At 38.9% G+C, this 62,633-nt stretch overlaps 3 protein-coding genes and 1 long non-coding RNA gene across 5 annotated transcripts; 3 read left to right on the top strand and 1 right to left on the bottom strand.

Annotated features, from left to right (window-relative positions):
- Positions 1 to 2,092: 2,092 nt before the first annotated feature.
- On the bottom strand, positions 2,093 to 9,141 carry CFAP97D1 (CFAP97 domain containing 1). 2 transcript variants are annotated; one of them, XM_012548237.3, is made up of 6 exons: positions 8,976 to 9,141; positions 7,734 to 7,804; positions 7,259 to 7,377; positions 4,750 to 4,864; positions 3,782 to 3,838; positions 2,093 to 2,913 (listed from the first exon to the last, which is right to left on the bottom strand). In XM_012548237.3, the coding sequence occupies exons 1-5, from the start codon at positions 9,097 to 9,099 to the stop codon at positions 3,782 to 3,784; spliced, it is 486 nt and encodes a 161-aa protein (XP_012403691.1). In that variant the 5' UTR covers positions 9,100 to 9,141; the 3' UTR covers positions 2,093 to 2,913. The 2 variants fall into 2 exon arrangements, with proteins under 2 accessions (XP_012403691.1, XP_003768195.1); XM_003768147.4 differs by having other exon boundaries at positions 4,750 to 4,873; positions 8,976 to 9,137.
- An 82-nt stretch (positions 9,142 to 9,223) lies between these two features.
- LOC116423313 lies at positions 9,224 to 11,239 on the top strand. Its single transcript, XR_004233869.1, has 2 exons — positions 9,224 to 9,370; positions 10,646 to 11,239. It is a non-coding gene; the product is annotated as an uncharacterized LOC116423313 (long non-coding RNA).
- A 655-nt stretch (positions 11,240 to 11,894) lies between these two features.
- On the top strand, positions 11,895 to 23,678 carry DUSP3 (dual specificity phosphatase 3). Its single transcript, XM_003768148.4, has 3 exons — positions 11,895 to 12,358; positions 18,021 to 18,244; positions 22,826 to 23,678. Exons 1-3 carry the CDS (start codon positions 12,093 to 12,095, stop codon positions 23,023 to 23,025), a joined length of 690 nt encoding a protein of 229 aa, XP_003768196.2. The 5' UTR covers positions 11,895 to 12,092; the 3' UTR covers positions 23,026 to 23,678.
- A 22,139-nt stretch (positions 23,679 to 45,817) lies between these two features.
- SOST (sclerostin) lies at positions 45,818 to 51,960 on the top strand. The gene is made up of 2 exons (XM_003768149.3): positions 45,818 to 46,578; positions 50,141 to 51,960. The coding sequence occupies exons 1-2, from the start codon at positions 46,365 to 46,367 to the stop codon at positions 50,563 to 50,565; spliced, it is 639 nt and encodes a 212-aa protein (XP_003768197.1). The 5' UTR covers positions 45,818 to 46,364; the 3' UTR covers positions 50,566 to 51,960.
- The last annotated feature ends 10,673 nt before the right edge of the window (positions 51,961 to 62,633 follow it).

Genomic DNA, 62,633 nt, shown 5'->3' with positions numbered 1-62,633 from the left:
TTTTTTAAGCCTGGTTATTTTTAAAAAAAATTTATTTAAACAATTTATTGTACACTTTTAAAAATACAGAAACAAATATAAATACATTTACAACTCTTTATACTTAAAAAATAAATTTCTACATATAATATGACCATACCCATTTATTAGGTTTTCTTATGTACTTTTTCCTTATTCTTTATATTTATGAAAATATTTTTCCTTTCAGTGTTATTTGTTATTTCCTTGGCTTTGTGTTACCTTCATATAATGTCTTTCCAAATTTCTTCATGTTTCTCATACTGGTTATTTTTCATGGCAGTGTATTATTCAAATGCATACCAGAATTTGTCCTGCTGTTTACCAACAGCTAAACATTTACTTTGTTTCTAGGTCTTTGCAATTACAAATAAAGTAGCTTGATTTTTTAAAAGTCTTCTTGACAACAGTTTTGAGTATTATTAGGTATGCGAATGAGAAAACACTGGATGAGTTGTTGGGTCTGGCAGAAGAGTGTCATGTGAAGACAGAGCACCCCACGATCTCATGCATCACTTGCTGAAATAGACTTGAGATCAGGGGCCAAAAGCTAAACCCTTCTTTATAACTAGAAAGTATATTTAAATTCTGGGCTTCCAAAGGAACCCAGGGCAACTGCCCCATACTCAAGCTCACTAAAGCATTCTCACATTCATCCAGTTTATTTTTTTGGAACATTATAAGAGGTACTGCTTAAATGTTTCTTGAATTAAATTGAATTTGGACAGCTCTCAATTATGTGAAGCAAAATTGAGGATTCCAAATTAAACAAGTTGTTAATCTATTTTGTTTTATAATGTTTGGTTGTGACTTAACAGACCTCGAACAAGTCAGCTTTGCAAACTGCAACTGTTTTTTACCTTTTTTTTTTCCTCATGAAGGCAAAGGGAGAAAGCTGAATTTGGAATCAGAGGATCTGTGGTCAAATATGGGCTCTGCCAACTTTGTGTGACCTTGGGCAAATACCCACTCTGGACCTCAGTTTCTTAACCCGAGAACAGGTTAAGATGAATTCCTAAAGGTCCCCACTAATTCTAATCTTACGTTCCTATTATCCTACAAGGAGAACAACAGAAAAAAGGCCTCTACCCAGGGAGGTAGCCTCGTGCTCTGAGTAGGAGACTTAGGTGTGAACCCCTTGGCAGACACTTTCTGTCTGTAGAACACATCAGGCGAACAAGTTACTTCACTTGTCTTAGACTGAGATTTCTCTAAGAGGAAACAATAGTAGCCTCTTTACTTCAGATTGGGAGGATCAAAAGAGATATATATCATAAGCAAAGTGAATATCTGCTACATGAATGTTAGCTATTTCACAAGTGTGCTAAACCAGCTCTGAGTACTGACAGTTACATTTTCAGAGTGTCTGATACTTTGGATATGCTACAAAATGCTACAAAATCAGAACTTGATTTATTTATTATCTGGATTTAAGAAGGTGATAAAGAAAATGTTAAGAGTGCAGATTAAATTTATGTCCTAGACATATTTTTTTTTCCTTCTCAAGAGCAGGTTGTTAAATATTTACTAGCATTTCACTGACTACTGTTGTATCCTGAGTGGAGGTGGAGAATATGGTCTTAAGAGAGTTGGCTGGGCTCACTGAAAGGTTAACGGATTGGACTCTGACCACAGGAGCTATGTCGCAATCTAGACATGAGTCCAGCTGATTCCAAGGATGGCCAGCTCTTGATCCACTCTACCAGAGCTGTCAAATAGGAGACCAGATGCCTACATGGCCCACAACACTGGACCAAATTCAGAGCGAAATGGAATTGGACAATATTTACAAAATAAAAATACATCAGAGTATAGAAAGTACATCAGAGCATTAATGTTAATATATGCTATTCTAAGTCATTATGTGCCCAGGGATTCTTATGTATAATTGAGTAGCCTGTTTCTATTTGCCACCTTTTAAGTCATTATAATTATACTTGACTGTCAACCCAGGGAGACAGGCAATGAAATCTTGAGAATGGGGTTGGGGAATGGGGAGGTTGTTTACCTTGTTGATCTTGTTGCTTTTAGCAGCCCCCTTATCCACAACACTCAATTTAACATAAGAAAATGACCCCAATTCATCATACTGTACTGTCTTAGTGGTCACAGATCATGCATTGTGGCTACCATGCTAAAATACAGACATGTTTGAAGACATTAGTTTCAAATCCAATTTTTCAATGACCAGTTTAGCCTCATCATAGCCTTGAGGGCATGAGTGGGTGATTACACTCCCAGAAATAGTATCTCTTAGAAATATCTTTAATAACTATGGGGCTTTTTTTAGGGATAAGTACAGTGGCCATTCTCAAAAGATGTAGTTCAGAGCCAACAAACAAGGAAGAATATTTCTGCATCACATAGAATCAATGACATTCAAAAGACAGAGAATAATTTGTATATCCTATAAATAAATACAGGGATGTCAAACCATCCCTTCACTCTAAAAGTCAGGTGTGCCGACTCATATAGTCAGCAATAAAATCTATGCACTGTGGTCTCAATGTGCTTTTTAACAGAATTTTTCTAAGAATGGCATCTGTTTGATGGGTTGGTTTTTAACCTTGATTTTGTCACGAGTTTTTTGGGGGACTGTAGAAATCAACTTGTAGCTCGAGGATCACCTTTTTCTTTTTCTTTTTGATCTATGTCTAAAAGAGTAATACAGTCTCAAAGTGAAATGTCTTTTGTTTAAAACAAACAATAAAAATGTACTTGCATCTTTTTTTCTGGTGGCAGGTTGCATTTCTGTCTCTAGATGCAGAGTTGTAGATGTAACTTATTTATTGTAGCTTCCGAAGGTCTAATCATTCATCCATTTGGGAATTCCATGATAATCCAAGTTGACGAGATCACCGCATCTTTTCTGGGTTTTTTCCCATGTAGACTTTTCTTTTAATTATGAAGAAAAAAAAACGATGGGGAAAGGGGGGAGAGAGAGAGACTCTTCAATTACATAGAACAATTATTTAGGGAATGGTGGCCTTGAAATAAAGATGACCTGGGTACACAGTCCACTTCTAACACTTATGTGTATGACCATAACAAAGTCACGTATCCTCTTTGAATCTTGGTTTCCTTTTTTGTAAAACTTATATTTCCCAGGGTTGTTGTGAGACTTGAATGATATATTTCTCGAATCCATCTATCTATATCTACCTACCTAAATTTTATTTCTATCTCGAATGTGAGCTATATACATATATATATACACATATGTATGTATATATGTGTATCACTTTGTAAATCAAAGCACTAGGAAAATGTCATCATTGATTTGTCTCTTTCCACCCAATATATAATCATTGCTAATAATGAAAGAACACTAAAAAAAAAATAATGAAAGAACACTGACCCTGGATACAGATAATCTGGGTTTAAATTCTGCCTTATAACTCATGTGGTTTGTGTCAACCTAATCATTTTCAGGCCTCACTTTCCATAAATGTAAAAAGGTAAAATTTCCTACAAAATGAAGGAAAGTTGGACTAGATGACATCTAAACCCCATAGGACCCTACAATAAAAACTTCACAAACTGTCAAGTTGATGATATCTTGGCACTCCCAGAGATCTAACATTTAAAATTTCAGCATAATTGAATGATAGAAATTTGGAGAACAGGAATTCATTCATTTCTCCTCTTTCCAGATTTCCCCGAAACATATCTTATCTTCTTGCTTTCTTAAGTTTCCATGATTTATGGAGCTTATTACTTATGATTGGATTTTAAAATAAAGAGGAAAGGGACAGGGACATACCTAGTCTTTTTTGTAGAGAAGGTATCTTGTGGTATTTTTTATATATCGTCTGGAATTCTTGAAGGAAAAAGGCAGAAATAGTTATGTCAATGAATTAGCATTTACAGCATGATTCGATGCTGGTACAGAAATTAGACACACTGTGGTTCTAATTCCTAGGTGGGTATGACTTCCCTGACTTCTTCCAAGTGCCAGCTAAAATTCCACCTTCTACAAAGAAGCCTTTCCCAATCCTTCTTAATTCTAATGCCTTCTCTCTGTTGAATATTTCTCATTTATCCTTTCTATATCTTGTTTGTATAGAGTTGTATGGTTGTTTGCATATTGTTCTCCTCTTCCCCAGCCCCCATCCTCTACTGCTAATTAGACTGTGAACTTGCTCCTCAAGAGCTAGGATTGTCTTTTTCCTGTTTTTACCTTGAGTTTAGTATGGTACCTGGCATACAGGAAGTACTTACTAAGTTGTTTTTAAATGGAAAATACCTTGTGGTATTTCTCATGTAGCATGGTGTCATGGCATTGATAATCGTGACATGACATGATAAGATGTACCACTGATATCAGAGGGTTTGCTTTGCAAATTATAAAGCACTTTTTATTAAGGGCTGAAATTTATGATTGTGCTATTAAGCAACAGGAAAATATAACCAATAAGCCTAGAGCTACATTCATCTCTTTGGTTGGTTCTACCTTCTGTTCTACCTTATTAAGTTAGAAGCATCAAGGTTAAGTGGTGAAGAAAGCTTCTATTATTTGAAACTATCTGAAGCCATCCCAAAAAGTCCTTAGAGATGACTGGTTTTATTCTTTCTTTTTTCTCCTTTTTAGTAACCCTTTTCATTTCCCTGACTGTTAAGCTCAGCTACATGGGAACTCTATTGAAGCTTCTCCTCACTTGGAACCTAGAAGAAATCTGTATGTCTATGAAAATAAATTTTCTACAATGTATTACCCTTCCCCCCACATGCCTGCCAGTCTATCTCTGATGCCCTTCGGTCATAGTGCGGTTTACGGTCTCCAATCCTCCGAAGAATTCCTTGATTCTCCACAGTAATTCTCACTAATTCCCTGTTGCGAGTTTCTCTATTTAAGCTGAAAAAAAAGAAAAAGAAAAAAACACAAAATACCAAAACCAGTGCAAAACGACAACTAAAAAAATTCTTATTGGGTTAGACTGAGGTATCAGGAGTGCAAAAGTTTGAAATTTCTGGGTGGAGTGACCTTAGAAGGCTTCACGTGCCATTTCTTGTGACCTCTTCATACTTAATGAATTAGAAAGATTGCTAAAAAGATATATGCCATGATCCTTGCATTCAGATGTAGGGAAATTCTCTTCTTGGAAAACTATCAGCCAGCAACTGAGTGACTCAAGGAGGTACAATGGAAGGCGTGCTGGTTCTGAGTCAGAAATGCTGGCCTCTAAACCACATACAATAGATAGAAGAGACAACCCTCAAACTCCTGGCACCTTTCCCCTCCCCCTCACCTTTTTGGTAAACAAACTGGCATAAGTCGAGTGATCGCCTAGAATCGCAAACCTAAGATGGGTACCTTAATGAAATACTGAGCTGCCCAATTCTCTAGCAAGCCCAGTGGTAGACACACCGGAATATTATTCACAGCTTTCAGAAAATTGCATTTCCCTGTCTGTTCAGAAAGCTCTCTGGTTTGTATGGTGCCCATGAAAGAAAATAAAAGGAAATCTTTGCTTTGGCTATTCTGGTCAGACCTAGGTTTACACTCTACTCTGAGACCACCTGTGTGTGGCTTTTAGAACTTAGCCTCCCTGGGCCTTAGTTTCCCCATTTGTAAAATGAGGAAATTATATGAGATAACATCTGAGGTCCCTGTAGGCCTCTTAAATCCATAGCCTATGAATCTTCTAATAGGTTTTAAGGAAACAACATTACCTATTCTTATGCATGAGGAAGAAACAGTCTTATTTCTGTCCTCCAGAAGGTTATAATTTAAAGAGATGACTATATAAACAAGTGCCCAAAGAGTCATCTTGCTGTTCTGTGTCTTTGAGCATCCTGCCTCATCTTTAAACCCTTCTCCTCAGAACCCCTACCTTCCTTCAGAGCTCATCTCAGCACCCCGATCCTCACAAGGTGTTTCCCGGTTCCTTCCCCATCCCTACTCTCTTTCCTCAAAATTACCTTTGATATATACTTTTAGATACATGTTATATATATGTTCATACATGTTGCCTCCTCCGGTAGAGAATAAGCTCCTTGAAAGTAGGGCCTGTTTCATGTATATTTTGGGTTCACACAATAATAGGTGCTTAGTTAATGTTCATTGACCAATACTAGGCAGAACATATTAAAGGAACTAAATGCTGCAAGGAAATTTGAGGAAGGGGAGATGTGTTTCTTGGGGGGAGGGATGGGAGGAGGTGCAATGGGATTGGTGATTAGGGAAGGCTTCCTTAGCACCGAAGGTAGATCTTGAAGAGGTAGCAGAGGTGGAGAGATTGTGAGAAGTAATGCTGATGGCAGTCAGCAGATGCAGTAACATCAGAGGGTTGGATGATATGGCTTGTTAGCTCCCAAGACACTACTACTTTCTATCCATGTACACTAGATAATAAACTGCTGAGCCTGGGATCAGGAAGACCAGATTTCAAATCCAACTTTGGATACTTACTAACTAGCTGTGTGACTCTGGGCAAGTCACTTAACCCTGTTTGAATCAGTTTCCTCATCTGTAAAATGAGCTGGAGAAGGAAATTGCAAACCATTCCAGAATCTCTGCCAAGAAAACCCCAAATGAGGTCCTCAAAGAGTTAGACATGACTGAAACATACAGGCAGACCTGTATGAACTTAGGAAGTAGCTTAGCTTTTCATGGGTCTCAGTTGCCTTCTTTGTAAAATCAAGGTCAACAGATTGGACTAGATGAGATGGCGTCTGAAGTCCCCTCCAGCTCTGAACCATAGAACTGAGTTCTATTTCAATAGGGAGAAAAGTGAAGGAAGGAAATTCCAAGCGCAAGAGAGGTGCCTGCCAATATGTTGAAAGGAGTGTGGGGTGTAAAATCAAGGTCTCCCACATGCAAAGGTGTGCTGGGAAGTGTTTAATATTAATAGGCTCTCTCAAAATGTACATAATACATTTAATCTGACTTGTTAATGTTTTTCTCTATCACTTAAGTCTAGACAATCAAGCAAAACAATAAATTGAACCCTGATTAGTAGTAATGTTTGCCTATTTCTAAAGTTTAAATACTTAGCCCCCAAATTTAACAATTAGTTCAGCTCCATATATAACTGCTGAAATGCCATACTGAAATAGAGATGGAATCAATCTCTTTCCTAAGCAGCAAAGAGTCTTAGTTAAATCTGTGCATTAGGAAGCTTGTTTTGGCAGTGGTGTGTGTTAAGAGAGACTAGAGGCAGGAAAACTCAGCATTAACCATCCTGGCATTTACAGAAAAGTCTCATGGCAATGTTGGGAGAAAAAGTGAAAATAATACCTCTTGGAAAAGTATTCGTTCCAGCAATCCACTGAGGGACGACCACGCTGAGCATCGGCAATTTTTTGACATAGTTGCTTGTTTTCATATTCGATTTTATTGAATCTTTTTTGTTCACCCTGGTGATAAAAATGTCATCATGATGGGTATGTTGTTTCTGCACCCAGGGGCTGAACTATATTTAGGAGGAACACATTATTTATTCCTTTAGCAACAGTAGTGGGAATTTGAGAGAAAGGCCCCTTTCATTTGATAGAGGAAGAAATAGGGCTGGTTGAGGGGGAAATGAAAATTGGGAGACATGGAGCTTTTAGAAAGGGAAGAATTTCAGGTAGAGATTAAGATGTTCGTTAAGATGCTTTGGGATTGGGTAGCATGATTGGCAAAGTTCTGCGTAAATGGTCCCCTTGAAGACTTTAATATCTATTTCAGCTGACATAAAAAAGATTCTGAAAGTAATCAAATTACTACATACCTGTAATTTGCTTAGTTTTAAAATATGGTGTGTATGTGCCACTGGAGGTTTGGTATCAACTGTAGGCTTTGCTAGAGAAAAAGGATAAAATAAATGAGTTTGTTGTATCATGATTATATTATAAAATTTTAATAAATGTACTAATCTCTTAAGTTAACTACCCTGCATACTTTACTCTTTCTCTTTATAAAAACTTTATCTCAATTTTACATACATATATACATATATATGTGTGTGATTTAAGATTTTATTTCCCCACAATTACATGTTACACAATTTTTTAAACCATTTGTGGGTTTTTTTAAGTTTAGAGTTCCAAATTCTATCCTTCCCTCTCCTCCCTGAGACAGTAAACAATAGGTCAGGCATATGCAATAACTATGTAAAGCATTTCCATATTAATCATTTTATACAAGAAGATTCAGATCAATTATATTTAGAAGGTCAGACAGATCTAGTTTGGTTTGATTTCCTAAAGCAGCATTAGATTGCTTGTGCTGTGACAAAAAAATGTTAAGATCTATATAAAGAAACCCTCGAACAGAAAAACTTCTTTCTGGTGATTGTAAAACTGACTTTTACACTTCTACCCCACACAAATCTAGAAATAAAGTCACTAGCATCTTATTTTCTCTCTTTTTTACTTCCTTTGATTGAATGCCTCAGGCTCCTTCATTTCTATGAAATGGAGTGGACATTTTAGGCATTCCCAGAAAGGATTGGCCTCCATTGCATTTTTTAAAAAATAAAAATCATTAATAACATTTTTCTTTTATTATGAGTTTAACAATCACCAAGAAAGATGAATATACAAGTAGGAATAAAAATAATTCTATGTGAAATTATGTACTTATGTTAAAGAGTTTTTTAAAAGTACCTATTAAATTTAATATGGCAATAAAATTGCTCCATGTCCCCTTCTGAACTTGTTTTTGCTTTCTTTTGTATCATTTTAATGCTTTTTTTTTTGCATCTCTGTAATTACCCACTTGTTGCTATGTGTTGTCTCTCCCACTCCCCTCCCCTTTCCCAAGTTTATTCTTTTAGAAAAAAGTCCAGGCAAATAAAATCAATTCATAAGTCACATCTGAGAAGCCCTGTGGCATTCTGAAGTCATGAACTGCTTTAGTTATTTATTTATTTTTAGCATCATCCTCAATTAGGAAAGCCTTTTTTAGCATCCTCAAGATGAGAATACTCTCTGACTCAGGATATCTAACACCTTCTGACCCCCACACATACCTACTTCCACTCTGTTCTTGTGAGCTTCATGGTGCCCGATATCCAATTTCTTCTTAAAAGCTGTAGTTTGTCTGTGATTAGCAACAATTGCAGGATATGCTAAGTATTCTAAAGAGTTGTTCATTGTCTCTTTCTTAATTCAGAAATGAGGTACCTACTTATTATCTCTGAGGTCTACTCAGCTTTACTCATTAATGACTGTCATAGTCAACCTGTTGTGACATCAGTGAAAAGCACAGTCAAGTTGCTAAGAAAGAGGGCTGCAAAACCCACAGAGCAAGTTTGTGTTGGCTTGGGGTAATAGCATTCTCTAACCTATCTCTCTGAACTGCAGTTTCCTGCCCTTCGAAATGGGGATGATAACAATTAACACTCTTTTGATGCTCACTTCACAGGTAATTCATGAGATAATAAATGTTAACACTTTCTGTAAAATTCCCTGCAGAACTTTATGCCATAATAATAATGAATGGTGAGCTGTTTTTCTTTACAGCTAATTGTTACAAAGTATGAATAAGAGATCCCACATTGTTTCAGATTTTTAAAAATCTGTATTATTTAGATGGAGAAAGGAAAGGAAAGAAAAGTATCTTCCTTTGTGTTTAAGAAGGGAACAGGGCCTTTAAAAAAGAAAACTTTTTCATCATTATAATCTTTTATAAAATCCTTAGTAATTTGGAACACAACAAACCAGAATTCTCTGTTTTCATCTCACTTAGAATCAAGGGCAATATAAGGAGAGTATTATTCTTCCAATATTGGGGGGGGAAAGCATTGAGATTAAAGATAGTTTAGTTTGTTAGATATTCACCCTGTTTGGCTGTGTAGGGTATGTAGGGGGAGGGCGGAGATTAGTAAAAATAGAAAGGGGATGGGAGGGACAGAGAAAGCCGTACTTAGATTATCTTTATCTATCTATCTATCTAGCTGTCTGTCTGTCTATCTATCTATCTATCTATCTATCTATCATCTGGCCTCAGACATTTACTAGTTATGTGGCAAGTAACCTTTCCTCTATTTGATTGTTTTCTCATTTTGTAATACAGGAATAATAAATAGCATCTATCTTCTAAGGTGGCTGTGAGAATCAAATGATATATTTATAAATGCCCTTTGCACAGTGTCTGACACAACAGGTATATACGTGCTAAATATCTTCATCATCATCATTATTATTATTTGATCTGTCATTTTTATGGGCAGCAGTCAGCAATCTTGGGAGGTAGACTAAGGTTCTAGTTTTATCTCTGCTGCCTTTAAATCATGTCACCTTAGGTACAAGTCCCTCTCCCTGCCACCTTTTAAAGTAAGTTGATAGCAGGAGGAAAGAGATGGACAAGATGACATCTAAGGGAGCTCTGCCAGCCAATCATGTGTGTTTAAGAGTCTTATCTGCTGTTTAAGAGTTTTATTGCTAAATTTGAACTAATTTTGTTGTTGAGCTAAATTTAAGGACTCACATGCAAGAAACTAAATTTCTTACATTATCCATTTCTACTAGTAATTTCAGGCAGAATGGATTAGAGATGCTTGTGTAAAATGGGAAACAAATTTAAATGATTTTTTAAATGGTCACTTTCATGATCTTTAAATACCTTTCTAACCCTGAATACCATGATCCTGTGATTTGTTAAGGTCCATTCTGATCTGAAGATCTATTTCTTTTTCAGATATTCAATTACCTTGAGTGACTCCAGTTACACTTTTCAAAGACTGATGGTCGCTGTGGATGTAGCTTTCAAGGCAAGGGGAGGGAGTACCAATGTCACCTTCAGACACATCGGGCCAAGTCATCAACATTCATTGATTGTCCTATTAAGTGATTCTCTATAAAGTTGTGACATTTTCTGTCCTTCTGTGCCCTAACCTTGCACTGGTCAGTCCCCTCTTCTCAGGATTTTTAACATTTTTTTTTTAAGTGGACTTAGGATAGAACAGGAGTTCTATCAAATGCTATGCCTGGTCACCATCTTCCTTCCAGGAGTTAGCAATTTTCTGTCACCCTCTTTTTTTTTTTTTTTTTTTTTTTTTGGACGGAACCATAAATATTGAAAACTCTACCGATATTATATTCTGGTGCCTTACACTGTGTTCATGACCTCCAATTTATCCTATTATAGCTTGTCTGCAGAGAGCTGTTTGCATCTTGCCTTCTCCTAAATCATGCGTGCTTCAAGAACAGAAACTGCTTCCTTAATATCCCCAGCTTTTAACACAAAGTCTAGTACATGATAGGTGTTAATAAACATTAATTAAATGACTGACTTACTAGATGATCATTGTCTTTCCTCCAGGTGTTAGCAATTTATGTTCTCCTTTCCTTTTGGGGCAGAATCACAGGTATTAGGAAATCTATCAATACATATATTGATCACTGTCCTCCCTTCCATAGAAAGATTCTTTCTTTTCCTTCTCTCCTCCCTCCCTCCCTTCCTCCTTCCCCTATGATCACAATGTCCATAGGCATTAGCAATTGATCTTTTTCTCCCCCCTTTTTTATAGGACCTCAAGTTTTCAGAAGTGTATCAATGACACCCATAGTCCAGTATCCTCTCTAGAGAAGTTGGCATTTTACCTTTTTCCCTCCTTTGTTTCCCCTATAGGTAGGACCTCCACAGTGCACTGTGCTTTCCAGGGGAAGTCAGCAATTTACCTTTTCCTGGAGGGAGGGCAGACATTTATTGGGAAATCTATTAAATCAGATCAGCTTCGGGTCCGTAATTGATGACCTGAGAGTAGCCCCTCCCCCTTTATTGAGAAGTTACGTAACTTGCTCAAGGTCAAAAGTCAGAGAGCAGAACTAGAACTCAGACCGTGCTCTTTCCGAGAGAACCACCTGGGGAAGCCCGCCTAGACGCCCCCTCCCCCCCAGAACCTCTCCACAAAGCCGAACCCCCAAAGCTCGAGTCTGGGTCCGATGGCATAGTCGGGACCTTCGACAGTTCGACCAGTCCGCCCTCCACGCTGGATCGCCCGCAGGCCGGCCGCCAGGCTGCCGGCTCCCTACTCCGGCGCCAGGTCCTCTGGGCTCTGGTGGCGGCTGCCGTTGCCGCCGCCGCGGGCCCAGAGCTGGGACACGCCCAGAGGGCGGCCCCAGCCGTACCTCGCCGGAGGTGGATGAGCTCCCTGCTGAGCCACCGCCTCGCTCGCCTTGGATGGTCAGGGGCGTACAGCTTTGGGGCCTGGGCTCGCGCTTTCGTCTCCGCCTCGTTTTCCAACCCTGACCCTGACCCCACCTCCGAGCCCGCCCCCGAACCGGACATGGACGGGCCCTACGGGCTGTCTGTGCGGGATCTCAACGATCTGCTATCGGAGGGCGGCTGCTACAGTCTCCCGAGCGAGTCCTGCAACGAGGTGCTCCCCAGGATCTACGTGGGCAACGCGTGAGTCACCGAGTGGGGTGGGGGCTCGGGCCCAAGCGACCCCACCCCCCCACCGGGGCATCCTCCTCCGCCTGCTCCCCCGTGAGGCGGCAGCCTCCCTGGGGGAGGGGAGAAGCCCAGCCCTTAGCCCGTATGGTCTAGTGCATTTCTCCCCCCTCACCCCCCCCAAAAAAAAAATATCTCAAGAAAGGTCAAGTTCACTGCCACCCCCCCGGGCTGTAAAAGTCAAGTTTATTGACATCCCTCCGGGCTGGAAAGGTCACTTTGCCAGCCCGGGTCTGGGAAGTCGGGGTGGGTCTGGACTGGGCCGGGCAAGGTCGGGTGGAAGGAATGGGAGCTGGGAGCTGGCAGGGGTCCTGCCGTCTCGAGAGCCCGGGTGGGGCAGCTCCTTTTTGGGGAGAGGTGCAGGTTGGCATTTTCACTAACAGGTGACCTAGAGAGAGTCCGCTTCTTGGCTTGTCATGTGATAATTGCTGCCAGGATCTGCAGTGAAAGTCACGACAAATTTCTGAAATTCTTGCCCCAGCTCCTGTGGGGACTGATGTCATAGACAGAATTAGAACTTTGCCTGCCGGAGAACTCCAAAAAAGAGACTATGGAAGGGCACCGCAGAGCTGGGCCAGGGGGCTGCCCTGGAGACCCACCTTTCCTCCCAGCCAGCCGGGATTTTTTTTGGGGGGGGGGGAGTGGTGGAATGAGGGCTGGAGGAGTGGAGTAGATTCCACTCTCCCCCTTCTTTTTTCTACTCCCACCCCACGCAATAGGATAGAAATAATGGAGTGAAAGAAACTACAGAGTTTATGGAGTTTGAGCAAAGTAAAGCAGGAGGAAGGAAAGAAACAAAACAGTTGTCAAGCATGTACCGCTCTCACTAGCTAACGTTTACAAGGGGCAGCTGATCTGAGATGACTTAGATGCTATTTCCCTCTCCTCTCTCTCCCCATTTTACTGATGAGGAAACTAAGGCTGAGCTAATAAGTGTCTTGGTCAGGATTTGAATTCGGGTTTTCCTGACTCCCGAGCCCAGCACTAGACACCCTGCCATTTAAATTAGATTGGCAGGCATATGAAGGTCTCTTGGTGGTTCCTCTCTGGGGAGAGGAAGAGAGTGGAGACAAAAGCACCTGGTAGGAATCTTTTCTACCGAGCTACTCAAGTTAGTTTTCAACAAACATTTAAGCTTTTTACATTTGTACAAGACATTTCTAAGTGTTCGTGCTACCAAGACTCATATGTCACAAACCCCTTTTCATCTCATGAGAGAAAATTACCTTAACTTCAAGATCAAAGAGGATAAAGGGGAAACGGGGAAAGTGCCATGAGAAATCTGAGGAGGAAGAGGTCATTTTCATGCGGGGGAAGATTTTTTTTTTTGGAGGGGAGGAAGGGAAATAGGGTATCTAAGTTGGGTCTTGAGGAGAAAGAACTCCCAACAGCTAGAGATGGGGAGTCATGCAGGGTACTGAGGAAGAGAAGAAAGGATGAAAAGGGATGGTGGAGACAGTGGTCCAGTTTGGGAAGAGTGAAGGAGAAATAGAATGGAGGAATAGAATAGTCTGCAAAAGCCCAGAGATGGGTGACGTATTCTCACAAGTGAGGAAGTAGAAGAAAACCAGTGGGATTCGTGAAAGGACAATGAAAAAGGAGGGTTGAGGCAATGATACAGAGGAAAGGTACTAGGCCAAGAGAACTGAGATTGATCTTATAGAAGTCAGCCAAGATTTTTGAGTAGTAGAAAAATATAATTAAATCAATAATTTAGGAAGACTTTATCTGGAAGTAGTATTATAGAATGTACTCAAAAATGAGATGCTAGAGGAAAGTCCATTTCGAAGGCAGAACAACCCAGGAGTGAAGAATAGGGACCTAAAACTATAAGGTACTAGAAATGAAAGAGAGAGAGATGGTAGCATTGAAACAGAAAAATGAACAGGATTTGGTGACTGAATGAATGGGTGAAATAAGGAAAAGATCAGGAAGTGAGCATTTATGAGTCAGTGGAATGAGGGGCCTCAGTTACCTCATCTGCAAAATGAGCAAAAACTCAAAGACCTCTGAATCTCCTTTCATCTATAACTACTTGTATGATGAAAGATTAGGACACATCTGCTATCAACTGAGCTTTGTTATTGCTCATCATTTTCTTTGCATCCTTTGTTATTTTTCCTTTATTGAGACATAATTGTTTAGAAATACTATGTGTTTGCTTCAACAAATGAGTCCCTTCTGATCACTTTTTAAAAACCCATTGAGATTATAGAATATATGAAGGTGAGGAGTAATTTGTAAAAAAAAAAAAAAAAAAACTAGAAAAATAGATTGTGACTAGCTTATAAAAGGGGTTTTAAATGATAATTTTTGTTCAGTTTTGAGCAACTCTTCATGACCTCATTTGGGATTTTCTTGGCAAAGACAATAGAGTAATTTGCCTTTTCCTAATTTTATAGATAAGGAAACTGAGGCAAGCAGGGTTAAGTAACTTGGCTAGAATTACACAGCTAGTAAGTATCTGAGGCTAGATTTGAACTCAGAGAAATAAGTTTTCCTAACTCTAGACCCAGCACATTATCCACTATACCCCCTAGCTATCCCTAAAATGACAATTAGAAAAAAATTTAAATTTAATCTTAGGAAAAGCAATAGGGAGCTACTGTAGTTTAATAAGTCATGGTCAGCATTGGGAATTCACATAGAAAAAGTGAGTTTATGCTCTCAAGGAGATCTCACTAATTGAAGTCAACTTTATATAAAAGAACTCAGCTTTAGGACTCATGGCAAGACCCCAGATCCACAAGATGGACCAGAAGAACAGACTGTCAGTACTTGGGCAGGAGTGGAGTGTCCGTGGTTAGGTAGATTATAAAGTCTGGTGGTCCTCCATCTTACTGAAAAACTATTAATGACAAATGCTAGTGGTGTGAAAATTCATGTTGTCCCTCATAGATCATTGAAGCCATGAAGATAAGTATCACTGCTTAGAACATGGAGAAGAGGGTCAGGAACAGAACTTTAAGGAATCACCCGAATTTAAGGGTTGATAGAAGATGAGGAAGAAATGAGAGGATTGTGAGAAAGATGAAACAAGCCTTGAGACTATGTTGTGTTGGAAATTAAGGGAGGAGAGAGAGATTAGCTACTAGGAGAGGATGGCCTATAGCAGTGGATCCTGCAGAGGATATGGATGCCTTGTATTTAATGATAGGCAATTATTAGTGACCTTGGGGGAAACTTTCAATGGAGTGGTGGGGATAGAAGACAAAGTGTAAGGAGTTGGATGATGCAAAAGTGGAGGAAACAAATGTAAATTACTCTCAATATTTATCAGTGATGGGTAGGAGAGAGAACTGTAATTGAAGGGGAAGTTAAGTCAAAGGAAGTTGTTTTTGTTTTTGTTTTTAAGAATATAGATTTGAGCATACATTTAGGCATCCATACTCAAGGCTTAACCCTGCTTGCCTCAGTTTCCTTATCTATATTTCTATGGAAGGAATCCATAGAAAAGATGATATAAAAGGTATGTTACAAAGAGAGAAGGATCAATAGAGCCAGGTCACAGAGGAGATAGGAGGGAAGGAATCCAAGGTTTATTTTCATCAAGGAAAAATTTCACCCTTTGCCTAGAAACTGGAAAGGAGAGAACCGAAGTATTCTTAAGTGGGTGGTACCCACAGCCTATACTGGGATAGTAACATTGGGAAGAGAAAGGAGGGGATGTCTTGAAAAAATACTGCTGAGAGGTGGAATCAACAGATTGAATGTGGGAGGTAAAGGAGAAGGAAAAATAATTCCAAGACTGTGAACACAGGAAGTTGGGTAAATGCCAGTCCCATTGGACAAAAATAGGGAAATCAGAAGGAGGAATAGGTTTTGGGGACAAGGGAATACATCTATCAGTTGATTAATATTTATTAAGCACTCTGCACTAGAGCATCAAAGAAAGGCAAAAATAATCTTTGCCTTCAAGAAGCTTAAAATTTTGATGGGCGAAACACACATGTAAACAAGTTAGTACATACAGTATATATGGAAGATAGCTTTAGAAGGGGGAAGACTCTAGCAGGTGGGGGATATATTATGCTTGAGTCATTAGTCACATGTCCAGATGGAAATGTCATATATATGTATTTGGAGATGTGGGTCTGGAGCTTAGGAGACAAGCCTAGAGATTTTGGGAGCCATCTATTTAGGAGGGATCATGATAGAAGTCCTAGGAATGAAGAGGACTACCAAGAGAAAGAATAGACCAAAATTGGAGGAACACCTGCCTTTAGAAAAAGAGACATAGGAGAATTGACTAGCATACTGGGAAGGAAACTGGAAAGAGTATGGGACTATAAAAGGAGAGGAAGGTGTGGGATTCAAGTGTTACATGCTGTAGAGGGGCCTAGGAGAATACTGGGAAAAGGCCACTGGATTCAGGTCTTTGGAGACCTGGTCACCTCAGAGTACTTTACATAGGGAGAGAGGAGAATCATGGTAGAAGTGTTAGAGTGTTGGACTTAGCATCAGAGAGATCTAGCTTCTCCATTTTTGTGGCATACAAGGAAGTTGGACTCAAGGGAATCTTAAGGTTCCTCCCAGATCTAAATCTGGTCTTTCTAATTCCACTTCAGACATTTGCTGGCATCGCCAAGTCACTTAACCTTTCTGAGCCTCTAGCTAGAAAAGGGTGGGAGTTTGGAGAGGGGGAAATTGTATCTCTTTACCCCAGTTCACGGTAACAATAATAGCTAAGATTTATAGAGATTTATTAAGGTTGGTAAGGTGCTTTAAATGTATCTCTTTTGAATCTCACAGTAAGCCTGAGGTGGAGCTATTATTATCTTCATTTTACAGATGAGGAAACTGAGCCCTAGAGAAGCTAAGTGACTTTACCCAGAGTGATCTAACTAATGAACATCTGAGGAATGATATGAAATCAGATCTTCTTGATTCCGTCGAGCAGTTCATGAGAAATGTCAGATGCTATTGTTGCTTTAAAAATGGTGAAGACTGGAAGCCAAGGTGCAAGGTGTTGAAGAGAGAGGATAGATGGAATGGAAGCATTGGGTGTAGACTATTTTTCTTTTTTAAATTTTTATTGATATCTTTTATTTTTACACAGCTTTCATTTCTGAGTATCTCTCTCCACTTTCCCTTATCATTCCTGTAACAAAACATAAGAAGAGGAGAAAAAGTAGCTCAGTAATACTGACCAAAACATCAACTGATGAGCACTTTTTAATGAAATTTTTAGGGGTAAAGGGGAAAGAGAGAAGAGAAGAGGAGAGAGGAAAAAGGGAAGAGAAGTTAGAGAGTTGAGAGCATGGGCGGGAGGAAAGGAGAGAGACAGAGAGTCAGAGGCAGAGATTTAAAAAACATTTATTATGTTCAAAGTACTATATTAACCACTGCAGATACAAATACAAAAATAAGACATTCTCTGCTCCTAAATGCTCCCATTTTAATAGGAGCAGATAATTTGTAAAGGAATTTTAGCTGCAAGTAAGGTAAAGTAATTTTTTCTTCAGAATGACTGGCAAAAGACATGAGAGGTAGCTGCTGAATTTTATTAACAGAGGCAGAATGGAACCTGTGAAAGCACCCCCTCCCTCTTTTCCACTTCTGGGCTTGTGCAAGCTGTCACATTAATGATTCATTCTCTGTCCTCCTTGCCTTGCAGGTCTGTGGCTCAGGACATCTCCAAGTTACAGCAACTGGGTATCACACATGTGCTGAATGCTGCTGAGGGGAAATCCTTCATGCATGTGAACACCAGTGCCCAATTCTATGAAGGTACCGACATCACTTACCTTGGCATCAGAGCTAACGACACCGAAGAGTTCAACCTCAGTGTTTTCTTTGAGAGGGCAGCAGAGTTTATTGATAGCGCTCTGATCCAGAATGGTAAGTTCCACTTCAGCAGCATCATTACTGTTTCATGTATAGGTAATGAGCTGATGCTCCGTTAGAATGGTAACAAGTGGGCCCCAAACCCTCCAAGACCAATGAACTTTATCTGTAACTTAGAATTTAAGATTCTAGTCATCACCATCGCTTAAGTTATGCATTGCCCAAAGACTCAGTGTACAAGGTGAGACACAACATTGGATGTGACCAGTGTGGGCATTTATTTTGTTTGACTATGCATATTGGTTACAGAGATTTTTTTTTTTCTTTTAAACTGGGGGAGGAGAGATAGGTAGAGAAAATAAATGGCTGAAAACTGAAAAAAAAATTAATGAAAAAATAATGGATTGGTTCAGAGATGTTCTCAGTGACTGCCTGCTGGTATAATTGCAGAAACTCTTTAAGCCCTCCAGGGTCTCCAGAAAAAGCACAGCAGTCATAGTGACAGATAAGGAGCAGTGCCTCAGGGAAGTCCCTAGGTGGCCAGAGTACAAAAAGGTCACCTAATCCTGCTCAGCCATTCTCAATTTACTGTTGTGGTTTGTTTGTGTTGCTACTTTTTCCTTGTTTTTTCATCATTGCCCTCAAATCACTTTTCTCTTTTATGATCTTCCCTAATATAGTATAATAAGCTTAACAACCACTTAAGAAATTTTTAACCCTATTCCAATTCCAAGGCAATTTAATGAGCATTTATTAAATACCTTTTATGAGCTAGGCACAGTGCTACACTTGGAGGGATGAAAAGATAAAAGGCAAAGTATCCCTATCTTCAAGGAGCTTGCTTTCTGGAACTGGGAACTGGATGGGGTGAAAATACAACATTAATACTATGCACAAATTTGGAAGAGGGACACCTGAACTGGGTCAGGAAAAACCATGTATAAAGTTATTTTTGGAAGAAAACTAGGGATTCTAATAGGTGGATGTGAATGTAAGAGTGGATCCCAGGTATGGAAGGCCGCCATTGAAAAAATTAGGGCTAGGTATGAAGATACTAATCAATCCAACTCATGGGAACTGAAGTGGTCACTGAGAGAGTGTAGACAGAGACAGAGGGACTGGGGGCAGAACCTTAAGATGTAGCTGCAGTTTGGGGCCATAGTATGGATGATAAGTTTCTTAATTTGTAAAATAAGAGATATAGACTCAATAGACCTAGGGTTCCCTCCAGTTCTAAATCTAAAACATCCTTGTTACACTCTTTTTCCAATCTTAAAACAATTAGTTCCATGTTTGATTCTGTTGTTTCTTGGTGCATATGTAAGATCCTTTTATGGGCTGATAGTCCCATTTCTTTTAAAACTTGCCACATTTTGTTGTGAATCACACAGTTAAAGGTTTTGTTTAGTCAAGGAGGCAAAAATAGATGTATTTGTGGATCTCCCTTCCTTTCTCCATAATCCAATGAATGTTGGAAATTTGGTCTGTAATTCCTCTGCCTCTTTGAAAATCAGTCTGCTCTTCTGGTTATTCTTGGTTCATATATTGCAGAATTTTAAGTATTAACTTTGTTGATATGTGAAATGAGCACAGTTGTTCAGTAATTTGAATATCTCTTGGTGTTTTGCTTCTTTAGATTGGGACATAAACTGATCTTTTCCAATGCACTGGCCACTGTTGAGTTTTCTAAGTTTGCTAGCATATTGAGTGCAGCACTTTGATAGCATCATCTTTTAGGATTTTTTATATGCAGATTAAGCAAGCCGTTGTTGTGCCTAGAGACAATGCTAACACTAAATATAAGTTACTGCATAGATTGCTTGGAGACTTTGAAAACCAGATAACCATTTTCTACTGTTTTTGGTATAGTTGAAAGGACATTGGTTTCAAGGGCTAGCACAAAAGGCCTGCTGCTTCCTTATTGAAAAACCTTGGGTTCATCATTTCACTTAAGTGACTCTCTGTTTCTTCATCCATGAAATGGGGGCAGCTGGACCTGGTACTACATGATTGAATCCCAACTACTGGGGTGGTTGAGGCTAGTGGATCCCTTGAGTTCTGGAGTTCTGAGCTAACTTGGGCCATGCTGATTTGTTGTCTGCACTAAATCAGCACTAGTATAGTGAGCTCCCTAGGTCAGGGGTCCACCAGGCTGCCCTAGGGTGGTGAACCAACCCTGGATGGAAATGGAGCAGGTCAGTAATGGGGTTGGGCTGGAGTGGCCACTATACCTTTCAGCCTGATAAGGGAGACCCTGTGTAAAAAAAAAAAAAAAAGTTATAATAAAAGTACTGACACTACACACGTCACAAAATACTTATGAGAATCAAATGAAATAATGGGTATGAAAGGAGGGCAGTATAGTGCAGTGAGAAGAGTTTCTGGCATTAGAGTTAGAAGACAAAAGTTTAAATTCTGGCGCTACCTCTTATTACCTTGTGTGACCCTGAATGAGGGTCTTCATGTATTTGTAAAATGAACAGTTGGATTAGAAAGACTATAAAGCCCTTTTCTGTTCTAAAACTCTACCAAGAGCCAAAGAATGGCATGAATATTGGCCTGTCTCTTCTTTCCATATTGATGGCATTTTGGGCTGGAAAATTGCTCCTGAGCAAAGGAACCCAGAAGGTAAGTCCCAGGGCTAGTTCACCCCCTGTAGCACTGGAATTAGGGGAAAGAAATTCAATTCTTGATTAGTTTGCTTGGGAAGTAAGCCATTTGGCTTGATATTTTCTTGAAGCAATTGTCTGGAAACTGCTTTGGATTTATGTTTCAGTTTAGAGAAAGGGAATGTGCCGGTTTTTGAGCCACTTCCCTCTTCTCCTGGACTTGTGGATAAGCTCTTGGAGTATGTACATATTTTTGGTAATTACACTCAACATGAGTTTTCTTGGTAATCTTGTATATTTTATTTTATGATTTAAAAAATATTATTGTGGGAAGAAGAGGTCTCTTAAGCTCTACCAAGCCAGGGTGTAGTTAAGTGGTGCAGTGGATAGAGCACCAGTCCTGAAGTCAGGAGGACCAGAGTTCAGATCTGGTCTCAGGCACTTAATACTTTCTAGCTATGTGACCTTGGGCAAGTCACTTAACCCCAATTGCTCAGGGGGAAAAAAAAGCTTTACCAGACTATGACAACAAAAATCAAGGTAAAAAATCCTTTTATTTATCCCTAGAAACAGGTAGTGCTGGGTTCAGAGTTAAGTGCTGTTGGGTAGGATGTCTAATCCACTCTTGAAAACCCATTGAGGGGATTGGTTTGAATTCATGTCTCTTTCCCATTTGAAAATGGCTGGGTTTGGAAGCATCATCCTGGAGTCACCTAGAGAATAAATAGGATTATAGAGACGAGTTCTGTTCTGATCCCTGTCTGAACAGAAATCGCAGCCCATGGTTGAAGTGGGGCCAGGAAATAGGCAGTGTTTAGGGGCTATGATTTAATGAGTAAATGACATTTTATATTTATTTGGTGAATGGAGAAAAATCAGGCAAAATTTAGAACTTTCAAGTTAGGCAAAATATAAATCTCCTAAAGAGATTCACCTTATGACCTACAAAAGCATTCTGAAATGAGTGAAATGGGAATGGAGATTAATGGCAAAATTCCCCTCCCCAGAGGAAGATGCTGCAAAATACATCTTAGCAAAGAGAGATGCTCAGAAATATTTGTCTTTTTGTTTGATGTGCTGATTAGTGCAAAGAATCTTAGTGGTGTGGAACTACATTTCACCAATGCAGATAGGCAGGCAGCTTGGTCTTAGAGGTCTGTCTGGGGCATCAAGGTTAAGGCCTTTCTTGTGTTCCAAAAGCCAGTGTGAGTCTAAGTAAACTTAAAACCTAGGTATTCCTGACTCTGAGAACCAGATCTTTATTTATTTACTTGCTCTGAGGCTTCAGGATGAGCTTCTTCAGCTTAGCAATGTTCCCTGGGACTTGGCCTGGATATTAAAGACTAGTCAGCTGCATTTAAATCAAAAAAATCTCTTGCCAGATGAGTGTGAGTGGTCACTGATCGTGAGGGGGTGGATCTCTGGTCGTATTTGGTTTCTATCCCATGACCTAGATAAGTCCTGTTGGTGTGTTGAGTTTTTGTTTTTTGTTTTTTTATAATTTTTTCAACAAAGGTGAGGTGTTTGTTTTTTCCATGTACATACTGACAGAAAAAGAGCAAACTATGCCATGCAGTTTGATTTTTGAAATATATTAATTTTAACAGTGGTTAAAATTACTGCCTTTGTGTATCTTTGTGTATCTATAATCCTTTTCTGAACTTTTCAACTCTATTCAGCTGTATTTTTTACATATTTCACTGATAGTTTTCTGCCTTTTTTTTGCATTGCTATCATTATCTCCCCCAATAACCTTTCACCACCCTGCCCTCCCCCAATAAAAGCTCTCAATCGAAAAATAAGCATAGTCAAAATTTATATTGTATTGATCTTGACCTAAAATGTATGCCTTCCTCTGTACCTCTGGTCCCTCACCCCTCTGCCAAGAGGTGAAAGGCCCTCCTCATTGGAGGCCTTTGGGATTGTTTTCCCTGAAATCGATCCCTTTTGTCATTTCTTCTGGTGCCCTAATGTTCCATTCCTGAATTTGATTCCGTGCTGATGTGGTTCTCCCTCTTCCTTGCAGGCAGGGTGCTTGTCCATTGCCGAGAAGGTTATAGCCGCTCTCCTACTTTGGTCATCGCGTATCTCATGCTTCGCCAGAATATGGATGTCCGAACTGCACTGAGCCTTGTGAGACGCAACCGAGAGATTGGCCCCAATGACGGCTTCCTGACCCAACTCTGCCAGCTGAATGAGAGACTAATTGAGGAAGGAAAGTTGTAGCCCACTGAGAATCCGAGACTAGTCTGCCAGGGGTCTTGGTCGGGGAGTTATTGAGTGAATCCCAAGAAAGCTGCCCCACCAAGTTAGGTTATACAACAAGCAACTTTCCAGCTACTCATTTAAGTACCTTCCAGTGAGTCGTTCTGAAAGAGGCCCTCTGCCCCAGGGATATCTGCAGGAGGCCGCAGGGAAGGGAGCTGCTTTAGAAGTTATTTCTGGTAACTTGAGTATTCATTACTCTGTGTGAAATGTAATGCTTTCCCTTTCCCCAGAGGTGGGATGCTAACTTGACAGACTGGAGATGTTTATTTTCACCTCAGGAGGTGCCTTTCTCCAGAGTCTTGCCCTCAGCATTTTCAAGCCCTGGAAGAGCCCTTCCACCAAGGCATTGGTGGCTCCTTACTGTAGGTGCCCTTCCCCTGCTCTTTACCCCCAGGCCTGCGCATTCACATATCTGCCAAACCCATCTTTACTCTCTTATCTGGGACGCTTGGTTAGCAAAACCAGGTTGTACTCCCCTGCCCACCTTGGTTCAGAGGGTCCCAGGATGCCAGTGATTGAGGGATTCCCACAAAAAATCCCCATGAATCAAAAGACCCCAGAGGAAAAGAAACTGGAGGAGTAGAAATCATTAAACAAGAAGAGAAAATCAAGGAGATGTGTTCTCTTTTTTTCTATAATGTTTATGCTAATTCTTGGAAAGACTGAATCCAGAATTTGTTTCATTGGAATCTGTTGTCCCTCATATACATCTAGTTCATTAGAAGATTAACGTTCCTGGCATGATTTATATTAGTGCTCCCAGGCTCAGCCTCTGTAAAAATGTTTGGAGAGTTTTGTAGCAGGTCATGGGGATGTCAGACATCTGGATGCTCTTTTTGGCTTGGTTTCTGTTCAGAGTTTAGAGGGAGGGCAGCAGCCAGTTATAGAAAGATGGGCATGCATCTGTCATCTTTATGGAGTGTGACAGCAGGAAGAGACTGCTGAAGTTCATTACAATAAGGGCTTATTCCCCTGCTTGCTCTCAGGGAGTTTTGGAAAGTTCTTCACGCTTGATAATTTGATCTTTAACATTACCAGCATCTTTCAAGCAGCCACCAGAAATAAAATTTACTGTAGTGTCTTAAGGAGAGCCTTAATTAACAAGCAGATTATATTTCTCTCCTTGTCTCCCCAACCTCAAAAAAAATCACATTTTCTCATTTTTTTTAGCATCATAATGGCGGTGGAGAAGGGGCTGGGGATGGTCACATTACACACACACTCCCCCTCTTACATTGGTGCTAGAATGAATGAAAGGAATATGACCTCACTTAAGTGCCTGGTTTAGGAATTAACCTGTGTAGTATACTGATCTTTCTCCTTCGGAGGTCTAGAACACCTGTTCCATTCCTGATAAACAGCGATGTGACTTCTCTGTGTTCTTTGGATTTGTCAAACAAGTCAGGCTTTGAGGTTGCTTCCTTTGGAATGGCATCCCAGTCACGAACTCTGCATTAATTACACCGGTATTGATCCCTAAATGCTCTTTGTCCTTGTTGCCTGAGCATTTGACTAAGGAAGACCTGCTGTGGGTGAGAAGAGAGGGATTGCTCCAGGAGCCAGATGGCGAGCTCCCAAGCCATATGGAGCTTCTAGTCGCCAAGCACTCTCAGTAGGGTCACCCCGCCAGGTGTGCCAGAAACATTCCCCGAAGCATATGGCAGGGAACTTCTTTGGATTTGTGTTTCGGTTTAGAAGAGGTAAATTGTGCCTTGTTTCAAATTTCACAGTGGAACTTTCTGTTTCTAGCAGTGACCAAGAGGAGGGAAGGACTTTGAGCTCATCTTTAGATGGTCTGCCTTATCTAATGGTGGAATATCATCTAATCATTAGCTCGCTGAATACACTAATACATGGAATTTAGGAATGTACTGTAACTTTGAGTTTGCAACAGCTGGGACTGCTTTGGAGAAAGGATTAATAGATATATGTATGCTTGTACACATGTACACACATGCGTGTGCACATGCAATTCATATATAAAGGTATATACACATTTACACACCTGCATATGTATATATAAAGGTATAATACATTGATACATATATACACACATATACGTATGTATATATACACACATCCCATACATGCATATACATAACCAGAAAAAATTTTTGATCTAAAATCTCACCAAAGAACCATTCTACAGTTCAAGTGGGAATGCAAAGAGTTCCAAGAGTATTTACTAACAGCTGTGCTGCCTGGGGCTTGGCGTACATTCCATTCTGTTCCATTCTATCCGATTCAGTTCATTTTCATTTGATCCAATTGGAGGACCAGCTGAGTTGTGCAGTGGACAGAGCCCTGGGTAGTCTGGAAGTCGGGAGCATCTGGAGAATCTGAGTTCCAAATCCAGCCTCAGATGCTTCCTAGCTGTGTGATTTTGGGATATCACAACTTTGATCAGCCTGTGCAATGAAAGGAGATTAGACTCCTTTGAGATTAGAGATTAGATTAGACCTCTTTGAGGTCCTTTCTCTTAATCTATGATAGATGATTTAACAAGCATTTACTAAGTGCTTTTATATATCAGGGAGCAGTGGGGCTACAAAAGACTAACAAAATTGTCCCTGTTAGAAAGAGCTTTCATTCGCTATCTTATTTACCCATATATTCTTATGTGCAAGGGCACTTGATTTTGTTCTTTTCTGATGTCACAAATTACATCGCTAAACCAGCGATCTGACTTCCAGAGTGCTCTCTGCCATAGATCACAAGGGAATGGGGGTGGGGGGTGGGGAAAAGAGTCACTGTGTGACTCTGGGCAAGTCCTTTAACCTCTGCCTTAATCCACTGGATAAAGAAATGACACACCTTGCCAAACAAACAAAAAAAAACAAAAAACAAAAAACCCACCCCTCACCCTCAAGAAAAGAGAGTGAACACTGTTTGGCTTTTAAGCTCTCAAAACCGTTCCTCACAACAGCTCTGTGTGGTAGGTGGCAAACAGCCTCAGACCCTGATGTAGCCCTTTATGGTTACTGAAGCTTTTTATAGCTATTATCTCACTTGAAAATTGGGTGGTGAGTATTGAGAGTTGTGAACAGACATGGGATCAGAAGAACCTGGCTATCCCACCAGCGTGATCCTGGGCACATCACTCATCTGTCCCAAGAACTCTTGACTACTTGCTGAGAAACAGATTTTTGAAGTGAAATTTCTTCATCAAGACTCCCATACAAATGACATCACAGTTCAGTAAATAATAATGTAATAATTCATTAATCATGTGACATGGGGGGAGGGAGAGAAAGAAGGGAAGGGGGAAGGGAGACAGAAGAGAGGAGAGAGGAGCAAGGAGAGAGGAGAGAAGAAGAGTACTGGATTTGCTGCCAGAAAGTCCTGGATCAAATTCTGCCTCTGACATGCTTATTAGCCATGTGACCATAAGGAAATCATTTCAATTCTTGTTACTCCAGGCAAATCAAGAAGTAAACAGGAAGGGGTAAACTACAAGTCTCTGGTAATTGGGTTTGCTGGGGGTCCTGATCACAGGGTGTGGAGGACTTCATTTACAAGTGATTTTTGTAAACTGGACCTGTCATTCCAGTGATACAGGATAGCAGTAAGTAGACATCAGATTCGCTCTCCAGCATAGACTGAACCAGATTAAATATAATTGGGAAATAATTTAACAAATTGAATAAAAATGCAATATAACACATACTATTAATTTGTGGCTTTTTAGCAGGGGCCTGCAGGATCTGTTTTCTATTTGAGTTTGACACTCCTGGTATAAGAACTCCTTACCTTAATTTAGACCTGCAACTTGGAACCTTAGCAATTCGTCTGACATAGTGAAAAGGTAAGTAACTTGCTGATGGTTACACAGCCTGGTATGTATCAGAAGCAGAAGTTGAATGCAGGGCCTCCACCTTCCAAAGCTGGCTTTCTGTCAACTGGGTCACCTTGCTTCCTTTTGCAAAGGATCGTCAGACTCAAATGCTTTAAAAGATATGGTGCTTATCAGCAGAGTGACTTTCACTGCTAGTATAGATACGATGAATTACTATGGCCAGAAAAAATTTGGTCCCTCGGCCAGTCTTCTATTGATAATCCTCTTGATGCTTAGTGAGCCTGGGCCTCAGAAGGATGGACACATGGTTCTTTGCCAGGGCCACATCTGAAGCCTTTGCAGTCCAGCAGGATCTTTCAGAGCATGTTCTCTGCTGATGAATCTACTAGATCTAGAGGCTGCTAGAGGAGAGAGTGGGCATCAGACGCAAAGTAGAACCTATCAATGCTCTTATCCCAGCTGTTTGCACTTTAGAGCAGGGGTTACAGGATGTAGAGAGGAGCAAGGTGGGGTGGCAGTGTATAAATTTTGATTAGTAAAAGGAAATCTTATTTCCATGTAATTGGCTTCCTTTGCAATGTCTTTATTTGATGCATTTAAAAGCATGATTCAGAATCATTTATGAGATTTTCCAGATTGCAAAAAAGTTCCATAATTCAAAAAAGATTGAGAAAACCCTAAAGATAGAGCATTTTGTTAAGACTGTCTTTCCAGAGTGACTTGTTTTTCATTTGTTCCCTTATTCAAATAGATGATAAAAGCTAGCATTTATATAGCAATTTAAAGTTTGCAAAGTATTTTACATGTTGATCTTCACAATCTTGTGAAATAGATGCTATTATCCTCATTTTACAAAAGAGGAATTAAATGATTTGCCCAGGATCACATGGCCAATATGTGTCCAAGTCCAGTCTTTTCTGTTGGACATCATCCTAGCTCCCAGGGCTGGATTAGAATGTTTTTAGGTCATTTCCAGCCTTAATAATCTATGATAAACAAATGCAGAAAGATAAGGTCACTCTTTAGGAAGTAATTGCTCATGAAATCAGGGGCTCTTTTTCTTCCTCTTCCCTCCCCTCCCCAATTTAATTTGCTGCCCAAAGCAAGCTTCACACACCATTTGTTCTTTTAAAAATTTTGCTGCATGTGAGCAGTATTTCCAGAATAGGAGCCACATAAATAAAAACATTCTACTGGCCCCACTGAATAAGCTGTGACTGCCCTGACCCTTGACTTGGTTCCCAGCTATTACGATGTTATATGAACTTGGGGAAAACTGGGTATTCCACCCCCAGGTTATTGACTAGCGGTGTAATCAAGGGTAAATCACTCCTCTCAGTTTGTTTTCTATAACAAGAAAATTAGACTAGATGGTCCCTAAGGGTCCCTCTCAGCTCTGATATTTGATGATCATTCCTTGTATAGCTTATGGGGAAAAAAAAAACCCAGACAAGAAGAGATTAAACTTGTGTCAATGTGTCTTTGACTTTCCATTCTCACAACCCAATATCCATTGCCATATTCTGTTCATTTCACTTCATTATTTCTAGCATGGATTAACAACTACCCTAATCTAGGTGTCTCATCAAATGAATCCAGATTCTCTCCCCTAGATTATCATACAGTATCATATAGCGTCATTTCCCACTCCATCTGCCAGACAATTATCAAATTGGATATCCCTAAAATATAGATGTCACCATAATACTCTACTGGAGAAGTCTTGATAACTTCCTGCTGCCTTTAAAATACAGATTCTACCATTTGGCATTTCCCTTTATATATTCCCTTTATAATCTCTTCCTCTTTTATTTTATTTATCCATTACTTGTCCATTCTGTCTTCCAGTGAAACTAGCCAACTGATTTGTTCAAACTTGTTCTGTTTTCTCTTTGTCTTTCTGCAAGCTGTTCTTGCCTAGATGCTCACCTTTTTCACCACTGATTTTTGGAACTCTCCTTCAAAGATTGATTCAAGTACTATCACCTTCAAGAGATCTTCTCCGATTCAGTTTTTGTCCTTCGTTCCCAAAAGAAAAGACTTTGTAGGATTTTTTGCACATGTCTGATATTTTCTCATGTGTAAATATATCTGCTTAGATGTAAACTCCATGCCTTCATGGGCTTCCTTACATGTTGAATGATTCATTGATTATATAAAGGACATAAGTGAAAACATTTTAGCAAATTTAACAAATGCCTCTTTAATAAATGCCTTGAACATTAGATAGATATTCCAGGAAGTGTATATGTGTATGTATATATGTATGTGTGTGTTTGTGTCTGTGTCTGTATGTGTGTGTGTGTCCCAGGTGCCCCATTAAGATGCAAATTGGTAACCAAAAGTATACATATATATATATATATATATATATATATATATATATATAATGTGTATGATAAGTACATATATCTTATAACAAAAATAACTGGATTTTTATTCTACGAGAAGAAAACCAGTGTTGGTTTCACAGATGCTTTGGACAGAAAATATTAAAAGATACATCCAATTCAGGATTCTAGTTGGGGTGAATTTGTGTGTGTGTGTGTGTGTGTGTATGTGTGTGTTTGTGTGTGTGTGAAATTCACATGAAAAATGGTTTTTTACTCCTTTTATTATGTTTTCTTTTCAATTTGATTGGTTAATATGTGCTCTTCAAACTTTGCTTTTCATCAATATTCTCCTTTTGTATTACTGCCACCTATTGGTTAGCCTCAAAGAGTCAGTTACTATTATTTAAGAAGTCTTTGGGAAGTGTCAATTTTTTATACTCCTCATTCCCCAATCTTATTTTTAAAATGGCTTCTTCTTAATACTCAGACTGCTATTGACAGATACTCCAATCTAGCACATAGTTATCTGAGAACATATATGAATATGTGAGAAGCTCATTTGCAGCAGTTTCATTTTAATGCTATGAGAGAAGTGATCTGTTACTGCAGTCTTTTTGTTTGTTTATTGGTTTTATGGATGCTTTTTGTCTTTCACAGTATATATTCTTCCCTTGCATTGAACTCTCATGTAACAAGGAAAAACACATTCAGCAAAATTAATGGACATATCAACTGCACCTGCAGGGGTATGCTACATTCTGTATCAGTAGTTCCTCACCTTTCTTCCATAAAGATGTGTCTTAAAGCCCCTTTTGGACTTCAGATAGAATGTCTATCTGAAAACATTAGATATAAGCTAAGCTGGTAGAAGAGACAATGTCTTCTAGGCTTAACCCTGTCTCATGTTTCCCTTGTCTCCCCTTTCCCAAAAATTAAGTTTGAAATGGGGATCCCTGTACCCCAGATCTCTTTGATAACTATTGGGGAAATAAATCAGTTGTATAATGTTGGGGTTGTTATCCTACATCTGGTATAATTATCATTTAGGACCAGAACCAATGTTTAAATCAACATTCATTTTGCTAAAATCATATTCCAATATCCTCAAGGAGAAAGAATTCTCAAAGTTTCAAAGCAATTTAGAGGATAAAAATAAATAAAAATTTCTGGCAAGAAGATTTATTTTTCAAAAGGCAATCAGAAAAGAGGTTCCTCAGGAAAGGAGTTCATTATACCCCTCTGCTATCTTTTCTTAAGGCTTTCTGAACTCTGCCTCATACAGCCACATTCTAGTGGGCAAATATCTGAAAGAAGCCTCCTTCTCTTCTTGAGGGCCTTGGTGTACACTATATTGACAATAAAATGTCCATTGGACCAGATGAGTCCATGGTGACAGAGACCCTAGATTAGATGGTAGTCTATTTGAGGAAAAAGAAAATCCAAGGTCCAACTCAATCAAGTTTTGGGGAATAGAATAGATGGGAGAAAACCTAGAGTTTTACATGCACAAGCTTGGAATAAGCTACTGTCTCTCACTTCTCTCCAATCTAAAAAGCAAGTCCAAAGGCTTACTGTTTTAGAGAATCCACATTCTCCACTTGGGCATCCTAATGGAACTCATTTACTGAGTCACCTTCAAGTCACTCCTTCAAGCAGGGTCTAGGATAGACTAGATCCCAGCAAGAGCAGTATATCTGGTATCTCTTCCCTTGGGCTTTTATGACTGTGGGAAACTCCTCCACTCCATCCCCCCTTTTTCGGAAGTCTCCATCCTTAAGAGCTTAGCCATATGGAGCCTTTATAGGCACCAAGAAGTGTCCAAAATAAGCAACCATTAGGCTTTTGGAGCTTCGAGTTCCCCCAAGAAGATTTCCTATACCACTTTTAAAAGGCAGGTTTTTTATTTAAACCTGTTCTTTAGTCTTTGTTGCTGCTGAACAGATGAAGAGAAACATAGAATCATCATACATTCGAGAATTATCTATTATGAATTGGGTAATACAAGATGGCCCCTCTGACACAATGGGTAGGATGCAGAGGACCTCTATTGTTTGGTTTTTAATTTTAATTTTCAAATTTCTAATGGTATGTTTTCCAATCATATATAAATATAATTTTTAGCATTCATTTTTATACAAATATGAGCTCCAAATTATTTTACCTTCCCTCTTCCTAAAAGAGTAAGTAATTTGATATAGGTTATATATGTGCAGTTATATAAAACACATTTCTATATTAGCCACAGTTGTGAAAGAAAAAACAGATCAAGTGGGAAAAAATCATAAAAAAGCAAAAATAGGATGCTTTGTTCTTCATTTAGAGTCCATCAATTCTTTCTCTGGAGATGGATGGCATTTTCCATGCCAAGTCTTTTGGAATTGCCTTGGATTACTGTGTTGGTGAGAATAGCTAAACCATTCACAGTTGATTATTGTTATAATGTTGCTGTTCCTGTGTACAATGTTGCCCTGGTTTTTGCTCACTTCACTTAGCATCAGTTCGTGTAAATCTTTTCAGGTTTTCTGAAATCTGCCTACTTATCATTTCTTTGGGCTCAATAGTATTCTATTACATTCATAAACCACAATGTGTTCAGCCATTCCCCAACTGATGTGCATCCCTTCAATTCCTGATTTTTTTCCACCCCAAAAAGCTGCCATATCAGAAGAATTATACATGTTTAACCTATATCAAATTGCTTGCTCTCTAGGGGAAGGGAAAAAAAGAAGTGGAAGGGAGAAAAATTTGGAATATAACATTTTGCAAAGGTGAATGCTATCTTTGCATGTATTTGGAAACATAAAAAGCTATTGATCTTAAAAAAAAGAGCTGCCATATATATTTATGTACACATGTGGCCTCTGTTGTTAAATGAAAATACTACATTCCAAATCTCTCTCACTGGATCCTTCAAGGATTACTGCCCTTCACATACAGAGACTAAAGCCTCTAGTCAGGCCCTCAGAGTCTTGCCTCTCTCTTTTGCTAATCCAATGGGCTCCAATCAAATGGGGTCCAAGAGGACCTTAAAAGAGTTCTGTAACACTAATAGATTGTTGGTAGAATTGTGAACTGATCCAACCATTCTGGAGAATAATTTGGAGTTATGCCCAAAGGGCTATCTAACTGTACATACTCTTTGATCCAGCAGTATTACTACTGGGCCTATATCCCAAAGAGATCATAAAAAAGGAAAAAAGGAGCCACGTGTGCAAAAATGTTTGTGGCAGCCCTTTCTGTAGTGGCAAGGAAGTGGAAATTGAGTAGATGCCCATCAGTTGGGGAATGGCTGAATAAGTTATGATATATCAATGTAATGGAAGATTATTATTCTATAAGAAATGATCAGCAGGATGATTTCAGAAAGGCCTGGAGAGACTTAAATGAACTGATGCTGAGTGAAATGAGCAGAAACAGGAGATCATTATACACAGCAACAATGATCAATTCTGATGGACGTGACTCTTTTCAACAAGTAATTTAGGCCAATTCCACTAGACTTGTGATGGAAAGAGCCATCTGCATGCAGAAAAGGGAACTATGGAGACTGACTATGGATTACAAAACATAGTATTTGTATTTTTTGGTTGTTTGCTTACCTTTTTTTCCTTCTCATTTTTTTTATCTGATTTTTTCTTGTATAGCATGATAATTGTAGAAATATGTATGGAAGAATTGCACATTTAACATATATTGGATTACTTGCTCTCTAGGGGAGGGGCTAGGAGAGAGGGGAAAAAATTTGAAACACAAGGTTTTGCAAGGATGAATGCTAAAAACTCTCTTTACATGTATTTTGAAAATAAAAAGCTATTTTTTAAAAAGTCTGTAAGAGGGCAAATATTTGGTATTGTTCTGCTGATATGGCTCCCAGGGTGAGAGAGTTTTGGTATATTAGAGAAGAAATACTGAATGGACAGCAAGGTGACACAGTGGGATAGCATGCTGGGTTTGGAGTCAGGAAGACTTAAGTTCAAATGTGGTCTGGGACACTTACTAACTAACTGTGTGACCCTGGGCAAGTCATTTAACCCTGTTTGCCTCAATTTCATCATCTATAAAAATGAGTTGGAGAAGGAAATGTCAAACCACTCCAGTTACCTTGCTAATAAAATCCCAAATGGGGTCAGAAAAAGTTGGACATGAGTAAAAAAAATGACTAAAATAACTGAGTGGGTGGTGGTATGAGGGGAAGCTTTAGTATCACCTTAGTTCCCGTACAGGTTGCATTTAAGAGGCTTCTGACATCTTAGCTAGCTTATTATAGATGACCTTGATGTGGAATGACTGTGCCAAAGGTGTCATCATCTGTGTGGGGGCCTTGGTATTTCTGGTACTGCTCCTTCCTATTGTCACCGATTTATATCCTATTGTCACCAATCATATCACTTATGAACTTCAAAGATTCAGTATTACCTACTCCATGGCCCAGATTGTTGATATATAGAATTAGGCAGTTTTTTCTAAGGAGGAGGAAAGTCTGGGATTTCTGGTCTTTGCTGTCTTGGGTTTTTCTTTGCTACTACTTATGGTCAATGCTAATTTTGTTGTTATTGTTGTATATTTTGCTATATATTTAGTTTAGTTTTTAGTTTTGACTTATGCCAGTCTCCACTCATCTTTCAGATTAGAATTATCTAGTAAAAGTCTTAAAGACTTTTAAATGGAAGATTTAAATATTTAAATTATCGAATAAAAGTCCTAAAGACATTTAAATGAAAGATTTAAATATTTAAATAGAATGAAAGATTCTAACAGATGTTTAGAATCTTGCTGCCAAGGGGTAGGACATGGCAAGACCTCTATCTTCAAGGTTTGTGACATGGGTTAAGCACATTTTTTTTTTAATTTAATAGCCTTTTATTTACAGGATATATACATGGGTAACTTTACAGCATTAACAATTGCCAAATCTCTTGTTCCAATTTTTCACCTCTTACCCCCCCACCCCCTCCCCTAAATGGCAGGATGACCAGTAGATGTTAAATATATTAAAATATAACTTAGATACATAATAAGTATACATGACCAAAACATTATTTTGCTGTACAAAAAGAATCAGACTCTGAATTATTGTACAATTAGCTTGTGAAGGAAATCAAAAATGCAGGTGAAGCACATTTTTTTTGTAAAAGGTGACAATGCTGTCCCTGGGATTTGATTGGCTGAGAGAGCTAAAGTTCAAACTGTGCCATGCTTGATACAATCTCCAGGTAGCCTCCAGCCATATGGGCATGATTTCCCGGTCATCTAAGGGCATGAAAAAATCCATTCATGTGGAAGCATGGCCCTTCAGATTTGGCAGGTCTCTCAAGACTACGTCAGTCACCAACACTCTGCCTTACTGATTGGGAGTTTTTATATGGAGTTACATAGTGGAGCATATCTACCCCAAATTGAGTGCTGGAATTTTCTTCTTGAAAATCATTCTGTGTTATCACTAAGTAAGTCTCTTTTTGTTAATTAAAAAAAAAACTCAGCAGGGAGTTTTTCTAGGGTCTCAGTGCTCTCAAAAACTACTTGTATATATTCCATTTGGGAAATTAGGTGATGATGCAGTGAATAGAGAACTGAACTTGGAATTAGGAAGTCTAATCTTCATGAGTTCAAATCTTGCTTCAGACAATAACCGTGTGACTCTGGTCAAGCCACTTAACCTTGTCTGCCTCAGTTACCTCATCTGTAAAGTGAACTCTGGAGAAGGACATGGCAAACCACTCCAGTATTTTTGCCAAGAAAACTTCAAATGAGGTGATAAAGAATTGAAAACAATTGAACAATAACAAATTATTCAGTTGCCCTAAGGGTCTACAACTTGGTCCCAAATTTATCCACCTGGGGACAAATTTAACTCCAAATGTCTCAGATTTATGTCAAAACTACATTGCTTTCAGCAGTCCCATCTGGTTTGAGGTAAGGCTAGGGGTCAATTCACAGGTCCGTCACTATCCTGGACCACAACATATGGCTTATAATTTAACCTTCAGAGACTAGCAATAGCATAATTAGAATTTAGTGGCTTATGTTATGAATTGTCTTTTTTTCTAGTAACAGGTGTTCCTTCTATGTGTGTCCTTCCACATGTTTCATGTAGTTAATTTTTTCCCTTACTGATTGTTATACTTAATATGTCTTTTCATTCAGTTATTATTCATTCATTTAGCATTGAGGATTGAGAATCTCTTTCTCTGGAGTTAGGAGACATCATCTCTAAGACTTTGAGGAAACAAGACAGGAGAATGCAAGGGCAGATCTTTCTTATCCCAGGCAGGGATTCTGCCTTTTAAAAAGAGTTGTAGTTAAAACAACAACAACAACAAAAATAATCCTAGGTGGCACAGTGGATAGAGTGCCAGGCCTGGAGTCAGAAATACCGAAGTCAAATCTAACCTCAGATACTTACAAACTCTGGGACCCTAGTCAAGTCACTTAATCCCATTTGCCTTAGTTCTTTCATTTGTAAAATGAGCTGGAGAAGAAAATGGCAAACCACTTTAATATATTTGCCAAGAAAATTCTAAATGTGGTCATGAAGAATCAGACACGACTGAACAGTAGGAAGAGTGTGTGTGTGTATGTGTGTGTGTGTGTGTGAATTTAATGCCTCTGCTCTATTAAAGACAGAAGGGTGCTAGTAAATAATTAACAAGTAGCTCTCCAAAAATGTATATATGACACACTTTTAAGTTTAATCTACACTATTAAAATTTTTTCCATGAAGCCTAGATTATCAGCAAAAGCAATAATCAAATCTTGATTTATATATAGCATTTGCAGTTTCCAAGCTCAGGTTTTAGAGGATATAAACCTTGAACTTGGAATAGTTGTGTTCTGGATGACTTCTCTTATAAGTAGTGTTGGGACTGAGGGATGGGGAGGAGGAAGCAGAATTTTACCAGAATCAATGTTACAAAAAGGTGGGAGGTACATTTTGTTATTTGGGACCAAGAGAGGCTATTTAAAATATTTAGGATTGGGTTACTAGTTGCCTTTGAGTTATCTTCATTTACATCATTGTAGTCTTGGTGTGCATTGTTTCTCTGCTTTTGATTTTTCATTGAATTCCTAACTTCTTTCAAGGCTCATCTCCAATATTATCAGGACCATCTTGATTTCCCCAATTGCTTCCCCGATCCTAGAAATTACCTTGTATAGGTCAGTGTCTATATATTTTGCTTGAATATATATATTTGTTACAAGGGAGGGTTTTGCAAGGGAAAGTTAGATGCTAGATAACTAGCTAAATATGGAATAAAAGAGCATCAATACAAAGAATGAATCCCAATTAGGACCAAGAGGGAGTGACTAAAAATTATTGGGATGTTTAATATGTTGAAATTAATTTGAGTGTTAATAATCACTAAGCAAGGTTTTTGGTTCAGTAGTTAGAGAGCTGGATTTGGAGTCAGGAAGATGTGAGTTAAAATCCTGGCTTATCTATGTGATCCTGGACAAGTCACTTAACCTCAGGCTCAATTCCCTCTTCTAAAAAATGGGGATCACAATAGCACCTACCTCCCAGGATTCTCTGTGTTAACATTTTTTTAAAATTGCAAAATAGATATTTGCCTAATGGTATTGAATCAAAGTTAGGGGTTTCCTCATTGCAGCATCTCTTTTTCCTTTGTTGAATTTGTGGAATCATAAGGGAGCAGTTTTGTGGGTTGCTAGGAAATAAATGTCTGAATGGAATAGAAAGCTGATTGGTCCTGGTACCCACATACTCCCTAGATCCCAATTTCCTCATCTGTAAAATAAGAAGGTTGGATTAGATCACCTCTGGGATGATAGAGAGCTAGAAGAGTCCTCAGGAGTGATCTAGCCCAACCTTTATGTGTTGCTTGAATATGTCCCCCTCCACACATTCCCTATGAGCATCCATTCTTCCCACTGAGGTTGTACATGCATTTGGAGAAAATATTTCCCAGATTTATGGAGAAAATTAAGATATCCCCTCAACATCAGAGGGATTGGGGAGCAGCACCTCTTTGATCTGAAAAATCTGTGTAAATTTTTTTGACCTTTCCTTCATACCTGAAAAGAAGTCTTTCTTTTTCTTTTATGGATTGTTTACTGAACTTTATTGTAAAATTTGGGTTAAATATTTGGTCATAGGCTCTGTATTATCTGTTGGCCTTTGAATGGCACCTGCAGCTTCTGCAAAACTCCCCCAAAGTTCCTGTTTAATTTCTTATGCTGATCTGAGATATATCAAAACCTCAGTGGGGAAAGTTGCAATGTGGGAGGGATAACTGTTTTATTTTTATATTAAAAAGCAAAAAAGTTTGCTTTGAACAAACTGTGTCTTCTGGCTCAGAGGCAACAAACTCAGAGCCGGTGAAACCTCCAGTGTGGCTCAGATGAAAACATAATTGGAAAATATTTAACAACATAAATAAAAAATATAATAGAACATAGATAACAACCCTCATGAGTAAAATTCCATTAGCAGCAATGTAGTGCTTCTCATTAAACATTCTACTCACCTGTCTGGTCCTTTTATTCCTGGAGTAGATCTTTAAATCCCTAACAACTTTCATATGAATTAGCTTGTCAGATCTGTTTCTCTCAAATCAAATGATTGCATGAGACAATGTAGAAGTGCTTTGTGAACACTATAGCATTATAGCCATTCATTCAAGTGTCCTACAATGTGCCAGACATTGTGATGAATTAAAGATTCAACGACAGAAATGAAATATAGGCACTGCCTTCAAAGAGTTTATATCCTAGAGGCAGAGAAATAGAGACAAGAGACAGAAAGTTCACAGAAGGTTTCCCTGAAAACTGTTCAATCTTCACTTGCAATTATTCAGTGAATCACCACCACTGACATTAACTCAAACAGAAAAAAACTGAGAAATATTGTAAGTCTTTGGGGACCGTGAAAAGAGAGACATAGGCAGGAAAAAAGGGGTAGTTTTGTCTGCAAAAATAGACTTGGTCAGTTTAACAATCTGGGTTTGGGCTGGCCCTAGACAGCTTGATGGGGTTCCTTTTTTTGCCTTAACCCTGGGCTGTGCCTCTGGGTAATGTTAATTAATTCCACCAGGAGGCAATGTTGATCTGTGATTCTACTACCAAGGGACTCCCCAGGAAGCACGGCTCCCGTGCGTGGTCAAGTAGAGTCAATTTATAATTGTCCCTTTTAAAAACAGGGATTCTAAACTCAGGGTCTGTGAGTTTATTGTTCTTTAACCATTTCATAGAATTGATTTCCTTTATAATAAGTGGGTATTTTATTTTATATACATTTAAAGGTATTTTTCTGAGAAGAAGTGCATTAGCTTTATCAGACTTTGCCCAAGAGGGACCTTGATACACAAAAAATTTAAAGGGAAATAAGAGGGGGGGGTATATCATTGGAAGCTTGATTTGCAAAAATGTCTTATAAGAAAATCACACTATGTTATCTTTCATGCTGTTCCATACTCTGTTCTCTAGTAAGGTTAGGAAAACAACTGGATTTGCTTTTAGAGGAAGGCCCTGGGTCTGGGCCTGCCATGATGACCTGTATGACTGCAGGGTTAAAGATCTAGAACTGCAAAGGATCTCAAAGGCCATCTAGTCCAGCCTCCTCATTGTACTGAGATGAGGAAACCAAGGTCCAGCTGAGTAAAGTGACATATCACATTTGCTATTGGGGATTCCTAACAAACTTGTAATCCACTGGGACACCCAGGTTTTTTCTCCCTGAATTGCTGTCAAGCCTGTTGATTTTTAACAGAGGTACCTTACTTTCTCCTGTGGAGCCATTTGTTTTCTGATTGTGCAGAGAGGGCTCATTCTCCCTCTCCTCAATCAGCCAGCTTAAGAGCATGAGGGATGTACAATGGGATGATTCTAGACATAAGGAACAATGGGAAGATAGGGACAGACATACAAAATGATAGAGACAGAGACAAAGAGAGATGGACAGGGAGATAGAGATACTGGCAGGCAGAGACAGATTGAGAGAGACAGGCAGACAGAGACAGAGAGGGACAGGGAGACAGATATTAGCAGACAGAGACAGAGGCAGAGGCAGAGATATTTGCAAAGAGACTGAGAGAGAGATAAACAGACAAAGAGATAAAGACAAAAAAAGAGGGACAGGGAGACAGATTTTGGCAGACACACACACACAAACAGACAGAGACAGAGATAATGACAAATAGAGACAGGCAGACAGAGACAGAGAGACAGACACTTAGAAGGGCATATAGACAAAGACAGAGGAAAAGACTGAAAAAGTGACAGAGAAATAGACACAGACATACAGAGATAGTGACAGAGAGAAAGAGATAGAGACAGAGACACAGATTCAGAGATAGAAATGATTCACAAAACAATGGGTTTCAGTTGCAATCTGCTCTTCCTCAGTCTCTCCATCTTGGCTCATGTCATTTTTCTCATTCTGATTTCTGAAGTCCTGGGGAGTCATTGTTTTTATGCCTGCCATTGTTATTATTAGAATTCAGTACCTGCATTCAGACCAAAATACACATAACCCTGACCACTTTTATTTGTGTGACAACTAGGTAAATTACAACCTTTCAGGACCTCAATTTCCTCAGAGTAAGTGGTACTCCCTTTGGGTCCCCTCTCTCCAACTCACAGAAGTTTAGTTCTGTGGGGGATGACTTTTCCAGGTTCAAGGTACAGAGTGGGCCCATACTGCTAAAACTATGGCTCATAAGTCCTCATTAAAGCATTTATGTTTTACTAGTTAGCCAGAGGACAAAATTAGCTCAAAGCAAGGTATTTTTTGAGATCATACTACAAAAATAGTAGCCATAAAACATGCCCCACCCATAAAACTAGTTTGCACTGTCCCACAAATAAACATAGTACTAGTGGGAAGAGAAGCATACAGAATACACCAGTAAAGAGGCACACATTTAGGGAACACACATAGCCCAAGCAATTTCCACCTCTAGCATAGACAGGCCTTGACATCTGGGAAGGGGCTTCTTGATGCTGCTTCCATTTCTGCCAGATGGGTCACTCATATAGATTTCAGCTCAACTCTCAATGACCAGGGCTAACGTACTCTTTCTTTACAAGGCATCTCTATTCCTATGACAGTTAAATGATATGGTAGAATATTAGGGTTTAGACTCAGGAAGACTTGAGTTCAAATTAAGACTCAGAGAAGTCACTTAAAGTTTGCCTTAATTTCCTCATCTATAAAATGAAAATAATAGCACATGAATCCCAGGGTTTTATGAGCATCAAATGAAATAATAATTGTAAAGTGTGCTTCCCATAATACCTGGCACTTAAGTCCTATATAAATATTCATTTTTTATTGTGCCTTGACTCACTGAACCTGCTCCTTTCTGGATTCATGTTTCCTACTGAGCAAATAATTCTGCAACAAGATACCTTGGTCAATGAGGTTGATAAAGTGAGGAGAGGAGACCAGAAAAGAGAGAAGAATGACCAAGAATGATTCCCTCTCAGTGCTGAGTTCTTTTCCCATATCTGATTCATTTCTTAACTGCCTGAGCGCACCCTACTCAGGATCGTCAGCTAAATGTTGCAGCAAATCTAAACTATTATTGATCAGAGAAATGTAAATTAAGGCAACACTGAAGTACTACTATACACCTCTCAGATTGTGAAGGGAAAAGATGATGAGTGTTGGAGGGGATTGGGAAAACTGGGACACTAGTACATTGTTGGTGGAATTGTGAATACATCCAGCCATTCTGGAGAGCAATTTGGAACTATGCCTACAAGTCTATCAAACTTTGATCCAGCAGTATCTCTACTGATCCTAGTGATCTTAAAGGAGGCAAAGGGACCTGTATGTGCAGAAATGTTTTTCATAATGGCAAGAAACTGAAAACTGAATGGATGTCCATCAAATGGAGAATGGCTTGAATAAGTTATAATATATGAATGTTGTAGAATATTATTGTTCTGTAAGAACTGACCAGCAGGATGATTTCAGATAGACCTTGAGAGACTTACATGAACTGATGGTAAGTGAAGTGAGTAGAACCAAGAGAACATTGCATCCAGCAACAATAAGATTATACAATGGATCAATTGTAATGGACGGGACTTTTTTCAACAATGAGATGATTGATTGAGGCAAGTTCTAATAGACTTGAGAGCCATCTGCACCCAGAGAAAGGACTGTGGGGATTGCATGTGGATCACAACATAGTATTTTCACCTTTTTTATTGTTATTTGCTTATATTTTGTTTTCTTTCTTATTTTTCCTTTTTGATCTGATTTTTCTTGTGCACCATGATAATTTTTGAAAGAATTGCATATGTTTAACATATTGGATTACATGCTGTCTAAGGGAGGGAGTTGGGGGGAAGGGAAGGAAAAAAAATTTGGAACACAAGGTTTTACAAAGATAAATGTTGAAAATTATGCATTTGTTTAGAAAATAAACAGCTTTAAGCAAAAGAAAAAGAAAAAAAGGAAAAATGTCACATGGTTAAAAAAAAATAAATGTTGCAACAGACAGAACACCAGACTTTGAGTCAAAAATCCCCGAGTTCAAATTTAACCTCAGACATTTACTATTTGGGCAAGTCCTTAATCCTTGCCTCAGTTTCCTCATCTGTAAAATGATATGTAAAAGGAAATGGCAAGCCACTCCAGAATTTTTGGCAAAAAAAAATCCCACATTGGAGTTATGAAAAGTAGGACAGGACAGAAAAATGATTCAACAACAACAACCCTGATCGGAAAGAAATGTCTTCTGCATAGTCTGTTGGAGTGATTTGGCTTGAGAGTGTCTTGATTTTTAAATGGCCACTAGGAGGCCCCCAATGGCGAGTTGCTCTCTAATTCCACAGAGTTTGATTAAAAAAATTCTTTCCACCTTGTATAGGAATAACAAAGTGTAAACACTTCTTTAATTTATTTAATAATTTGATGTTTCATTGTTTCTGAATATTTTAATGTGCTTCGCAAATCTTAATGCAACATATAAATGCTAGTTATTGTTTTAATGATAATAATCTGCCTCTTATAATCTACAACTGTAAAATCAAACTAATCAGCTGGGTTGGGAGATCAGTTGTTCAGAGACTTCTGTTCAATCCCCATTGAAATTTAAAAGGCAGGGTACTAGAAGAATTCTAAGATCCTTTCCAGTTCTAAACCTATATTATATGGGGAAAGCAAAAATCTAGGCATGTGACACAGAGATTTGAGATTTTCTCATGGATATTACCCAAGTAAGGCTGAATGAGGTACAGAAAGGTCTTAGTAAATATGTAGCTCAATGTACCCCACTTTGACTCAGACATGCTATATGCTCACCTAGAAGAGCCCCAGATTACAGAAATGGGACTTCTTCAGAGATGGGACTCTGGAGAAGTAGAACCTGACTTTGAGATCCAGTTCTTTGGAGGTCAACAGAGGGAAATATCTATGATAACAAGGATAGAAGAATTGTATACATAATAATAATAGCTAACATTTATATAGCACATTAAGATTTTCAGAGCTCTTTGTAAATATTATCTTCTCTGATCCTCACAACAACCCTAGGAATATTATAAAACATTTTACAGTTAGTGGAAATGAGACTAATAGGTTAGGTGACTTGCCCAGGGTCACATAGCTACTGTATGTTACCATTATCCTGTAGGATAAAAAAATAATAAAATAACATCTTACTATGGCTCTCTTAAATAGAGACTTTGCTGGTCTCTTTTTCCCACAAGGTGGCAGGAGTGTTCAAATCATAATTTTACTTGGCCTCCAGTGTCCATTTGGTATAGGATAAGGTAGGAAGGCCTCTGGCAATACCAGACAGGTGGATCTGGAGACCACAAGAAGGTTTTTTTGTTCTTGGTTACTTTTAAATATCAAAACATTTAAGTTGTCTTGAATCTGATAGGATTAACATGACCACAGTCCTGAGGCAAAGGTAAAGAAGAATGAAGGTTCACTGTAGGAGGAATTCACAGATCATCTCCTGGGCACCAAGGGACCCCCTAGGTAGTGTGCTACATAGAGTGCTGAACTTGGAATCCATAAGACTTGAGTTTGGATTCTTCCTTCTTTAACCAATTATTAGGTTTGTGTGGGCAAGTCACTAGCTGCTTTCAGCTTTAGTTTTGTCATCTATAAAATGGGAATAATAAAAGCACCTACCTACTTCAGTTGTTGTGAGGATCAAATGAAATTTTAAAATGTACATATATATATATACATATATGATGCTTTGCAAAACTGAAAGCATTTTGTGTATCATTTAATATTATATATATATACATATATTTTATATGTATTTAGAGGATATCTAGTACAATACCAGATCTTTAGGAATTAATTCACTATAAGATGTTAGTAATGACATTCAATGGGTTAATGTTTTGCCCTTCCTGGAGCTACATGCATTTTCACAGAAGATGATTTCTCAGTCCAAACAAGTGAAGTTCTAGTGGTAGAATTCCAACTTTGTGTGGTAATATGTAAATACCAACTATTATTATCATCATATTCTAGTCCAGTCTTCCCCTAGATAAATAAAAAACAGGCACAGAGTATTAACCTAGTTTGTCCAAGATCACACAAGGAATATGAAGATGGGATTTGAATCCAGATCCTGTGACTTTCTGATGAATTCCATTTCCATTTGATAATCATAGGTAAAGAACAGTGGGAGTGGGGGCAGGGAAGGCTCTGTAAAGCTTCTCAACCAGGAAGAGATGTATTATCTTTTCCCCTTCCCCTAATAATAGCAAACAGCAACAGCTGTTTTTACCTTCCCTGCAGGAAACTAACTTGGAAAACAGGTATGGGAGAAACTCCTTCCTGAGGGGGCTTCTGTCTGTCTTATAAAACTGTCAGGGAAGCAGTATTCAAGCACCTTAAATGATTGATCTGGAGAAGGAGGGACAGAGGTGGAGGGCAGAATGGTCAGACCGACTTTGCAAGTTGAGGCAAGTGGCAAAGGATGCAACAGATGAATTTGGGCTGGGGAGCTATACATACTCTCCCCAAGTAAATGCCCTAAATACGCCACTGCAATTGTTTTGAGATTCTCTGCCTTGAGTGATGGGGAACAGTCTGAAACCATCTTCTCTATTTCCAGCCTTTCTCTTCTTCAGCATCTAGTTATACGCTCATTCTTTATTTGGGATGGGGGTCAGGGGGAGGTTGGTGGAGATGAGCTCAGCCTGGAGGAGGGGCTAAGGGAAATGGATCAGCCACAGGTATACAATGACATGGAAGTGAGAAGAAAGAGCCTGGACCGGAAATGGAGATTGAGAAAAAAAAATCTCATCAATAGAAAATGTTAGTCATGTCCTTGGCTGAGTAAAAGGACTTATTTCCTCCTCTTCTTTAGAAAATGTGGTCTGAAAGCAAAACTTTTGGGGATCATTTGCATTTGACTTCCTAGGAGGTTGGAATAACTTAATTTAAAGCTGACCTCAGCCTTAACTGGCTGTGTGACTTGGGGAAGTTAATACCTTAGTTTCCTCATCTGTGAAATGGGATACTAACCAAACCTACTCCATGGTTGTGAAATTCCGACAAAATAATGAATGTAACAAATTTTGCAAACTATACAATGATAATATAAATGCCAGGTTTGATTGCAGGGGTAGAAATCTTCTTTTAATCTGGAAACAATTGTTTTTATTATAAGCTTTTTATTTACAAGATATATGCATGGGTAATTTTTCAGCACTGACCCTTGCAAAACCTTCTGTTCCAACTGGAAACAATTGTTTTAGACATTTCAACCGTCATAGGATCAGATTCAGGGCTGAAAAAAAGCTTAGAGATTACTTTTGAATTTTACAGATAAGAAAACTGAGGCTTGGAGAGGTTACATAATAGCAGTGTTAGAACTTGAATCTACCTATGATTCCAAATCCAATCTTTCTGCTGCCTGGGCAAACTGCTTCCTACTCATGGAACCTGTCCAAGGTATCCAAGAACTATAATTTGTCACTTGGACCTCATGCCAAAATTTGGGATATATAACTTTTCAGCTTAAAAATATGGGGTTCTTAACTTGGGCTCCATGGACCTCGGGGTGGGGAGGAGGTTCTATGATCGTGTAACTTTTTAATATTTTAATAACCATCTTGCAACATAATTGGATTTCTTTGTAAGCCCATGCATTTTATTTTATAAAAATACCATTCTCAGAAGGAGAATAGGTTTTACCAGACTTCTTTGAACGAAAACTAAAATACATCTCTGAGATGTCACTTTTCACGCTGGAGAGGAGTCATTCATGCCCTCTATTTTCCTCATGCCTCTGAGATTAAAATAGAAAAATGCTTTGAACTAGGGGCTCCACATTGGTTCAGGAGCAATGATAATATTAATAACTAGCATATATATATAGTATACAACTCACTTTATGACTGACAAACTCATATATTCTTCACAAGAACCCTGTAAAGTAGAAACTTGTTATAATTCCCATTTTACGGATGAGAAAACTGAAGTTGATAGTTAAGTGAGTTACTTATGATCCCAGAGATAGGAAGTGTCTGAAGCAGGATTTGAATTTAGGTTTTCCTGACTCCAAGCACTCTCTTCTGTTAGACCATCTATCAGTATTGTTTTAAAGCCCTGAGTCTTTGGAATTTGTAACTGATATTGAATACCTTTCTCTCTTCTTTCAAAGGGGCAGATCCCCACTCTGTAAGTGATTTGGATTTGTTGATGATAGCTCTCTGAATTTGCATACACTGGGAAAAGAAGGACTTCCTCAAGGAGACTTGGAAGATTACTTGTTAAACTGGGTTCCAATTTGTTTGAGAAGTATGAAGAGGTTCAGAAAAGTCATCAGTCTGAATAGGGAAGCAGCTTTTGAATAATTGAAAAACAACTGTTTCCAAGGGCTAGTCCCTCAAAAGGACCCCTCTTCCTTACAGATCTGCTGCTCATGCACCCAGACATTCCAAGTAACCTGGGAAGAGACTGGGAAGAGATATTTGGAAGTTTGGATCATATGGGGAGAAAAGTGATGGGGTGGGCAGGCTCTGAACACACCCTTTTGCCTTCCCTCTCAGCTTCCTACCACCCCTCCCCCAAGTGAAATGTGGGGCTGGCCCTTCTCTGTCTGTGTCCCCATTGGCTGGCAAAGCAGCAAGGGGGGATTTAAAAAAGGAGAAAGTGCTGAGAGAGGGACTGGAGCCCGGGAGTGCTGAAAGGTTTGGTTGCCCCCACCCTAGCTGGCACCATGAAGTTCCCACTGGTCCTTTGCCTGCTGTGCCCACTGGTTGCTTTCCACTCTGTGCAAGGGTGGCAGGCCTTCAAGAATGATGCTACGGAAATCATCCCTGAGCTCAGTGAGCACCCTGAGCCTCCACCTGATCTGTCGAACATCAATAACAAGACGATGAACCGGGCGGAGAATGGAGGGAGATACCCACATCACCCCTTGGAGCCCAAAGGTATTCAAAGTACAATGACCCAAGACAGAAAGGGGGAGAGGGTTGTCCTATATGAGGGCCCCTATGTCTAGTTGCTGTTATATTCAGCAGGGCTTCAGAACCATTAATGATATTGGGGAAACAGTTCTTTCCATCACTAGGGGATGTCTAACTGCCTAACCAAGACAATAGTGCCATAGTTCTCCATCCCACCACTCCTGGGTGGTCTGGTAGCTGGGAAAGTTGTCAAATTTCCTTCTTTATAGAACTTTTAAAGAATGGAAGAGACAACCCTCTCTTTTAGACCCACTAAATGCTCCAGGGGAGCTGGCAAGGGAAGCTACCTGCAGCATCAGGGTTTGACCACCACAGTATGAGGTAGGGCAAAGAGTTGTCGCCCCAGGACACAGCAACTGTGACAGATGTGCTTCACAGCTGTAATTATTGGTTGCTGGTGAAGATGGAGTAAAAGGAATATAAATGGTGATAGGAACTTTAGAGGTGGGAGGAATTTCAGAGACCACCCAGTCCATTTTATATATGAGGAAACTATGGACCACAGATGTGAATTAACTTGCCCATGGTTACACAAGTAGTAAATAGCAGGTTTTCTGATTCCAAATTTAGAGTATTTTTTTTTATTATAACTTGTAACTCTGAGCAAAGTACAGGAGCCAGACTCTCAGCTTCTGAGAAGCAGAGACTAGTGGAGTGTAAGGATCAGGACAAAACAAACCAACAAAAACCAAAACCCTAACACAACAACAATCCTTCCTTTACAGGAGGGTAGAAAGAAAAAGTCTACCTTAAAAATCTACCTCAGTGAACTGGTGCTAAGGGAGGGAAATATGGGGAGGAGGGTCTGGGTCTATCCAGTTCTTAGGGAGAATTTCAGATTTTGCCTTAGCAAGATCAGAAAAGTATTCCTTTGCACTTAAGGTTTTTTTCCCATGGTTCCTGGCTTCTATGGCTTCTCTTTCTCCCTTCCACCCACAGCATGAAGATATTTTAGCAGTAATTATAGTAAGCATGGGGCATGTTGACTTGTGTTCCATTTAACAAATCCTCAAACTTAATCTAGGACTACAAAGTCAGAAGGAAATTTTATCTGAGAGATTGTCAGATTAGCAACCAGAAAGACTGGGGCTGTAAGGCCCTATGAGATCAGCCACAGACAAACCATCTCAGTGGGAGAGAAGGAATTGCAAGGGATTTCTCTTCCATGTATGTTTGGAACAAGGGGATCCATCTAGCCATATTCAGAGGTCTCCAGGAAAGGGAAGCCCACAGGATGGGATTGTTCTGGTTCTCAACTTCCCTGGGCAGAAGGAAAACAGGAACAGGAAAATAGTTCTAGATCCTGAGGATACTGCATTTAGGAATTAAGTGGGACAGTTGATTCCTGAATCTGCCCAATGTAGTCCAAACTCCAAAAAGGCCTTTTGAAAATGACCATAGCTGCCATTTTTTAGTGTACTTACAAAATGCCGTATGTACGTCGTCAAACCCCTGTGAGGTCAGTGCTATAGATGTCTGTATTCCCATTTTACAGATTCTGCAAGCCTAAAGTCTAGTGGAAGAGGGGTCTCTGGGTTTACATGAGTAAATATGCTTGGCCCGAGAATCCTACCACTCAAAATATCATCTCCTTCTCTGCAGAGGAGGAAGTACCTAAAGTGGACTGCACTATTCTTAGCTCTAGAAGCCTCTTTCCCTAGGCAAAAACAGGCCACCCCCACATTCTGCAACCCCATCTCTTAACTAGGAAGGAGTACAACCTGGTGAGGGAAACCAAATAAAAGCACTCTGGGGCTAAAGCTAACACTACTGCCCAAAGGTCCTCTCTCTGGTTTGAAGCTTCTGGGTTTCTGGCATAATCTTGGGGGAAGACTTTCTCCTTCCCTCTTGCTTTCAATCCTGGGGATCATTTTTCAAAACCGCTCTCAGCAGTCAGTTCAGCTGTTCTTTGTTTGAAAGAGTTCAGAGCTCAACCCAAAGGCAAGAGGTATGGCCACCCCCCAGAGAAAGCATTGTATTCCCAGCCTTCTCTGGGACTCAGATACCCCATTTTAAAAAATAAGCCTCTTATTACTGCAGACCTAAAGATATGAATTCAGAGCTGGAAGGACCTCACAAGCCTAACCCTGTCATTTTACAGATAAGGAAACTGAGGCCCAGAGATTAAGTGATTTGCCTTAAGTCACACAGGCAATAAGCTTCCAAGAAGAGGTTTGAACCCTGATTCCACCATATCATTCATTGACAGGTTTTTAGTCAAGCTCAGTTCCCTTTCCTAGTTTTAGCTTATGGTTTTCAGAGAACTTTACCTGTTTTGAGCCTTGCAAGGAGACAGATACTATTAATACCTTTTTTCTTGAAGACAGAGAGGTTACTTGTCAGGTAGGAAGTTGTCTGAAGCATATTTTGTCTACTATGCAACCAAGATGCCTATACTTGGAAAGAATGAAGTGCCTTCTTCTTCAACCCTGGGACTTGAAACCTTAATGTTTCTCTCAGGGGAAATAAACAACTCTCGCCTATTTCCCTACCAAGTTCATCTACAGAGCTTAGATTATTCCTAAAGTTCCATTTCTGTCCCCTACTTCCAGTTCCCACTCTCATAGCCATCAATCTCTGTATCCTGCTTTGCTTCCTTGTACAGGTTCAGTTGCTCCTATGTCCATAATGATTTCCTTTCTCTGTTTTAGTTTCCTGTGAGACTTTCAGGACAGAATAAACAAGGCTGGATTCTCTCTGCCTTGATGTGTAAAGGAATAGAGGCATTTGGCACCTTTAAAACTGGGGAAAACAGTTCAACTAAACTGGGCTGGGGGGAGGAGAGGATGCTCATAACACACTAAACATTAACATTAAAAGTCCTCTTTTCCCAGTGAAATGGTTCCCACATCTGCTGCACAACCAGTGCTAGAATTCTGTCCTTGATAATCCTTTTTTTATCCCTTCTCTGGTGGACAGGAATCATTGGCAAGTTAAATCCTCTTGGCATCTGGGGGAAGGGATTTGGGAGCAGGCTAGAATCAGGCAAGAGGTGCTTGGTGTGCCCCCAAAACTGTCTGAGGCAGGGTGGGTGAGCAGGCGTCATTAGCTGGTCTGAGTGACCCAAAGTGGTTTGCTTTCGGGACTTTTTGAAGATGTTTTCGGGGACAATCCAGTTAGTCTCAAAAACTCAGTGGTCACTTACAGCCCTACAAGCCTACACAGAAATGGGGCTTTAGGAATCATCTAAGCTCTGTAGATTAACTTGGTAGGGAAATAGGGGAGAGTTGTTTATTTTCCCTGAGAGAAACATTAAGGTTTCAAGTCCCAGGGTTGAAGAAGGAGGCACTTCATTCTTTCCAAGTATAGGTCAAAGTGCAGGGCATCCTTTGACCAAAAGGAAATAATGTGACTTGAATGATGCGCTCGAGGAAAGAGGCTCCTAGGGTTGGTGGGAGGGGGAAGAGGCCGGTGGAGAGGGCAGCGCTTGCTGCCTGCAGCGGTCAGGGGAGAGGTCAGGGAGCCTGCAGCCGGCTCCCGCTCTTCTCGCCCGTCACTCGCGCGCTCCTTCCCCTTGTCCCCACAGACGCCTCGGATTACAGCTGCCGGGAGCTGCATTTCACCCGCTACATCACCGACGGGCCCTGCCGCAGCGCCAAGCCGGTCACCGAACTGGTGTGTTCGGGCCAGTGCGGGCCGGCGCACCTGCAGCCCAACGCCATCGGGCGCAAATGGCTGTGGCGCCAGAGCGCGGCGGACTACCGCTGCATCCCGGACCGCTACCGCACGCAGCGCATCCCGCTGCTGTGCCCGGGGGGCGAGGAGGCTCGGACTCACAAGATCCGCGTCGTGGTCTCCTGCAAGTGCAAGCGCTACACCCGTTTCCACAACCAGTCCGAGCTCAAGGACTTCGGCAAGGAGGCCGCCCGGCCCCCCAAGAACAAGAAGCCCCGGCTGTCCCGGACCCGGAGCGGCAAGGCCAAACAGCCCGAGCTGGAGAATGCCTACTAGGGCGCCCCTCCACCTTGCCCCGGCTCCTTCCACCCTCCCAAACGCGCCAGAGCCGAAGCCGCCCTCCAACGGGTCCGTCGGGGCCTTTGTTTCTTTGTTTTGTTTTATTTTCTTGCCTGAAGCCCGGGGTGGGCAGGGTCTGTCTCCCCAAATCCCGAAGCCAGAACCTTCTGTCGCAGAGGCTGAGGTGGACAGGTAGACAGGCCACTGGACACCTGGGAGGGGATCGAGCAGCCACGTGAAGGGGCGGGAGGACTCCTACCAGCCTTTCTGGGAAGGGAAGTGCTGGGCCTCCAAGACACCCCCAGCCCCACCAGCACTACCATAGGAATTTGGAGGGGAGATTCTCTTCACCGTCCCATTCCTTCTGCCAACTTGCTCATACCCCAAGAATTAAAAGAGAGCGCTTTGGAACGAATAAAGGGTATATTAAGGTCGGAGCTTTGCAACCTTCAGTAGTATTTATCATCTACTGATTAGAAAAGAAAGTGACCTGAGGTTAGTTCCCCTTTGGCTCCTGGTCCCAATTTCATTTGAAGGCCTTTTTGGTGCACTATCAGCTTGTCAAAAAGGAAAACTCCATCTTTAAAGAGGAAGGGGACAGAAATCAGCCCTGTAAGACATAGCCAACTTTAAGAATCTGAGCTATGAGATCATCTCACCCTTCTTCCAAAACCTAGATAAATTCACTAATGTTCACAGAGAGTAGAGAGAAGGTCTCTTTCACAGCCTGCAGAGAAGGTCTCTTTCACAGCCTGATTTCCAGTTCAGTTTTAAGCAAAATCTTCCCACTCCCGGGAAATATAGCTTGCAAACTTATGAACTTTCATTTTTAGCCACCATTGAATTGTCAGGGCTAGAAAATAAGCTAACTCCCAACACTAAGAGCAGGGAAGGGGAGGAATAAAATATTTTTTGGAGTAAGCCCAGAGTAAGGGGTGTTGGGGAAAACAGCTGGAGAAATCTGTGGCCCTCTTTCCCCAAAGAATAGTGCTATTCTGACCTAACACTTTCTTTCTTATGGTAACTTCTACAAAGTTCTCTCGTGACTTCACTACCCTCCCAATCCTTTCCCTTGCCTGCCCCACTACCGGGGGTCTGTGTCCACAGGCCTTCTTAGCAGAGACCAGTGTTGGTTTAATGTAAAAGATGAGCCAGTTGAAAGGCCTGGTCCATGCACATGTAGTTCACTGGCACACTCATATCCTGAAAATAGCTTAACACCATGCATACATGTGTTGATGCTCCTTTCATTAAAAGATTATTATTGGAAAACAAAAATAACAAAAAAAAATGGCAACTGCTGTACATATGCTGAAAAACCACAAAATGGAATAACCATAGTCCAAAAATCTTTTGACAAAACATTTCCAAAAATTTCTGTATAGTTTTAAAAATGTTTTGGGGTGTGTGTGTGTGTGTGTGTGTGTGTGTATGTATGTGTGTGTATGTGTTTGTACATATATATGTGTGTGTATTTTTTAAGTGTATTCAATGTGAAAGCCTGCAGGTCTGGTAGCTTGCATTTGCAGTCCCTCCAGGTGGGACCCTGACGCAGGAATGAAAGTAATTGTTTTTAAAAGAATAAGTTACATATTTATTTTCTTGTTTAAGTTATTTATGCCAAAGTATTTTTCTCATAGAGAAAAAAATTAATATTGCTTTATGAAATAACAGTCTTGTCTTTCAGGATTCCAAATGTATTGTTAATAAAGACAAATGATTATTAAAGAAAAGATGTGTTTCTTTTTTTAAAAAAATCACACAGATCTTGTCAATGATACTACCCTTTTTATAGTCACCTAAGTTTGACACCTTAAAGTCACCTTCACTCCTCCATCACTTGAATTAAATCAGTCACCAAGTTTTGCCAATTCTTGCTTTGAAATGTTTCCCTTTATCCACCTCTAACCTTCCCATTTTCCCTAATCTCATACCAGTCCTGGGCCTCATAGCCTCCAGCCTGCATTACTGTAGAAGTCTTCTAAGTGGTCTAAGTCCAGCTTTTCTCCCTACCCAATCTATTCTATCCTCTGATGCTAGATTAATCTTTCAAAGGCATCCCTTTCATCTTTTTAGCTCCCTGTTAGATGCCTCCAATAATTCCTCTTTGCCTAAAGGGAAAACTTCAGCTGTGCATTCAAGGCACTTGACAACAAAATAGTCAACCTCCATTTTCTCTATGTAACTTTATCTTCTTTACCTCCAGCCAGAAATCTCTCTAGAAGATCGGATCAGTGTTTTTTCTCAGAAAGGCCATATTCAGTCCCAATTCCATGTCTTTGTTCTTCCTCCATCTTATAATACTCCTCCCCATAACCATTTTGGAAAGCAATTTGGAATTATGCTAAGAAAGTGACAAAAATGACTATACACTTTGACTCAATCAATCAATCAGACAATAAACATTTATTACTTGCTTACTGTCAGGAATTGAACTTAGTTCTGGGAAACAAAGAAAAATAAAAGGCAGTCCTTGTTCTCAAGTAGCTCATAACCTAAAGATGTAGCCAGTATACAAATAACTATATGCAAACGACTTATAAATAGGAACTAATCAACAAAAGAAAGAAACTAGAATTAAGAAAGATTCGGACAAGATTCCAATAAAGATCACACTGTCAGGCTACCCTATGGAAGTTAATGATAGAAAGCCTAATATACATCAAAATATATATAGTAGAACTTTTTGTAATATCAGAGATCTAGAAACAGTAAATTTTCATTGACTGAAAATGGCTAAAGAAATTGTGATTCATGAACGTTACTAAACTTATAGCATATAAGAAACTATGCTATAATAAACATTGAATATGAAGAATATAGAAGCATACAAAACATATGAACTGATGAAAAATGACGTTAGCAGAACCAGGAAAACAATGTATACAATGACTACCCCAATGTAAATGAAAGTATAGAGGGTTAGGGACTGGAACTTGGATTTCACAGATACAGGGAACTCTCAAATATACTCCTTCTACCAATATGATCAGCATCTTCTTGCAACTTGCCCTCTTATAGAGTTGTTACTTAAAACACTGGCAGGCCTAATGAGCTGGTGAGGGTCACAAAGTCTGTATGTATCAGAGTTGGACTTGAAACCTGGTCTTCTTTTTAAGCAATGTATTAAATTTAGCCTAGAAGTTCTAATCATCACATACACACACACACACACACACACACACACACACACACATATATATATATATATATATATATATATATATTTGTATTTTTCTGGTGAGGCAATTGGGATTAAGTGACTTGCCTAGGCTCACACAGCTAATAAGTGTTAAATGTCTAAGACTGAATTTGAATTCAGGTAATCCTGACTTCAGGGTCCGTGTTGTATCCACTGTGTTATCTAATTGCTCCTTTGGTATATTTTTAAAAGATGTTTTATTAACATGCTGTTTTTTTTTCTTTTTGCATCATTACTATTCCCCACATGCCAAAACTGTTTTTACTTTTCCAAAAACTAGTATTCCCCTACATCAAATAACTATAGTCAAGCAAAGCAAATACATGCATTGGCTATGGGAAGTGGCTCTGGTACTTATATATTTGAATCAATTCTCTATGTTTCCTGAATATCAGATAAATTTGCTGCAAGTATTTTTGCAGCAAGTCATATGAGAATGAATATCTCATTTTGGGAAGGAGTAAGTATATAGCCTCTACTGTGTACAAACACTGTACTAAACACTTTTACAAACATTATCTCATTTGATCCTCACAACCCCCATTTTTACAACTGAGGAAACAGGCAAATGTTAAGTGACTTGCTCTGAGTATCTGAGGAAGGACTTAAATTCAGGTCTTTCTGCCTCTGGGCTAAGAATTCTATATGCTTTGACAGCTGCTGCCCCTAGTTTGCCACTTTTCTGTCAAGAAGTAGCAAGCATGTTTCATCTTCAGTTTTCTAGTCATAGTTGCTTGTTGCAGTTGATCAAAGTTAAGTCTTTCACGGTTGTTTTCCTTTACAATATAGTTATCATCATCTGAATTATTTACCTGGTATTCTTCATGTCACTCTGTACCAGAATATAATCTTACATTTCTCTGAATCTGTCTCACAATTTCCTATAGTGCAGTAACAATCCATTACATTTGTATTCCATAATTTATCTAACCATTCCTCAATTCAGGGACCTTTCCCTTTCTTTCATGTTCTTTGTTATAAAAAAAAGTGCTGTTAAAATATTTTTGTTCATGAGTTTTTCCCTCCTTTCTTTTTTCTCTTGGATGTAATGATATTGGGAATAGGGCAAAAAGCACTTTATAAATATTATCTCACTTGAGTTTCACAATGACCAGCAAGGTTGGTACTATTATCCCCATTTAACAGACAAGGAAACTGAGGCTGAGAAGTTAATATAGCCAATAAATGTCTGAGGATAGATTTTAACTATCTCTTCTTTTATTCCTCCCTTCCTCCCTCCCTTCCTTCCTTCTTCTTTCCTCCCTTCCCTTCCTTCCTTCCTTCCTTTCTTCCTTCCTTCTTTCCTTCTTTCCTTCCTTCCTTCCTTCCTTCCTTCCTTCCTTCCTCCTTCCCTCCCTCCCTCCCTTCCTCTCTTTCTTTCTTTCTTTCTTTCTTTCTTTCTTTCTTTCTTTCTTTCTTTCTTTCTTTCTTTCTTTCTTTCTTTCTTTCTTCTTTCCCCACAGTTCTCTCTCTGAATGCAGATGGCTCTCTCCATCACAAATCTATTGGAATTAGTCTGAATCACCTCATTGTTGAAGAGTCACATCCATCAGAACTGATCATCACATAATCTTGTTGTTGCTATGTACAGTGTTCTCTTGGCTCTACTCACTTCTCTTAGCATCTCATGCAAGTCTTTTGAGGCCTTTCTGAAACCATCCTGCTGATCATGTCTTATTGCTCAATAATATTCGATAATTCATATACCATAACTTATTCAGCCATTCTCCAACTGATGGGCAGCCACTCACTTTCCAGTTTCTTGCCACTATAAAAAGAGCTGTTGCAAACACTTTTGCACACATGGATCCTTTTCCCTTTTTTAATGATTTCTTTGGGATACAGGTCCAGTAGAGACACTACTAGATCAAAGATTATGCACAGTTTGATATCTTTTTCTGTCATCCTAGCCAGTCTCAGAGGTGTGTAGAAGTACCTTAGAGTTGTATAAATTTGCATTTCTTTGATCAATAGTTATTTAGAGCACTAAAAATGTTCTTTCTGCAGATGATTATATGATAAGGGACAGCAAGAGGAATAAGAGTACTAAAGAACATGAGTTAAGCAGGCTACATTTATATCTCCTCTCCATGACTCTCCTACCTTTTACAAGCTGAGCAAGTCACTCAATATTTCTCAGTTTCAGCTTACTCATCTGTAAAATGGGAATGATAATAACACTTATGTCATGGGATTGTTATGAGGAACAAATGAAATTAAAATGTGTACAGTGCTTTGTAAACTTCAAAGCATTATAGAAATCCTTCAATAAATAATTTTTAAAAATCAAAGAACATTATTTGACATTGTTGACCACTGCTTCGTTTCTGAAATATTTTTCTTTTGGAAGTATAAAGGACAGTTCCTTTACTAGGGAATAGCTAAAGAAAATATGGCTACATGCAAGCCATTACCCAACTGATAAATGGTCAAAGGATATGGACAGACAATTTTCAGACAAAGAAATTAAAACCATTTCTAGTCATATAAAAATGTTAAATCATTATTGATTAGAGAAATACAAATTAAGACAACTCTGAGGTACCAATACACACCTTTCAGATTGAGTAAGATGACAGGAAAAGGAAATGATGAATGTTGGAGAGGATGTGGGAAAACTGGGACACTAATGCATTGTTGGTGGAATTGTGAACTGATCTAACAATTCTGGAGAGCAATTTGGAACTATGCTCAAAGGGCTATACAACTGTGTATACTCTTTAATACAGCAATGTTTCTACTGAGTTTATATCCTAAAGAGATTGTAAAAAAGGGGAAATGATCCACATGCGCAAAAATGTTTATAGCAATCGTTTTTGTAGTGGCAAGAAATTGGAAACTGAGAATATGCCCTTCATTTGGGGAATAAATGAATAAATTATGGTATATGAATGTAACAGAAAATTAATGTTCTATTCAGAAAATCCTGGAAAAATATAAACTGATATTTAGTGATATGAGTAGAACCAAGAGAACATTGTACATGCTATAATAAGATTATGTAATGATCAACTGTGATAGACTTGGCTCTTTTCAACAATGAAGTGGTTCAAGGCAATTCCAATAGACCTATTATGGAAAGAGCCATCTGCATATAGAGAGAGGAGTATGGGGACTGAATGTGGATCACACATAGTATTTTGCTGTTGTTGTTGTTCATTTGTTTGTTTCTTTCTCATTTTTTCCCCTTTTGATCTGATTTTTCTTGCACAGCATGTTAAATGTGGAAATATTAGAAGAAGGGGTGAGGTGGGGAGAAAGGAATAAAAATTTGGAACAGAGATTTTGCAAAGATGAATGTATCTTTGCATGCATTTTGAAAAATTAAAAAAAACTATTATTAAAAAGAAAACAGGTATATGAATATAATGAAATGATGAAATGAATAATTTTAGAGTAAACTGGGAAGATGTTTATGAATTGATGAAGAGAAAATTGATTCAAAACTAGGAGAATGAATTATGCAGTAATACTAACATTATAGGGAAAATAACTTTGAAAAATTATTGATCCTTAGATCAATAATATGATAAAGCTTGAATCCAAAAGAATGAAGATGAAACATATCCCTCATCCCTTCAAGGAGAGGTGATACACTTAAAATGCATAAAGAGACATACATTTTTATACATGGTTAATTTGAAACTTTGTCTTACTGGACTATGTAGACATATATCGAGGGATTTTAAAAAACTGATTAATGGGAGTGGGTATTTGGAGGGATAGATTGATTTTTAAAATGTATTATTCAAAAAAATTTTAAACAATTTTTAAAAAAGAAATGGTATTTTCAATATTCTTCTTCTCTCCCTTGGATATTAGTCATCTTCATGAATAGCTTGAAATTCTCTCTACCAGAATTTAAGATCTCAAATCCCAGCCCCAATGCTTTGCCTCTTCTACTAATCCCTTTAGATTCATGCCTTGGGTCTTGAATAATGCCCTTTTTACATGGTTTACCGATGGCTCTGTCTACCATGAGAGAAATATATACAAATGAACTTCAGCAACCATTAATGAATAATGGGGGATACCCTGAAGGATGGGATTGAAAGGAGTGGTCCTGGCAAGTCCTTCCAATGTACTTACAATGTACTATGAGCTCATAGATGGCATGTGAGAGAGCCCTAAGGGATGGCATAGATAAGATTTTCATTTATATTGATTTATGGGTAATGACCATGGGTCTGGATGAGCACTCTGGGTCCTGAGCGGGGGAAAAAAGCAAGACTGTTTGTGGTCAGGATAAATGGAGGAATTTCAATACTATCTCTCACCACATACAGTTGCTGTGAAGATAAACTAAAACCCCTCAAAAACATTATCTATTTTCTACTAAAGTTAATAATCATGGTGATGCCTTCATGAAAATAACAGAGATTGAGGACTAGATTTGGTTATGAGGGATATGATGCTATGTAGTGGCAAGTTCGAGATCATATGACTCCAGTAACTATTACAGACTTATTAACTGACTTCGTTAAGCAATGTTTTTGAAATAAAGGTATAGTATGATCTGCCTTAGTTATCCACCTTTCTCAAACTGGTAAATTCATTTTAATGACCTTTTCCCTCCATCTCAGAGTCCTAGCTTCAGGTGATGCTGATTTAGGTTATAACCTTACTTTTACTCAGTCATTTTTAGTTGTGTCTGACTCTTTGTGATGCCATGAGGTTTTCTTGGCTAAAATACTGGATTGATTTGCTATTTCCTTTTTCAGCTCATTTTGTAGTTGAAGAAACTGAAGCAAACAGAAGTAAATGATTTGTGTCTAATAAGTGTCTAGTCAAATTTGAACACAGGAAAATGAGTCTTCCTGATTTCAGATTCTGTACTCTATCTACTGTGTGACTAACTGACCTCAGCTCATACATATTCTCTCTTTCTCTCTCTCCCTCCCTCCCTCTCTGTTTCTCACACACATAATATGTGTGTATACATATGGTGTATGCATATGTATATCATGTATTTTTGTATTTCTCTATGTCAGTATCTATATAAAATGTGTTTGTATATGTGTGTGTAGAGTAGATAGACTTATTCTACATTTGAAATCTGTCATATCTCTGTAATGTTTTATCATGGGTCTTCTGGAATGATGAATGATTGTTGTATAAATCATAGTTCTTACATTTTTCAAAGTTTTTGTTTCTGCAGTGGTTTTGCTATGATACAAATTGCCCTGATTTGACTCATTTTATTCTTCATCAGTTTATAAAGTCTTCAAAATTGTCCAGTTTTATAATATTGATATTAGAGTATAAATTGTTTTCTTGGCTTTGCTCATTCTCTTCTGCATTAGTTCATAGAAGACTTTCCATATCTTCTTGGAATCATTTATTTTCCATTCTTATATCATGATAGCAGTGCATTACATTCATATACTACAGTTTAGCCAGTTGTTGAACATAGTCGTCATTTCCTTTTTTCACCACCTGAAGAAAAAATTGCTATTCATATTTTTGCAACCAAAAAAACTTTTCTTCTTCCCTTTGTCTCTTTTGGGTATAGACCTAGCAATATTATAGCTGGGTCAATAGGTATTGTGCTGACTTTGTATATGCTTCCAACTTGCTTTCAGTAATGGTTGTACCTCTTCAAAGATCCACCAATAGTATACTAATGTGCCTTTGTTCCCATAACCCCCATAAGATTTATCACTTTCCTTTTTTGTCATCTTTGCTACTCTGCTAGGTGTGAGGTAGAATCTCATGAATGCTCTAATTTTAATTTCTCTAATTACTAGTGATTTGGAGCATTTTTCATGTATCAATTGGAAAATGATAATTTGTTCTTTTAATGGCATATGGGCAAGGTGAAAGTGTTTTTACCTAATTATGGGAAAGGGGAATTCACCTCAAAAAAAGGAGATCCTTCAAAGCTTTTGAAATGTGGGTTGCCACCCCATATGGGGTTACATAACTGAAAGTGAGCACCACAAAATTATGTGTCTTATCAATAATTTTAAAAATATTTTATATTTTAATATATTTAATATTATTTCTTATTTTATCATTTATTATTTAGTTAATATTTAATCATTTGCTTTTTAATTAAATTTAATTAAATGAAATTTAATTAAACAATTTAATTTAATCTTTAATAATATTATTATTTATTTTATTTAATGTTTTAATATTTTATATATTTTAATTTTTTATACTTTTATATTTATTTTATATACTTATATACCTGGAATCATGTAAAAATTTCTCTGACAAAAAGGGATCACAAGTGGACAAAGTTTAAGAAGCCTTGCTTTAGCAAATCTGGTGGTTATCCTGAGTATTCAGATGAAGGTAAAGAAGAGTCTTTATCTAGCCCCTTCAAAAGAGACCCAGCTATAGACAATCCCTTAATAGAGGACTCCAAAGGAGGAAAGTTGATATCATTCCCTAATCATCCAATAGAGAGGGATAGAGGGAGAGGCTTTGACTGGTGATCCAAGAATTACTTAGTGGGAGATTATATGGCATAAGTTTCTGCATCAACTTAGACCCTGGGACAAACTGCAATTAAGAGGCTAATGTCCTCTTAGCTATCTCACTACAGATGCTCCTGATCCATGATGGGATTTTGAGATGTCACAACTGCTACTACGGCAGTAGTAATGGCATTGTTGCCATTTTATACCAGACCCTTTATGACTGTACCTTTTAAAGAAGTTATGGTAAATTGTTTTGTTTTTATATTTTTATTATCTAAATTAAGCTTCTTCCTTAATGGTGCCTCTGGTAGGCTTTTCCCTGAAGCCAGAACGATTTTGGTGGAAGATCTATTGGAGGATTGGAAAAGGCATAGATTTCTTTGCACAGTTTTCAATTGCTTTCTTTTAAGGATGCAAGGAAACTGCCCTTGGAACTTGGGCAATACAAAGGAGTATTGTTATTGTTATTGAGTCACTTCAATCATGACCAACTCTTCATAACCACTTTTTGGCAAAAAATGTTGGAATGGTTTGCCATTTTCTTCTCTAGTCTATTTTATAGATGATGAACTAAGGCAAACAGGGTTAAATGACTTGCCTAGTATCACACAATTTATAGGTTTCTGAGACTGGATTTGAACTCATGAAGATGAGTCCAGAGGAGTAGGACTTTTTAAAATCCCCATTCTTTTTTTAGTTCAGAGGAACAGGAATTTTTTAAAAGTCCTGAAATTTAACAGAATTCCCATTGCCCATCAGGGATATCTTTCTGACCCAATGTCAAGGATGATAGTGTTTTATCTGAATTAGCTAAAAGTTGTATCCTTTTAGATTTTATTAAAAAGTTGTTGTTATTACATTTTATGGTGTACAAGTAATTTGTTGTATTCCTGGACACAGGAAAACTGATCAAATCCAGCCATAGACCCTTTGTTTACTTTAGGTTCCTCATCTATAAAATTAAGACAGTAATACCACTTATCTTCTAGAACTGTTTTGAGGACCAAATGAAATAATAGTAAAGCTCTTATTACAGTACTTAGTACACAGTAAGTGCTACATAAATGTTATTTATTTTTATGTCATTCCCAAACCTGAAGTATTGGATTGGCTTCAGGCCTGGTACAGAATATAATATTATAAGAGATATTTCCTTCATTCCTAAATATTTACTTCTTTCTCCCATACCCAGTACACAAGTTATTCCTTCTAACAAAGAGTAAAAAAGAAACAAAGAAATTTGCTCAGCAAAACTAATCAACACAGCTAGCCAGTCTAAGATGCAATGCTACAATATCCATATGGCCTGCAGTGGAATTTCTGGTTTATGAGGTATGGATATTTTATTCACTTTTTAAAAGTATCATTTTAAATTACTTTCCAGAATTGTTAGACTAATCGTAGCATCATTGCTTTTTTTAACTAAATGGATAACTCCAGAAAGTTGAAAGGATTTTTGTTCAAGAAGGTGCCATATAGAAATTCAGTAGTTTATGGAGCCTCAGAGGCCTCTGATAATTCTCTGTAAATTTCCTTTCATGTCCTTGCCCGAGGGAAAGCCTTTGCAACTTCCAGATGCTCAGGACTGGAAGGGGTTGCTTGGGTGATAGTTAGGACAATGGCTTGACACCATTTATAGATTCCCTAGATTTCTAACTCTGGTATAGCAAATCCATCATATAACCCAGATGTCAGGAAACTCTTTCTGAAGAAAATAGTTGATAGACCTGAAGTATTAGCCCAACCCACCAATGGGACCTCCTCATCAGATGAAGAAGCAATTCATTTAGATTTTGACAGTTAAAGTTCAGGGCTATTAATAAGTACAATCTGGTTCTCTGCATTCCCAGGTGTGAGCCTTCCCCCTCCAGTCCTGAAAGATCAGATTGCCCCTGTAGAGAGTCACAAAGCAACATACAAGGAAATTAAATGATTATTTATCGTGAATATCAAAAAAGAACTATTTAAAAAGTTGGCCTTTAAAAATGTCTCCCAAATTCACAAATATTTATATAGATCTTCCTGTCTTATATTTTCTTCTAGTCTAGGAATTTGATTCAATTCAGCTCAATAAAATTAAGTTCAAACAATCCAATCGCTTATTTTGTTCAAGGTGTTGTGTCAGACCCTGGAGATACAAAGTCAAAGAAATATTCTAGCCCTCAAGAAGATTGCATTTTAGGGAGGACACATGGGCAAATGAAAAATATATAGAGAATAATGATATAATGAAGTAAGGTCAAGTCAGTGTTGATTATTGGAGGAATCAAGATAGACCTGGTTATAGGTGGTGAAACCTGAATTATGTCTTGAAGTAAGCTACAGTCAGAGGTAAGGAAGAGTGTAGAAATGTGGAACCACAGTAAGCCATAACCATGGAGGTGTTCAATTAGAATTTCTTCCAAGAGCAGACAATCGTCATTTAAGGTCTGGAA

The sequence above is a fragment of the Sarcophilus harrisii genome, chromosome 4, assembly GCF_902635505.1.
Source record: "Sarcophilus harrisii chromosome 4, mSarHar1.11, whole genome shotgun sequence".
Classification (NCBI taxonomy): Eukaryota; Metazoa; Chordata; class Mammalia; order Dasyuromorphia; family Dasyuridae; genus Sarcophilus; species Sarcophilus harrisii.
The sequence above is the reverse complement of the archived record's forward strand: the minus strand, read 5'-3'. Positions and strand labels throughout refer to the sequence as shown.

Excerpts from the sequence above, each read along its gene's own strand:
- CFAP97D1 (XM_003768147.4), bottom strand. The coding sequence starts at position 9,099 with ATGAACAACTCTTTAGAATACTTAGCATATCCTGCAATTGTTGCTAAT. Across the intron at positions 7,805-8,975 it reads CAAGAACAGAGTGGAAGTAG|CAAAGCCTACAGTTGATACC; the intron begins GTATGTGTGGGG and ends CTTTTTCTCTAG. Across the intron at positions 3,839-4,749 it reads CATCAGAGATAGACTGGCAG|AATTCCAGACGATATATAAA; the intron begins GCATGTGGGGGG and ends TTTTCCTTCAAG.
- DUSP3 (XM_003768148.4), top strand. The coding sequence starts at position 12,093 with ATGAGCTCCCTGCTGAGCCACCGCCTCGCTCGCCTTGGATGGTCAGGG. Across the intron at positions 12,359-18,020 it reads AGGATCTACGTGGGCAACGC|GTCTGTGGCTCAGGACATCT; the intron begins GTGAGTCACCGA and ends CTTGCCTTGCAG. Across the intron at positions 18,245-22,825 it reads TAGCGCTCTGATCCAGAATG|GCAGGGTGCTTGTCCATTGC; the intron begins GTAAGTTCCACT and ends TCTTCCTTGCAG.
- SOST (XM_003768149.3), top strand. The coding sequence starts at position 46,365 with ATGAAGTTCCCACTGGTCCTTTGCCTGCTGTGCCCACTGGTTGCTTTC. Across the intron at positions 46,579-50,140 it reads TCACCCCTTGGAGCCCAAAG|ACGCCTCGGATTACAGCTGC; the intron begins GTATTCAAAGTA and ends TTGTCCCCACAG.